Source organism: Miniopterus natalensis, chromosome 2 (assembly GCF_054644295.1).
Source record: "Miniopterus natalensis isolate mMinNat1 chromosome 2, mMinNat1.hap1, whole genome shotgun sequence".
NCBI classification, from domain to species: Eukaryota; Metazoa; Chordata; class Mammalia; order Chiroptera; family Miniopteridae; genus Miniopterus; species Miniopterus natalensis.
Window position 1 is genome coordinate 69,759,712 of NC_142082.1, and position 72,089 is coordinate 69,831,800.

The 72,089-nt window shown below is 41.7% G+C and overlaps 1 protein-coding gene across 2 annotated transcripts; it reads right to left on the reverse strand.

The window, feature by feature from the left end:
- Positions 1 to 19,511: 19,511 nt before the first annotated feature.
- On the reverse strand, positions 19,512 to 38,954 carry OLFM4 (olfactomedin 4). Of its 2 annotated transcripts, none has more exons than XM_087813838.1 (6): positions 38,757 to 38,954; positions 35,813 to 35,884; positions 33,858 to 34,007; positions 28,112 to 28,324; positions 26,982 to 27,141; positions 19,512 to 20,314 (listed from the first exon to the last, which is right to left on the reverse strand). In XM_087813838.1, exons 1-6 carry the CDS (start codon positions 38,952 to 38,954, stop codon positions 19,512 to 19,514), a joined length of 1,596 nt encoding a protein of 531 aa, XP_087669964.1. The 2 variants fall into 2 exon arrangements, with proteins under 2 accessions (XP_087669964.1, XP_087669965.1); XM_087813839.1 differs by lacking the exon at positions 35,813 to 35,884 and adding an exon at positions 38,292 to 38,306.
- Between the last annotated feature and the right edge of the window lie 33,135 nt (positions 38,955 to 72,089).

Genomic DNA, 72,089 nt, shown 5'->3' on the forward strand with positions numbered 1-72,089 from the left:
TCTTCCACCAAGTCACTGTACTCTCCACGCTTCATCTCCTCTCAGGAGGGAGGAAAGCAAGTTATGATCACCTCTTTCCTCACGGGGGTGTAGCGAGGCTTTGTTTAGCTATTTCAAGAGCTGTGCCACATCCAGATGAAAGGAGCTCTGTTAGTGAGGAGCATAAGGACACCGAGCACAAAGAAATGTTTAAAAGGCTGCCTGGAGGGTAGGAGGCAGGCTGGCAGGGGGTTCGTTCTGGCTTCATAATGAGATTTAAAGATCCAGAGATGAAAAACAAAAGATACGGGCAGCAGGAGACATGGATTCGTTTTCTCTCCGGATGGATTAACATTTGGATTGTTTTTTCCAGATGTAACTGGCCAGGATTAAAAACCCATGCTTCTCCTGCAAGCGGACAGGAACACGGAGGCAGTGAGACCCAAGGGGCTCTTAAAGAGCCAGCTGTCTGCTCATCAGCTCACCAGGGGGGGCCCCTCTCTGCAGAGGTAGGGACCAGTCAGGCTTCGGGCGGGGATGCAGCCCTTCGCCAGCCCAGGGAGGCACGGATCCCTCCACCCTCACAAAGCCCAAGGGGACAGCACACCAGAGCCCAGAAGCCTGGAGAAAAGAAAAAGAAGTTTGCTTGGTACTAGGCACCAGATGGATCCCTTTCATATAAGACTTTCGAAGTGTCCACAGCGTCCTTTCTTCTCAGTTCACCCGTGAGGCAGTCCCTTGGACTGCACCTGTCTTCTACATGCCGCTCCTCCCCGGGGCCTCGGTGAAAATAGGTCAGACTGTGAGTTCTGGAGAAACAACTTCTCCAGCTTCTCCAACTTCCCAGAAGCTGAGACAAACGGCACCTTCTTCTGCCCACATGATGTGGCTCCTTCACAGTCGCCCTCTCCTTCCACTCCCCTCACTGCCCCTGCTCTATCTAGCACATGAGTCTTACCCATCCTTCAAGGCTCTGACAATCACACTTCCCCCAGAACCTTCCCGGATTCCTTAGTAGGAGTCTCTCTCTCTCTCTCTCTCCCCCTCCCTCCCTCTCTCTCTTTCCCCTCTCCTATTTGCTCTAACCCTGACTTAAGTCTGTTTGTATTACAGTTGCGTTGGTTCCAAGCTTCTCTCGCACGCTCGATCTTCAGCCCTTGCAGAGCAGGGCTGTATTGGGCTCAGTCTCTGAGCCTCTTGGGCCTGCCACATTGAAGCTGTTCAGTCAACGTTTGTTGAATTCATTAAAATTGGTGAGTAAAAGCTGCAAGTTGTACTGCTGCAGTAAGGAGAGGCAGGTGTTCCCCAAAAGAGTTTCTTTCTGCTAGAGCTGCCTGTATTTCATAACCTGGCATTATTGCAGCGGGATTTAGGGATGTCTGGCAGGAGCCATGGTTATAGGTCTGGGAGCATCCATAGGCCAGGCCTGCCAGCGGTAAGGAGGGGCAGCTTTGTGCCCATGGGAAGAGTTCTGGCTCAGACACAGTGGGTTGAATCTTGGTTTCCTTCACCAATTTTTAGTCTTGGAATAACAGGAAAGTCTCTTCTCTTCTTCTGATCCTCAACTTCTTCACCTGTAAAGTAACGATAGTCATTTCTATTATCTGCAGATAATTATAGGAAGGTAATTGTAGGTACACAGTGGCTGGCACTGAATAGGTGTGCGATAAGTTCTGTGAATAATTCATTCATTGATGGAGAATATTAACTAAGAGAAGGCACAGCCTGGTGATGGGGGATCCACAGCTTGTGAACAAGAATGGTTCTTGTGATGCAAGTTAGTGAAAATGCCCAGGTGTCAGTGCATGTATAATCTGAGACCTACCTGCATTTTGTCCCAGCAACTCTGGTACTCTCAGAATATGCTGAATAACTTTTCTGAGCCTTGACTACACTGTCTCCAGTTTGTGGTTTTCACTACCTCTAGAGGGTTATCATGAGTAATAAACCGCCACAAGGCTGTTGAGTCTTTTATGAAATGCAAATATATTGTACAGCCCTGTGCCCAGCCTCTAGTAAGCAAGCCACAAAAAAGTGTTAGCTTTTATGGTGATCTTTTCCCCATTCTAGACTCTAAGCTCTATGGAGTCAGGAAATGTGTCTCTTTTGCTTTTCACTCTATACTCAGATCCTTAACACAGAACCTGATAGATAGATGGGGCCTCAATGAATAGTTATTGAAGAAATTAATTAAGACCTGTCTGGATTTTTTTAAAACTCTAAAATGTTTATTTCATTCTATGGCATTCAGTGGTTTTTAGTCAGATGGGGGGACAAGTTCAAGTCAGGAAGTATTCTTTTTACTGCATCTGTGATTGCATAGTATCATAAATAAAAATAAATCAACATTTTTATTTTGTTTCTCAATCTAGTTATTATCTCTGTGCAATAATTGGGAATTGGGAGAAATTCTATGTTTCTTCTCTTTGATGTTGACCAGCAAAATTGTGAATTCAAATGCCTATTAATAACAAGTACTGATTAATTTGATTTATAAGCTTGGACACATAATTTTATGTTGGAAATTCTGCAAATTTTCATGACCCCAGCCATGGATAGCCAGAGAAAAATCTGAATTCATGAGAACTGTCATGAATTCTAAAGAAATTTAGAATTTTATCTAAAGAGAAGACCCACACTTTTGACCCTGCCCAAACTGCTCCAGGAGTGGTAAGGAAGAGAGAAATTTCAGTTTTTAATATGCCAGCACTTGTCCAAAGACCTTACATTTGTGTAGCAGTATTTCATGCTGCCCACCAAATAAATATTTTCAGTTCCTCTTTTGGGCATGCTTCCCCCTCAAAGTTAGGTTTAACCATGTGACTCTCTTTGGACAATGCATATGAGCAAAAGTAATGTATGTCACTTCTGGGATAAAGTTTTGAGAGCCAGCATGCTATTTTGCACACTCACTTTCCCTCTGCCATAGCAATGTGCCACATAATGAAACCTCCTTCAGCCTAGGACCAAGAGTGAGAATAACTTAGAACAGAGTTCTCAGCCGATTCCCCATGAGTGAGTGGCATTAGCAAGAAACGCATCTTTGGAAATTGAAGGCACTGAAGTTTGAGAAGTCATTTGTTACTGCAGAATAACCTGAATTATTGTGACTGATACAGTATATTAGGTCATGTAATCCTCTTCTTCTTTTTTTAAATATATATTTATTGATTTCAGAGAGAGAAAGGGAGAGGGAGAGAGAGCAATAGAAACATCAGTGATGAGAGAATCATCATTGATCAGCTGCCTCCTGCAAGCCCCCAACTGGGCATGGAGCCCGCAACCTCAGCATGTGCCCTGACCGGGAATCAAACCAAGATCTCCTGGATTCTAGGTCGATGCTCAATGACTGAGCCATGCCTGGCCGGGCAGTTTAATACTCTTTCAAAAAGATCCACGAGATTTGGTTAGGAGACAGTTGTTCATGGGTCTCATGCATTTCTGCATGTCTTACAAATACAGCAATAGCTCTTTTGTTCCAGAACATCTTCTCAAGGACACTAGCAAACAGCCTGGAAAGATAGAGATAGTATCACCCTTTGGCAGAAAAGGCAGGCAAGCTTACTGCCCTTTATAAGTTCAGGACCCTAAGCCTGGGGTTCCTCTCCGATAACACAGCTGGCTGTGTGTACAGGCATCCATCTGAGCCATTGCAAGGGGGACTTATACAAATATGGTGATGTTCATGTTTTGCTGTTCCATGAGTAATAAAGGCCATGTACCTGACCCAAAAGTCCATGTCCTCTCCAGCAGCTTTGAAATTGTGGCAGGCAAACAATCTGGAAGTTAGGTAAAATTTCAGACTTTTCACAGTTCTTGACAGCAGTTATTATTAGCATCACCATTTTACACATGAAAAAGCTGAGCCTCAGAGTAAGATACCCAAAGTCATTGCTGCTAATAATTGGAAGATACCATTTTTCCCTATTGCTTGCCATAAAACAAAATACACACACACACACACAAAACTTTAAATAACATTCATTCATTCTTATATTCCTGAATTCATTCATTCACTTACCTAATTAATGTCTATTAAACAACTATATTTCAAGCACTATGCTAGGATGTTGTCTGCTAGAGTTCTTTAAAAAGTAGCATTGAATTATCCCAGCATACCCAGTTTTGATGCCTAGAATAAGACATTTGAGATTGTCTTAATCTTGACATATACTATATCCATTTTCAACTGCCTTCCCCTGAGCAAGCAGATGACCAGGAAGGTGTAGCAAAAAGTCAGGTTTCCCATAATTTAATGTCAATAGTACATTTTTCCCATTGATGCAGTAATAGATCCGGAAGCTCTAGAGAGCTCTGGAGGAAGCCCTGAGTATGTGTACAATCAAAGACCTTTGGGGCCCTATAAATTATGTGCTGCTCATCAAGGGCATTCAGGCCCAAGCAGGAGCTTCGCTCTTTTTCCCTGTCCTCTCCGAGGCTCTGCAACTGAATGAAGAGGAACCAGGGGCTTAGCATAATTAAGCTGCAGTAGAAGTATGCACTTCCCCCAATAAAAAGCCTCAAGGTGTTATATCCCAGGAAAAGTGAGCCAGAGGCTGACTTCCACCCCACCCTTGTGTCATCCGTAACCCTTTTCTAATGGGACATACTAAAAATGACTTAGACCAATAGATCTCAGTTCAACTCTTGACTCCAACTCTACTCTTCTACTTGAGTGACTTTTGGTATGTTTTTTAACCTCTCAGAGCTTCCATTTTCTCCTTCATAAAGTAGGGTAACAGTATCTAATTTAACAGATTTTTATGAAGGTTAATGAGATCCCATATGTAAAGCACAGTGTCTAGCACATAGTAGGCTTTCAATAAATAGCAGAAATTCTTATTACCATCATTATTTTGCTTTGACTGAGTAGACAGAACATTCCTTTAAACCAAAGAAAATTAGAGACTAGGTATAGAGCCGCTGGCTGCAAGCCAAGGAGGGAAGATAAAGCATTATGATTGCTTCTCCTGGGAAAAGCAATAAATCCAGGCAGCTGTGTTGCTCCCACTCTGTGGCAATGTGAGAGGAGGACTGTGTCAGAGAACTTCTGTCTCTGAATGTGAGTGACCATCATGGACAAAGCACTCTGGGGTGATGTAAGGAGTATAACTAGGAGGCAAGCACTGTCCTGCCCTCCAGGAGTTTATTATCTACAGAGACTGGGACAGAGGGAGGATGAGATGATATGAGTGGATAATAAAGGTAGGTAATCTTCATTATCTCCCAAGAATGAGACAAACGGAAGATTAGAAATTATTGTTTTATGAGAGAAACTGAGGAAAGGGAAGTAATGTGCTTTATGTTTATGGTGGGTGAGCTTTCATTCTGGTGAAGGGACAGTAAGACAGGCTTCATATATGGGTATTCGGGATGGGCGCTGATAGATAAAATTTCAAGAGAAACATTGGGGGGGTGGGCAATTAAGGCAAAGGGAAACAATGAATCTGACAAGGATTGGGTCCATTCAGGAAACCGAGAGTAATATGGTTTGGCTGGAAAGTGTCATGTGGTAACCAGGAGACAGAGTCTACACAATGGATGACCTTGAGAGTGTGCTTAATCCAGCCATCAGTGAAGAGTGGCAGCCCCAGAACCAACTTTAAAGAATATTAATCTGGCAGCCTGGTGTAGGACGGGTTGGAGGAGGAAGAGATTGGCAGCAGAGAGACCAATTAAGTGGGTATGCAGCAGAAAGAACCAGAGCCCTGAGCTGGGGGGAGGGGGAGTGAGATTAGAAAGAGTGATTCCAGAAAAGGTAAAGATTCTGGATCTAACAAAGAAAAGCCTGAGGAGAAGCTCAACAATATCTAAGCCATGTAGCAAACAATTCCTGTGCTAAACCCAGACATGTACGGACAGAGCAACCCTGTGATATGGTCGTCCACACATTGTGGAGAGAAGACCAACCCCTAGAGAGCATTGCTAAACAAGACCAAATTGGTAAAGGATTTGGGGGTAGACTTTAGCAGCAATTTCAAGCAAATGAGGGGCATTATCCAGACAGCAATATACTAAACAAAGAACCAATGGGCTCAGCTATTCTGAAAGCTTTTAAAGATGGGCATGATGGAGGATGCCATTCCACTGGTCAGAAAACTAAATTAGATAAGCTGAGGTCATGAGGTCAGCTCAGGCTTGGGTAACTCTCCAAACCAGGGCACATGGGCTCTCCTGGGAGGAGATTTTAAAGGCCCTTCAAATCAGGGACATTTCCAAAGCAGCTGAGGAGTAGAAGAAGGAAATGTTTTAATTTATCTTTATTATTGGAAGTATTACAAATGTTCCCCTTCTCCTTCCCCATTGATCCCCTCCACTCTGTACCTACCCCAGGCCTTCACCACATTATTGTATATGTCCATGAGTTATGCATATATGCATGTAATTCTTAGGTTAATCTCTCCTCTCCCACCCACCCACCCACCTCTGCCTTCCTCTGAGATTCATCAGTCTGTTCCATGCTTTTATGTCTCTGGATCTATTTTGTTCACAGTTTATTTTGCTCATTACATTCCACATATGAGTAAGATCATGTACACTTGTCTTTCTCTGACTGGCTTATTTTGCTTAGCACAATACTTCCCAGGTCCCTCCATGCTGTCTCAAAGGTTAAGGGATCTTTTATAGCAGCATAGTATTCCATGGTGTAAATGTCCGAGAAGATGCTTGATATTATTTCAATCTTTTTGAATTGTAGAGTCTTGTTTTGTGTACTAACATGTGGTCTATCTTTGAAAATGTTCCATGTGCACTTGAGGAGAATGCATATTCTGTGTCTTTGGGGTGAAATGTTCTGTAAATGTCAATTAAATCCATCTGATCTAGTGTGTCATTTAGAGTCACTGCTTCCTTGCTGATTTTTTTGTCTGAAAGATCTATCCAGTAGTCAGTGGGTGTTAAAATCCCCTACTATGACTATATTGCTGTCGATCTCTTCCTTAAAGTCCTCCAGAAGTTTTTTTGTTATTTGTTTTTTCAGCCTGTGTGAGTCTTTTGTTCTGAGGTGGGACTCTTGTAGACAGCATATATTTGGGTCTTGTTTTCTTATCCATTCAGCAACCTTATGCCTTTTGATTGGAGCATTTAATCCATTTATATTTAAGGTTATTATTGACAGATACTTATCTATTGTCATTTTATTTCTTTATGCCTATGTTTCTCATTCTCTCTATTTCAACTTCTTATTACAGCAGTCCCTTTAACATTCCTTACAATGATAAACTCTTTTAGCCTTTTTTTTTTTTTTCTTGGTGTGGGAAGCTCTTTATTTCACTATGGATTTTGAATGATAGTCTTGCTGGATAGAGTATTCTTGGTTTCAGACACTTGCTTTTCATTACCTTGAATACTTCATGCATTCCCTTCTGGCCTGTAGAGTTTCGATGAGAAATCAGCTGACAGCCTTATGAGAGCCCCTTTATAGTAACAGATTGCTTTTCTCTTGCTGCCTTTAAGATTCTCTTTGTCTTGAATTTTTGGCATTTTAATTATGATGTGTCTGAGCATGGGCCTCTTTGGGTTCTTCTTGCTTAGGGCTCTCTGTGCCTCCTAAACTTGTGTGACTTTTTCCTTCACCACGCTCTCTAACCCTTGCTTCCTTTCCACCTCTTCTGGTACTCTTATGATGTGAATATTGTTATGTTTCATGTTGTCCCACAGCTCCCTTAAACTGTCCTCTTGTTTTTTAATTGGTTTTTCTTTTTGGTTCTCTGCTTGAGTTATTTTTCTATCTTGTCTTCTAAGTCAATGATACAATCTTCAGCTTCCCTTAATCTACTGTTTATTCCTTCCAAAGTATTTTTTATTTCTATTAAGCCATTCTTAATTTTGTTCATAGTTTCCATTCCTTTTGTCATGCTGTTGAACATCCCTATGGTCAGTATTCTGAACTCTATATCTGATAGGTTGCTTACCTCTATTTCATTTAGCTCTTCTTCTGGAGATTTCTTTTGTTCTTTCATTTGGTGCCTGTTTCTTTGTCTCCCCATTTTGGCTGCCTATTTGGATTTGTCTCTATGTATTAGGTAGATCTGCTAGGACTCCCAGTCTTTTGGATGGTCTCTGGTGCAGGCCAATGTCAGATGCTGTTTGTGACTGGCCTTGCATACCCTGTTTGAAGCTTTCTGTGCTTCACAGTTTGTTGTTCCCTATACTGGGGCTGGGTGCATTTAGAAAGGCAGAAATCCACTCTTGACTGAGTAAAGATGTTAGGTAAGTGTTCTCTTCCCTTTTCTCTCTCTCTCTCTCTCACACACACACACACACCAGCTTATTGGGAAATGTTGGTGTGCAGCTCTGAAGAACAAGCTTTACAAAGTCAGCACTGCTTCTTTTTGCAAAGCAACTTGCCAGTCTGAATCAAGATTCTGACATCTGTTTATGTTTTGAACCAATAATTTTAGTTCTAGAAATCATCCTAAGAAAATGATGAAAAGTGAGGACAAAGATTTATATGCCAGGATGTTTGTGTAAAAAAACAAACAACAAGAAACAAGGAAAACAAAACTAATTTGCAACAATGGGTAAATAGTTAAATAAATCATGGTATGTCTATTTATAAAATATTTTGTAGACATTAAAATCATGTGTTTGAAGAAGAAAGGAAGATGTTCACAAAAGAATGCTGAATGAATAGAAACAGCCTGCTAAATTATAGGTCCATTATACTGTGATGATTCCACAATGGGAAGAGTAGCAAACTGAGGAATGAGCTTGAGGCAGCTTTCTTTCTTTATACTTTTACAGACTTTCAAATTTTTCCATGATAAGTATTTATTAACAACAACAACAATAATAACATTTATCAATGACTTCCTATGTGCCAGATATATTATTAGGAACTTTACATATATAACAATCCACTTAATCCTTATGACAACTTTACAAAATAGGCACAACTATCAAACCCATATTACAGCTGAGAAAACAAAGGCTTAGAGGCAGGTTCTTTGCTCAGAGTCCTCCTTCTAAGAAAGGGTGGAGGCAAGACTTAAATCAGGTTCTTGAGGCTCCAGTCTCCCTACACTTATTTACCACTTTAATTCCCCTCTGTGCTCAGTGAATACATAGGTATGTGTAATGCTTTCAATTCCAAATGTCCTTTCCCTGTTACATTTTACTTTATAAGGGAGAATGAGGGGTGTAGTAGAGAAAAGCATGACCTTCAGGAATTGGACTCTGGTTTTCAGCCAAGTAATTCACCTTTTATGCCAATGTCACCAAATCGCTGATGATTGGGACTTCTTTTCTGCAGGAGGAACGTGGATTATAAAAGGTCAAAGAAAACTACTTTTCAGTGTTAACAATTAGCTAGTTAAATAAATTATGTTAAGTACTTAACACTAGAACTAGTCATTAGAGTTTATAAGTAGACTAAGAACAAATAGGAGCCCTGACTGGTGTGGTTAGAGCATCGACCTGTGCACCAAAGGGTCCCGGGTTCAATTCCCAGTCAAGGGCATGTCCCTCGGTTACAGGTTCTCTCCCCAATTGCCCTCCCCCCCCCAGGTGTGCCAGGAGGCAACCAGTCAATTCCCTCTCTCTCTCTCTCTCTCTCTCTCTCTCTCTCTCTCCCCTCTTTCCATTCTCTCTGAAAAGCAGTGGAAAAAAAATATCCTCAGGTGAAGATTAAGAAAACAACAAAAACCAACAAACAAAAAAGAACAAATAGGAATGTGTTTTTCACTCTGGAATAAAATGAAATGGGGAAATCTGTCCATTTTTCCCCTAGGAACCCTAAGTCAGTTTCTTTGATAGGTGGCGCAATGAAGTGGAAGAACAGTCACACTCATCTGTGTAAGGACCTTGGGCGAGTCACTTATCTTCTCTGGGTCTCAATTTCCTTATCTCTGGGACAAAGGAAGTCAGTCTGGGTGATGTTTTGGTCCATTTCTTGTTCTAATTGTCAATGCATCTATGACAAAACCATACAAAGGACAAACCTGTTTCCAAAAGGTCTGGTAGAACACCAGGCACAGGAATCCAACATTTTGTGTGACCTTTCTCCTCTAGGAAACAAGGACCTTCCTCTTCTCCCCAGCTTGGCAGTGCCAACCAAGATCACAAGGCTCAATTCAAGCTTTTTTTGATAAAGCAGCCAAAGTGGGGGTGATGCTAAGGAGAATAAGTGGGATCAGGGAGGGGGGAGAACTCAAGGTGCCCTAAGGATTGTCAAATCATGTTGCTACCCACGCTTCCTCATAGGAGCTGCCAAAAGAACTGCTTTCTGATTCCGTTGTTGTTGGTTTTGCTTTTTTCCTTTTAAAGCACTATCTATGGGAATAAGAATTCATAATCCCAGGGATCCTGAACTAATTTATGAAATGAGAAGAGGAAGTTATTTTCTGTGTATGTAGCATGATTTCCCTCTGACAGTGCACACACTGGCCTGGCAGCGCTTGGCTTGTTTCTTCCCCACATCAATTGGTATTCTGCTCACAGCACAGAGCACAGGAGAGTCAAGGCCAAACACAGAATATGCAACAGAAATGAGCCAAGAGCAGGCCATTTTCTGGGGGACAGATCTCGCTACCCCCTTATTGTTTGGGGAAAGCAGGAAATGGAAAGAGAAGAAGGCCCTCAGCAGTGTCTTTGAGAGATAAACCCTCATGCTAAATCTCTACAGGGTCTGCTTGCAGGAACCTCAAAGAACCAAACCATCACTTCAAGACCCATGACCCCCTGCTCCCGACCCAACTTCATTCCTTTCTTCAGCAGCAATGACAACAGGAACACACATGCAAGCCAGAGGCCAGGCGTATGCTAGGCCCCTATGGCGCGTATGAAGTGAGTCAGGTCAGACCTGGATGCTGCCAGTAAGGAATATAAAATCTGAACTAAATAAAAGATTGACTATGGGCATGCTCCCTTAGCCAGAAGAGAGTCTTTTTCTCTTCTGTGAGCCTCCACCTGCTCAACTTAAAGGTTCTTAAAACTAGAGCTGTAGTAAAAATGAGGATAATCTGGTGACAGCCATTTATGAACTGATCCAATGGGTCACACCTGGACTCAGGACTGGAAGATATTTTATCAGCTCATCCTCACAACGACCATACTTCATAGCTGAGGAAACTGAGACTCAGAACGTTTAAGAAACTTGAGCAAGGAAACACAGCTAGTCAATCATGGAGCTGGGAGGTTTTGAAGCCAAGTTGGATTGCCCCCCAAACCAGATCTGTTTCCATTGTGCCACACACACTAACACCTCCCATCTATAAGTTATCTGTTGAATGCCTGCTATTTTGTAAATACTGTGGATGAAAGAGTGTGTGTGTATGTGTGTGTGTGTGCGCGCTTGTGTGTGTGTATACAGATCTCCAAACACCCTGGGACTGGGATGGAGATCAGTCCTACAGAGCAAATTTCCCAAGCCCAAGCTTGGCCCATCTTTCCTAATTCCAAGAATCCTTCTCCCCAGCTGAGGCAGCCAGGTTGAGTTACCAGCCTTTGCTTTACTGCTGGAGCCGGCAGCAGACGTGACTGTGACCTACCCCAGTGAGTACCTCTGTCCCACGCTACACTCACCACATAACCACATCATTAGCAAACTGTACTCAAAAAAGTTCCCTTCAGGCCCCTGGGTCATCAAGGCCTCTGGCCCACCACACCAGTTTCGCAAAGCTTCTCCCTGATGCCGAGGCATCTTTGATGCTGAGTGGCGACTCCAGTGAGCCCTGAGGCCTAGAGAGGAACCAGGGGCCCCATGTCCCACTGTAATCTACATTTTTGTGCAGCCTAATTTCTTTTAGGCTTGCCTTGGGTTTTTCCCAATTGATTCACGTCTCTCTTTCTCACTAAATTGCTGTGTGAAAGTAGAAGCATGTGTCTCCTTGCTGCTCCCCCTAAACAAGAAAAACCTGAAGAAATTAAACAAAAGAGGCAAAGCAAATGACATTTTCCTATGAGGTACCTACAAATAGGGTGACTATATGTTCCCAATTCAAATTGGAATATTCTGAGAGTGAAAGGGGGCCACTATGAGTTAATACATCAGGACAGCAAGCATAACCCGGACTGGCCCTTACCGGCAAACAAGATGTCCAGGCAAATGTAAGTCTCGGGTCCATGTCACTGCTCTTTTTGGAGCAGCACACATAGCATATTAGGAGATGATAATAGTAGTGGTAGCTGTTTTTAATGCCTAGGAAAAAGAAGTTAAAAGCAAGAGTTTTCCCAGGGGGCAGGAGGTGGGGGCAGGCCAGCAAAGGTAGGTAAAGTGTGTCTTCCTGCCATTGCCTCAGCTTTTCCTGCCCTGTAAACTCTCAGATATCCCTCATCTACATTTAGTCCTACCTTCCTCAAAATCTCTAAGCTCTCTGTGATTCAAACTTCCCAAGCAAGGTATAAACAAACAAGCAAACAATAAAACACATTCTGAATAAATTCTCTTGGCCAAAGATATTTGTATTTTAACTGTGAACAAATCCCTAAGGCAAAGGAGTGACTCTCAGCAGCCCTGTGCCTCTGGATCTTGCAAGAGGTTGGCTAGGTTGCCCGAAGCCAGATCAGTTGTCTGGACAGGTGAAGCTTCAGAAGGAAAAAACACTTTCCCTTTTTGTACTTTGCCAGAGGTTTAAAGGGAATAACCTGGCACTGACCAAGAATATTGAATCACTAGAAATAGCAGGCTCTAGATTTTGTCAATTCAAGGTTAATGAGAGCCAGACACTAGAAATGCATGGCATGCCAGGCTGGCATTCCCAGCCAAGGTAAGTACCAGCTCTGAGAAGTATCACCTCTGAGATGCCCCACTGGTGTGGGGCCCACTTTAGAATCTCCTCTCTCCTATTAATAAAATGAGCTTTCTCTCTCCCTGCAGGCAATGACAACAGCCATGCAAACCCAAGCTCTGCTGCTGGCCGGGTCTGCAGCCAAATGAGAGCAGAGCTTCCAGGGTACTTCTTAATTGGGTGCACGGAATCCAGAGTCTACTAATGGCCCCTTAAATACCAGCACCATTAGCTGCATCGCTATAGAACTACCTACCAGATGTGTAACAACCATATTTACTGATCTGTTTGCAGCTGGTTGTACCTTTTCTGGGCTCATGCCCCATTCACTCAAATGGCTGTTTCCCCATCTGCTCAAATGAGAGCCCAGTACAGCCCCAGGACATGGTGTCCCCCATGTGCCTACAGGATGCCCGGTACAGGACCAGGAGGGAGAGCAGTGTAGAGGTCAAATGACTGCAATCATCTGATTTTTATTAAACACTACATTTAAAAAGAACAATCCTTCTACTGCCACTGGAGTGTTTTATTTTTCTGCTGGGAGAAGAAAAGCTCTCCAAATGTTTTATTCAGCAGGAACTGGAACTGTTATTATAAACTTTCTTTCCCAAACTAATTCCCTGAGCTGATGCTGCCAGAATTCCTCCTCTCCGGGGCAGTTCTGCCTTCACTCAGTGACTTCTGAGATTTTGCTAGAAAATCTGTCACCTGGGCTCCAGCAAGCAGCAGATGGGTCTTGGGGGGCATCCCTGCCCAGGATAGTTCTGAGAAAACCAACCAGCTGTGTGGTACCACCGGGAAGGGAGCCCATGGTGCTGTCCTAACTGGGATGTCCTCAGTAGCAGATCAGAACCTGTTAAAGGCCCTGTGGTGGTCCCATCTCTGCACTATCACCTCAGGGGCTCTGGGTAAAACACCACCTCCCAAAGGCAGTCTGTCAGACAAAGGACCCCCTAGGACGACTGGGGAAAAATACCAGCCAATATTTCAGGGATGATGAATAGAGGGAAGATGAGAGACATGGCATACCCTAAATTCTGGATGTTTCTGGATCATTCCACAAATAGAGGAGCTTCTTGTTCTTTTCCTCAAAAAGGAATCAAGGAGCCCAGGCCTGTCCTGGGATTCTGGAGGATCCCTGAGATGGATTCACCATTGGATACCATTCCAGCATCTTTGATAGAGTCCAGCAGAGGAACCATAAAGTTGTAAAAGCCAACTCCCCTTCAGAAGTTCATTCAGAGTGACCGCTGTTAGAGGAGGAATTCTCCCCACTATGGTGGCATCAGGCAAAGCCACCAATGGGTGTGAGCATAAAAAAAAAAAAAGTGATGAATCTCCAGGGAATGAAGGAGGTGCTAAAAGAAGCAGCCACCAGAGACAAGACAGAGCAGTAGTAATGGTGAAAGACGTGGTCACCAAATGAGGTTGCCTTGCCAGATATTGTCTACTGGCACTGGCATCAATTTTCAATCTCTTTCACCATCTTCCTTGTATCACAGGGCAGAGAAGATTCAAACTACATTTTCCAGCTCCTGGCTAGATCCAGTTCTTGGTTTATTTTAGGTTCAGTCAACGAGCTCCACTTGACGATATAACCCATGGAAGGTGGAAGGCTTACCAGGTGTGCAAGTGGGTAAGTGGGCACCAGCAGAGGTGAGTGCTGGCAGCAGGTAGACTCCATGTTCCAGTGTCTTGGTACCAGTTTGGAGGATGTGGGGATGATACCAGTGGCAGATGCAGATTCTTGGTTTCTGGGTTGATGACAGAGGTGTGTCCTCAAAGACAAATGTTGAATGACAGCCTCTGGTTGCCATTCCTCCAGGCTTTCCAATGATTTGTAAGCACCTAATTTACTATATTAAATCTTTTCTCCTTGCAATTCCTAGAGTGATGAGGCAGGCTGACTGGCTGCTCGCCAACCCATTTTCTTTTGTCCTGTGTACCCAGCTAGACTCTATGTTTCCAAAGCTCTTTTGCAGTCCGGAGTGTCCTGTGCTTACAGATGGTGAGTGGGAGTGTTGGACACCCCCTTCAGACCTGAGCTAAGACCCTCCATGTTCTACTCGCCTCTACTTGTCAGATGCAGACAAGCACAGTGACCTTGGGAGCTATGTGTGGCGATGGTGGGGCCACAGATGGAATGGAATGAGCCTGGGTTCCTGAATCACCATTGGAAGAGAGTCAACTTGGAAGAGAAGCTCTCTCCCATCATAGCAGCACCAGACAAAACCACAACTGGCATGTAAGGGGGCAAAAGGTGTTGGGGTTGAGAAGATGTTATAGAAGCAGCAAGCAAGGACAAATGGTGAAAGCAGTGGTGAAGTGAAGGGGGAAAACCTGCAATTTACTCAGTCACTGGGATAGTGATATTTATCTAACATGCCAGTTAGCAGCACCCTAGTTAAAAGTTGTTTCCGTTCCTGCACTGAACTCTGACAGATGACAGCCACAAGTAAAAGTCAGAGTAAGTCACTGGTAATACTGATATAAACACAAGATAGGCCACAACCAAAAGGAACACATTAGCTGGTAGAATCTAACTAAGAAGAGAGGAGATTGGAGAACCCTAGGGGTCAGTATACATTTCCTGTGTGGCAGCTAAAGGACCAAATTCCTTTGATGTCGTATAAACCCTGGCCCCTGTTAATCATTCCACCCTCATCCTTCACATACACTGAACTGCATAAAAACCACTTAGAATTCCGCAAACACACCAAAGGTTTTATGTTTGTTTGTTTGTTTATTTTTAATACTCCAATATTAGGTCTAAGAAACAGGTTCCAAGATGTCCAGGAGTGGCATCCAAGGAGAAGCTTCCCCTCTGGACAGATTGAAAGCCATCTTTCTCCACCATGGACCTTGATTCCAAGGGCTGTTCCCTTTGAATGAATTCCAGGAGCAGATGCAGATCTCAGAGACAAGTGGGCGCATCCTGAGGTACAGATGTGAGGCCTGGCAACTGAACTGACAACTCTAATAGTATCTCTCATCTATGAGCCAGGCCAGCTGGTCTGTTCCACTGGCTGGGAGCACGCCTGAGAAACGTGCCTGCCTTTTATATTCTGATGTATCACGATTCACTCTTTTGTTGTTCCAGAACATTCTGGAGCATAGGAGGCTAATCATCCTTAATGGTGTGACATCTGTTTGAGATGACTGGGGCTCACACCCAGAATCTCCCTTCATCATCCTGAAGGGGGCCACACAGTCACCCTCTGTTTATCCATTGTCATTTCCCTTTCAGTGGCTCACAAATCAAGAAGAGAAAAAAAAACACAGTCCTGTGGCTGGCAGTGCAAATTAATCTTAAAAGATAAATATGTGTTACTAAAAGTAAAGTACAGAAAAAAATACCTACACCTGTTCAGAGAAGACTGATGCTCCATTGACCACAGCAAAGCAAGTAGGAGAACATGTGCCTGTATTTTGGTCCCCCCATGGGGTTGATGAAAGCTGGCCTTCGTTTAGGCTTTCAGTGGCTCCAAACAACAGGAAAGCAGCTTTGGTTTCTGCTGCTCATGTTGCTCTGTCCCTTGGAGTCACAGCATGGAAAACAAGCTCTGAGGATCAGTCGTGGAGTTAAAGAGAGAGAGAGGGTGTTCCAGCCTCTGGAACTCTCTCATACCAGAAGGGCACCTGCTTAAAAAGTCACTAGTTGCAACAAGTCTTAAAGGAGAGAAAACGTAAACTCTGATCCCAATTAGCTTTGTATCTTGTCAGCCTAATGACCAACCTGAACCTAAAGTTCAAAATGAGAAACAGGGATAGTAACTCCTGATCCAGGGTAGAGTATGTGCCAAAGACTGTACTACACACTGTATATACCTGATATTGTTCAATTCACCCAAAGGGACTCTGAGGTAGGTGGTTTTATCCCATTACACAGAAAAAAAACACAGCATCAGAAAAATCAAAGAACCTACCCAATACCCTATCACTTGTAAGCAGCTGAACCAAGAGTTAAATCCACTTGGGCCTGACTCCAAATCCCATACTCTTAATCTCTGTGCATCATTAATTAGGATCAGGACTCACCTAGGCAGAGATGTTTGCGGTACAGGAGTGGAGATTGGAGAACAAACATTGAATAAAGCCAGTGGAAGGGGAACTTTCAAGGTTTGGAAAGTCCTGCCAGGTAGGCTTGATTGATGCCCAGAGCTAGACAACTCCCTCCCCCTGGCAATTCCAGGCCACTAGGGATCACTCACAGAGGCAAGCAGGTCACCACAGCTCTTCAAAATTCTCCCAACCGCCCCCCCAATAATAAAAATGTAGGAAATCCTGAGAGCCACTGGTAATGCTCAGTCACCCTCTAGGGTAATTTGATCCCACAAGTTCCCTTTTTCAAGAGGAAACTTGGAGAAGCCAGATTCAAAAGGCTACATATTGTATGATTCCGAACAGTGGTTGTCAGGGGCTAGGAGATGAGGGTAGGAAAATGTATTATATGCTAATTATGGTAACCTTAACACATGGCATACATTCGTCAAAACTCATTTGAGCCCGGCCGGTGTTGCTCAGTAGTTGAGCATTGGCCTAGGAACCAAGAGGTCACCAGTTTGATTCCTGGTCAGGGAACATGCCCAGGTTGCAAGCTCCATCCCTGGTGGGGGGCCGACCGATGGTGTTTCTCTCTCTAATCAATGTTTCTATCTCTCTATCCTTCCCCCTTCCTCTCTCTCAAAAAAATCAATGAAAACATTTTTTTAAAAAACCTAATTTGATCATACACTTAAAATTGGGAAAATTTACCACATGTAAGTTACATCTCAATAAAGCTGATTTAAATATATGTACACAGGTTTTTTCCCCCAAAAAAGAAAGCTAGCTGATGGATCTTGAGCTGAAGTTTTTATTGTGTAACTTCTTGCAGGAAACCCTGGAACCTGAATCTTTCAGCTGTCCAACCTTCCCAGCAGGGAGATTTCCTGCAGGTGGCCACTGCCGGCTAATCCACCCCATCCAGTGGGAGGAAGAAGGTTCTGAAGGGAATTTTCAGGAAAACGCTTCTGTAGCAGTTTAAATAAGAAGCTGATTGCTAGAGTTACCTTGGCTTTCTGTCTCCTTTCCCCAATCTTCAGAGGTCATAGAGAAACATTCATATGGAAAATTGCCTAGAGTCAGATTAAATATAACATCACTGTTTTTAACTTATATCTCACATGACATACCTGTCTTTATCTTCATATCTTGTTGTGTTTGGAAGGCCACACCTGTCTCTATGCTCAACTTTGAATGACAGGGAAAAATCTTGCTAAAAATACTCTTTCAGCTACCACCTGCCACAAAAGGCTTGGCATGGATTAAAAATTAGCATTTCAGTAAGACTAACTACACCAGCCTTGTCTGTCTGTCCTTCTAGCTCTAGGTCACCAGTCCTGCACATTCCTTTGATAAAGGTACTCTCTCCTGAGTATGGCCAGTTAGTCCCCTTTGCAAGACCTCTTGTTTGGGAAAGATCTGGAGGCTCCCGACCCATGTTAATAACTCATTTGGAAAAGGAACATAAGCCACACAAATATAGTCTAACATTGGAAATAATCAGATCAGTCATGCAAGTTAATAAGTACATAAGGTCATATCCCAAAAGAAAACAGTGCAGTCTCATACAACAAAAGCTGCCAGAGAGAATGGATTTTAAAGGGAAACAAAAAAAAACAGCTTGACTTTGGACTCCTTTAAAAGCTACTAATGTTATCTGCCATCAGCATATAATCTCCCAGGCTTTGTTATTGGGAGGCAGCCATTCTCTGTGCCTCACAGCAAGGTATGGGCTATCCTACTCAAAGTTTTTTCTAATTAAATAAAAAGAGTAAATAAAACAAAAGACACCAATTTTTTAAAGCACATGTCAAACATTTATTAAAAGGTGCATAGTACAGCATTGAAGGAGCTAGTTCTATGGAGCATACCTCGTGAACATTAGAGGAAAATAGACCACGACCAGGTGATAAAGCATCCAAAGCACAGAAGCGCTCACACGCAGAGGGGTTTCATACTGCATTGATTTACAAGGTGCTTGCAGCAGGTTTTCTACATTTCTTCCTCAAAAAAAATAAAATTTTATTTTCTTACAAGTTTTTATTTGTCTTAAACAAAGACAAAAATTGCATGAAACAATTGACATGACTTCTTCATACAAGTCTCACATAGGCTTCAAGGGCTTTGCTATATAACCAGACATGCTGTCATTTTATCTCCACCATCTGATTCTCTTACAGTCTTACAGTCATGTAAGTAAAAGTTCAGGATGAGAAAAAAAAGTAAATTTATATTATATCTGTTCCATAAAAAAACTGGCTAATTTTTATAAAAAAGCAGGATGTAGGAAGATGGGGGGTGGGCTAGGGGGGAATTGGTCAGTAAGTCTGTTTCCAGTCTTCCAAGGTACCTTTGGATTCTACTGACTCTTATATAGGTAGACAGTGTGGGGAAAATAATCCAGTGCCTCTTCTGCAGATCCATATGGGGTTGATTTGCAGCATACAATTTGATGTATAAAAGGGCTTTTCTCCAGAAAACTCGGAGGATTTTACAGATAAAATATAAGCATGCTAAATTTGCTTATCTGGAAGGACCTTATTTCAGAAGGGAAATGCATCCCAGGAGGCAGATGGCTTCCAAGAGGACTCATCAAACCAAGACAAATATCTAAAGTATCTAGTGTAGTAGAACTGTGCTCCTAAATATTAGAACTAAGCAAATATACTTCTGATCCCCTTGCAGGTATCTAAATAAGTGGAGAATACCATTTTTTCCAACTAATATTTTCTTTCTCTCTTGCCCTAACACTTAAACAGTTTAGCGGGGCTCCTGGTCAAAGATGAGATCATAATTCACAAGGTAACCATCGTTATAGACAAAAAGTTTCTGGTCGACTGGGTGATAAGTAATGCTCTGCACTTTTTCCTGCATCTTATGCATGACAATGTTTAGGTTGCCCTCTCTCCCTGTGTTTGTGTCATAGTAGTAGAAAATCTCCTCTGTCCTGGTGTTCAAAGTGCGAGTGGCATACAGAACCCCACACACCATGAAGGCATTAGAAACAGATGGTTTGTACTGCTTGGTATGCCAAGTGTTTAGCACCTCAAGTGTGGTGTCATTGAGTTTACTAATCACTATGTTACCAGTGCTGGCTTCAGTTGAATAAATCACCCACAAGCCATTCTCATCTACAGCCAAGTCGATATCTTGCCAAGCCACATTAGCGTAGGAAAAGCGGTTATTATAGGCGGCATCAGGGAGAGCCCGAGTCACAGCAACCGTGTTGGTCGTCAGGTTAACCTTGGCAATGTTGCGGGTGTTGTACCAGTTGACATACATGTTGTTATTGTAAACCGCTGTCCCACTGCCTTGACCATAGGAAATCCGGGACTCTCGGGAATTTAAATACAGTAGCAGGTCATCCTTTGTGTTATAGAGCCTGTAATATTCGAACACTCTCCCATCTGTATTCAAAGGTGCCACCCAGTACAGCCCATTGTCTGGATTCTGGGGAGAATAATCCCGGCCCCAGGCACCGTACTTGTAGGCAAAGCCTTTCCAGTTGAGCTGAACTATAATAGGTTTGCTGACGTTCACCACACCACCGTGAGCACAGGTCCCTATACAAACAAGAAAAGAAAAGGGCATTCTTAGAGAAAATGAATGACAGGTGCAAACAGTTCAATATCTTAAGCACTAAAGGAAGCCATAAATATTTGTCTTGTCAAGGTTCGATGACAACAGTGTTGCTGATGGAGAAGAGCCAAAACCTTCCCTTTGTTTCAGTCTCAGTGCAAACCTGCTGTCAGCTCCTCAGAGAACTACCTTTTATTTCCATGGATTGGCTCTCAATCTGGAAAATGAGGGTAATGAAACTGCCGAGGTTAGAGGGGCGGCCCAAAGACAGAAATGGAGGATTTGGTGAATTTAATATATTTTCTTCTACCAGGGAGCATTTTGCAAACAGTATTTTCATTTTTCTTATAGAGAAATCAAGAAAGCAGGATCATCTCAGAATCTCGCCCTCTTTCCATAAAGCCAGAAGGTGCCACTCACCAGGGTCAGGGAGAATTGTGATGAAGCAGATTGTCCTGGGCAACTCTCCTTTCCCTTCACCTTTCTGCCCTTCCCTGGGACCCCCAAATACATATCCACACCCAGTACCAATGCCATCCCAAGCTCATCTTAATAGAGGAAGTTTTAAATGTGGTATTTTAAAGATACAGAAGGATCGTCCTATGATGGTGGGATTCAGCCTTGAGAAGCCATGGGAGTTCTTTTCAGGCAACATTGCCTTCTCTGTGCCCAAAGCACAGCCCATCACAGAGCACTTGGTGACTGTCTTGCTGCAGAGTTATGAGGGCCTTGTGTTTATCACCTGTGTTCTACTGCACCACAGAATGACAGGCAAGTGCCTCATCATTCCCATTCTGACACTGTCGTTGTCACAATGTGTACAGTCAAGTGGGACCAGACTCACTGGTCCAGTGAATCAACATCCCCTGTAACACTTGGGTGAATGGCTCAGGCCAGGTAACTGGCCCTTCAAGTTGCATTTCCTCTAAAATGCCTGTAAATCCAAGCAGTTTATGAGCTATAAAAAAAAAAGTTCCTCTATATCTTTATAATAACTATTCAAAGAGTTGATCGCACATTTTCTGGGATCTTAATAAATACCCTTAAAGAATAGGTGAGATAGTTTATTGGATAACAAAAACAAAACAAAAAATACAACTTCAAGTACATTTGAGGTCATTTTGCCTCATTCTGCTGCTTGGAGCAGAGCAGGTGAGGGAAGGAGGGAACAGAACCTGAATTGCTGGCTCTGGCTTTAAATGTTTGGAGGGAATTAGGGAGCTTTGGAGAGAATATGAGATGAGCTGGAGCCAAAAGCAGAACTCTAAAGAATTGCCTGAGGTTAGCATTGTGGGAGGCAAGGGGGTGCAAAACTTTTGCCTCTGAGTCTCTGCTTCTGACAATTTCCTTCCTTGCTAAACATCTCCCCCTCTCCCCACCTCACTCAAGGATTGCTCAGAGGTGAAACCATTACTAGAAATCCTGCTTTTGTTTTTCCAATCTGCTGGTGCTTTTGGTCCCAGAATTAAATACGTGCTCCTTAAATGCTCTCATAAATCTGCAGTTGGTGGGAAACCCAGCCAACCATACAACAGGTAGAGAAATGAAACCACTCTGTACCCGACCTCAAATAATTTTGCATATCATTAAGCAGAACACAGTCATGGGTTTATTTTAATAATGCATGCACCATTTCATAAATAAAAAAGCAACATGTGTTCAGCCAAGAGACTGCTCCCACTAAAGAAATAATAAATAAAATTATAAATTATTATTTCTTCTCCTAAAAGTGATCTCTCAAATGAATGCTTGTTTGCTTTTGTTTATGAAACAAGGCATGAATTATTAAAATAAAGTTAGCAGTGTGCTCAGTTTAATGATAACAAAAAGTATTCGAGTTTCCATATGCTACAAACTGGGTTTTCTAGTTAAAATATCTTCCTGAGAACTTATTTATTCAACTACATTTCACTCTGAGGAAATGAAAGAAAATCACTTTTTTCATGTAGGTTGGAAGACTTGGGAATTATTTGTTTAATTGAATCTTGCTTTCCTGGAAAGGAAATATCCCAAGCCAATAGCCACAAAATATTTAAAGAAAACTTATGAGGCATATAACTAATTCCATCATTATCATGGAGTTAACGATAATAAACTACTCTGTTCTAGATATAGAGATCCTTAGATATGAAGGAACCAAAATAATCTTCTCTTTAAAATCACTAGGATTGCTACTAGCACTAATAATAGCAATGGCTCACCACTTCACATGTTGGCCAGGAAATTAAAATTATACCTGGCATAAATATTAAAACTGTATATGAGCTTAAATCTCTTTTCCTCACCTCCCAACCATTCCTAAATACTCTCCTGTTTGTATGTGTTTGTGTTTTGCTTTATTTTGTTTATCTTTACTTTATCCTCTGGCTCCTTTGGGCCACCTTTAGGATGCTGGCTCCAGAGAAAAGGAAGTGGGTACAGGGGGGGAAAGCTAAGCATGGTTGCCAATTCTACAGATGTGGCTGTGGCAGTGAAAATTATGGTGGACTTCCCTGTTTCCTGCCAACAAACAGGCTTGGAAACAATGCTGAAACTCACAGCCAGGGCCCACTGCTCATCTAGTCCTCAACCCTGCCCCCACCTAGCCATCTACCCCAAGCTTCTCCCCACCCTCCCTTATCTCACACCCCTTTCCAGTCTCTTCCTTCATTTCAAGAGTATGTTAGAAATACCCCCATTCCCTTCCTTACCCATCCCATCCCAACTTTACCCTGCCACTGGCATAACAACCCATGGCCCAGCCAGCCATGATCCAAGAACGGTGAAAAACCAATGAATCATTTTGCATTTTTTGGTGGAAGCGAATACAGCATAGAACTGAGAGCAAAAGTGCCCCTTTAGCTCCCCCACAAGAAAGGAAGAAAAGATAATTTAGTATTCATCCGGTTGGTGAGTTGCTGGAACTTTCTTGTCACTCTAGGAGTCATAAGTGTACCTCTCTCTATTAGAGGATCTATGGAAGGCAGCCTGGTACAATGAAAATATTCCCAGACAGATTCTAATTCAGTCCGGACTCCAATACTTACTAGCTGTGCATCCTTGAGCAAATTATTTAACCTTTAAGCCTATTTCCTCATGTTAAAAGAAAATAATAATCCCTACTCTGCAGGACTGCTAGGAGAAATAGAGAGAAGGCAGGTACATGTAACTCAATGAATGGTAACTATCAGCAGCATACATCATGCCACCATCGAAGGTTTATGTGATTGTCTCCCTTCCTGGATAGTGGCTTTGTACCCATCCTGGTAACCCCAGTACTCAGAACAGGGCCAGCCATACAGTGTTTGTGGAATAGGAATGAAATACTAATTGAACCTCTCAAACCCAGCCTATCTACCCTTATTTATAAAACACCAACCCTCTACCCTGCTATTTATCTGAATTTTTTAAAGATCCTGGTGTTCGCTTCGCAGAACATAATACAAGGAACCTGTACATAATGGTAGCCTTGGTTGGCAATCTCTTCGCCATGTGATTCATTAGATATTGCCACAGTATTCTGAAATTATCCTGCGAAGCCACATGATGAAACTTCAAAATACTGTAACTTAGCTTTTTTTTTTTTTTAAGTATCATGGTTAGCATTTTTCTTTAAAGCCAAAGATTATATGCCTGCAGAGAAAACGTAATCTTAGATCTATCAATATGCTCTCTCACCTGGACAAGTGAACTTTGAGCCAAGAGGAGAATACAATTGCCTTGTGAGAATTAGGCAATTAAAATGGTAATAATTAGAAAATAATTAAGACTAAATTGATTCTGAATTATTGCATATGTGCTACCCAACACTCTGCTCTTCCTTAGGCTTAGGATTTTGGCAGATCATTCCAAATCTTTCATACCCTAGTCAATCACCAACCATTTACTGAGCACCTTTCTGTGTCAGCACAGAGCCTAGCATTTCCCAGCACAGTGGTGATCAACCCCTCAACGTTTCCATCACATTTTGCCTATGCAGTCATTTAGATTCAGGGGGAAAACAGAGAGGCACAGTCAGTTGTTTTCAGGAAAAAAAGTTAATGAGCAGAAGGCTGATTATTTTAGATTAGGAAGTTCTATGAAATGAAGCAGAAAAAGATGTCATTTGCAGCATAAAGCAACTGTAAAATGCACTTTATTGAGCCCTCGCTACATGTCCTGGTTCTAAGATCAAGCTGACCACAGGGATAGCAAACCACAGCTGCAAGGGAGGGGTCAAGAGGGCACAGAATTACTTCATTGCCGAGACTTGCATGCAGTCTTTTTTGTTCTGTGCAACTCTGCAGTCCAAAAAGCAGAGAGGCCAGATTTTAAGTCCCATAATAGTGAGGAACTTTAATTAAAGTCTCCACAGGCTCACAACTTGGTGGTGCCTGGGGATTTTTCAATTCTGCATTACCAACCAATCCAAACAGAAAGAGAGCAAGTGAAAGAAATTGATTTAAAAAACATGACAAAAAGTCAGTTTAATATAAACATCATAAATATAATATGAACAAAGCTGGAGGAGGGCCAAGTGGCTTGGCTGGGATCCAGGTATAGCCAAGGTTGTAAGAAATTGAGAGGAAATCTGGGTCCAATTTGCTTAAACAACACAGCTGGGCTGGAATGGCTGACAAAAGGCTAAGTGTGAGGACCTAGGGGAAAGTTCTGGGGAAAAATATTCTAACGAAAATAACCCAACAGACTCACTTGTTTTCCTCCTCAGGTACTAAGCAGTATACTTTCTCCCCTACCACTGTCCTTGAGCTATTGGTGCCTGACACTCTAGGTCCTGAGATGACCAGGAAGGTTGTGTGGCCTCAGGAAAAGCAGCAACCTCACCATCTACGTCCCTTCCTCTGAAAAATGATGGGCCTGCCCTAGATGGCCTTGAATGTTCATTCCTGCCCCAAAATGTCCTCACTCTAAGGGATGCATAGGAAACTATGCCAGAAAAATCTGTTCCATATGGAAGATTTGCTGAGGTGAAAAAGAAAGAAGGAAGGAAGGGAGGGAGGGAGAAAGGGAGAGAGGGAAGAAAGAAAGAAAGTCTTGCTCAGGTTTTATCAGAGGGTGTCCATTGCTCCGACTTGTGCCTTCAAGGAGCCCTTGGTGGCCCAGAACAATGAGGTCTCATTTACAATGTGTGTTGACACCACTGATTCCAGACCCAATTTAGCCCCACTTTGTTACAGAGGACAGAACAGGCCTTTGTCCTAAACTTCCTCTCTATGTCATACTATGACAAATTTCCAACAGCAGAAGGAAGGAAAGAGTCCCCTGAACAGGACGGAGAGGCTTATAATTACGACAGTGTCTAATTAAACCCTTAAAGAAGCCAGCCACACTGACAAGGATCCAGAAATGCAGGGTCTAAAATGAAACAGGATGTGACAATAGGAATTAAAGAAAATAGCAAGAGCTGACCATTTGATGAAGAGATACAGCCCTCATTCAGGCTGAGACGCTCCGGGCCTGCAGCGACTGTTTCCCTGTGACGAGGTGTCTCTAAAGGACAGGGCTGGCTGCTGCGGCAGAGGCAGGCGTCATTTCACCGGAGGGATGTGCTGAAGTGCACAGGACCTGGCACTGCCTTTGTTCGCAGCAAGGTTTTCACGTCAGTTATCCTCGTTAGTAATGATAACAACTGCCAGTGTATAAGCGCTGATCACAGAGCTCTGAGCTCCTCAGACACTGTTTCATTAACCCTCAGAGCAACCCTGCAAGGCAGGCACTGCTCTGCTCCCATTTTATAACTGAGGAGATTAAGGATCTTCTTATTGTGGCCGCATAGCTGGGAAGCTCAGGCCTTTGGGGCCCCAAGGCCATGTTCCTGACCCCTACACTCCACTGCCTCCATTCACATTCATGAGGTCCTTACAGAGCACTCACCTCTACGCTATGCTTGACCCCAAGGGTGACTCATTAAAGAGTGAGATGCCATCTCTGCCCTCCAGGAACTCAGTCCAGGAGGGACGGCAGGAGACACCCACAAGTACAGGACGTGTGGGGCCATCCATTAAATCTTCACTGAATCCCAGGACACACTATACAGCAGGAGCTCAACATGCACTTGAGAAGAGCACAGCGGGCCCTGGCCAGGTGGCTCAGTTGGTTGGAGTGCTGCCCCGTACACCAAAAGGTCATGGGTTTGATTGCGGGTTAAGGCAAATACCTAGGTTTCAGGTTCGATCCCCAGTTGGAGTGCATGAGGGAGGCAACTGATGAATGTTTTTCTCTCTCTCTCCCGCTCTCCCTTCCTCTCACTCTAAATTCAACCCCATATCTGAAGGGCTGGTCATAACCCCAGCTCATCAGGTAAATGAGCCAATCAGCCTTTACAATCCACAGATAGTGCGGGGGGCCACACAGATTCCAGGGGCTTTCACCAGGCCCCCTGACAGAAACGCTGTCCCTGAAGGGATGTTTGTCCTGTTAAGAAATGCAGAGGGGATATGTATAACATGTGGATTTAGTTTTAAATCAACTCATTGTTCATGCTTTTCCTCTGTGAGCTCCAGAATGTGATAGTTGGTAAAGCTATTAGGGAAGGAGATCTAAGAGTTGGAAGAGTAAACTCAGAATTGCAAATTCCCATCCTTGCTTCAGGGTTACAACCCGAGGCCCTTCCCCACCCCGCTCTACGCTCCTGGAGGCCTGGCTCAAGTGGTAGAAATAAGGCCTGCTTACCTGGAGCGGGAGAAGGGGGCTTGGCAGGGACATTTTCAACTTTAGAGGTTTCACATTCCTTTAGCTTGTACTTCAGTAGCGTAATTTCTCGGCGAATGGCAAGGACATTGTTTTTGTCTAGTGTCTCGAGCTTCTCTACCAGGAGAGTCATATTCCTTATCTAAGGAAATAAAAATTCAGAGTGACTTTATATTATTGTGCAATTTCTTTCATAAACATTCCAGGGCTGAGTTTGTCACTTAGTGAAACAAGGCTAGAGAATACACCTGAGATTCTTCTGAATGGTTTCATTTGGAGGAATACATTTTATGGTTTAGCGTGAATGCCTGTCAGATCTCAGGCAGATGTGTGTGACGAAAAGAAAATGGCAAAGGTTTTAATAGCTTCAATAATAGAGCACAGGCTCAGTCTAAGCATCCACAAATGTCCATTAATGTTCATTTCTAGCAACCTTCTCCTATAAACTCATGTTTACTCCTGTTGTATCATAATTAAGTTTCTAATGAGTGGTGAGAGCCAGAGAAAACTTAAATTCTAAAATATGCAACTAGAATCCTCAATTATAGCCCATGTCATGACTGTGCTAGCAAATTCTCATTGATATAAATTACCCAGCCATGGTCTTTATCCACGGAGTTTAAAGGCTTCACTAAAACATACCCAAAAGAAACTCCTTTAAAAAGGGTTGTCAGTATGTAGAAAGAAGTTCCAAGAAGAATCAAGAATTATATGAACATTCAAAAGGAGAAACAGACCTAGTGAGTCCAAAATAAGGTAAATTGTAGCTTTTAGTCCCATGAGGATGAATCCAGAACAGAGAAGACACTTGATCTACCTTGGCCATAAAGTTATTTATGTCATCTCCTTTCCAGAGACATTAAAAGGTTGTTTGGTTCTGGGGCAGCACCCTGATCATTAGTTGACAACTGCTCCTCGGTCAGTATGTTTCCATTGTGTTTAACTTACCATTCAAAGGCAGGTGTCCATGTACAGCAGAACACGGGGATATATGATGTGTACATGAGAGAGTACAGAATTAGAAGTCAGAAGAAAGACATCCGTATACCCGAGTCCTACCACAGCTGAAGGCATTTATTACTAATACACTGAGAAGTGAGTTCACCCCTTACCTCTACTTCCAGCTGGTCAACAATTTCTGAGCTTCCAGCAAAACTGTCCTTCAGCTGGATGATCAGTTTCTCCATCTCCTTCACTTCTATCTTGATCAGCTCAAAGTCCAATTCAGTGTAAGAAATGGTATCCTTTTCCATGATCTCTACTCGGACAGTTAGGTTTGAGAGTTTCTTTTCATAGAAATGGATTAATTGGACATACTCCTTCACCTGAAAGGGGACCAAAAGCTCAAGTCAGTTCTCAGAGTAGGATCATACAAGTCTTCCTCCACTACCACGTCCTTGGGGGCAATTTGATTGCTGTCAATCATTTTTTTTTAAAGAAATGGATCAAAAATATAGTCCACAATACATTTTTTAATCTAACCAAATACAAACTAAAAAAAAACCAAAAACATATTACTGCAATTGGGGAGGTGGATTTTGCGCTCCTATAGGCTGAAAACAATTTTGCTTCAGAATTATCATTTGCAAGTACATTTGCATCTTTAATTTAATATTTGAAGATATTAGCTCTCCAAACTAAACTGTTGAATCAGAGTCTCTCACCTTTTCTTCTCCCTTCAAAGCACATTGCTCTAAATCAGGGTTTCCCAACCTCAGCACTGTTGACATTTGGGGCTAGATCATTCTTTCTTGTGAGAGGTTTTCTTGTGTGTAGCAGGATGTTTAGTAGAATCCCTGGCTTCTAGATATCAAAGGCACCCACCCATCCCCCAGGTGCGACAACCAAAGATGTCTCAGATATTGCTTAGTGTTCCCTGGGGGCAAAGTTACCATCACCACCACCATTAGTACTATCACCCTCTCTTCATTTAGAACCACTGTTGTACGTATTTCCTAGAAGGAGAAATACACTAAGTAGAATTCTTTCTTTGCTCACCATATGAAATGGGTGTTGAGCACTCTGCTTTTTACAAAATGTCATAAAGGCCCAACTTACTACATAGTATGTGAGTGTATGTGCAACTGTAAAGCACACATTTCATTAAGTGCACCCACATTTATTCCAAGAACTGATCATTGCAATCAGACCTTAAAATTACACATTTGTTGCATATATTTAAATGTCTGATTATTAAGCTGAAATTCTTCCAAAAATTTCCTTGGTGTTTTAATGTGTAATTGGAATTTCCAAATGGATATTTCAATAAACACAGTTGATGGTTCTTTCTGTGTCTGATCTCTAAAAGAAATGCCACGGCCTTTTTTTAAGGATCTGCTCATTAAAAGTTGCTGGTTTTACATTCTTTTTAAAAATTTGAACACAAGTGATACTTTCCCTCAAACCATGCTAATGTCAAGTAGCTGATCCACACTGCCTGGATGAATTCAGGGCCAGATGTTGGCCTCTAATCCTTCTGTTACTAAAGGCAGCCCTAACTTCTGTCATTTTAGCCCTTCCACTTAACCTCACTGTGCAAATTAGTATAGACTCATAGGCCACAGACCTAAAGAGCTAGGGCTTCAGGCGAAGAGGATTTTAATGAAAGTTGAGAATGCAGCCCTTGGCACTGCTCGTGTATCTCCTCGGGCAACCGATGCTCACTGCCATCAGATGTGCCATCACTCAGAGGATGATAAGGCTGGTGATATTTTGGCAGAAAAAGAGGTTAAAATATATACACATACATATATGCCTGAGACCTAACAAGTTTCCCTCAAAAGTACAAACAGCCCGGCCAAGCGTGGCTCAGCGGTTGAGCATCGACCTAGGATCCAGGCGATCAGGGTTCGATTCCTGTCAGGGCACATGCCCAGGTTGTGGGTTCACTCAATGACTCTCTCATCATTGATGTTTCTCTCTCTCTCTCTCTCTCCTTCTCCTTTCCTCTCTCTGAAATCAATAAAGACGTATTAAAAAAAAAGTACCAACACAGATTTCAATTTCTAAAATAAAATTTAAAAATCACACATAAAACCTTGCCAATAATAATAATAATAATAATAATAAACAGTGCCAATCCAATGCAGAAATGGAGTCTGTGAAATGAATATTCTTGTTGGCATTTGGCCTTGTCAGCTCTTGGAACAAATGAAACACCCTCCTCTTTCCTGGAACATTTTGGTGGCACATCACAGCTGTTGTTCTACAAAAACGAGTGGTTCAACTGTCATCTGTGCTAAATAAAATGTAGCTCTCACTGAAAACCAAAGCATAACTTGGAGTTTGTTTCCTATTAGAATGTGTGGTGTGCCTGCACTCATTCGGCCACGAAATGGAATGTCTCTGAAGATGTTTGGTGAAAAGTTTATGTTTTTTCAGCTGATATTGAAAGGAAAGCTCAGTGATGTTTGGGAAAACTGGAATCATCCATGGAGTTCTGGAAGGCAGGGGAGAATTTGAGGATGAACCAGAAAAACTGCACAGTGTAAACTTTACTAATCTAAGTGGATCGTTAGTATAAACCTTTCACATGTATAAATCTCTAATGCTGAGATGGCATGGAAAACTCTGAGAACATCCTAGCTCTCTCTGGAAGCTGCAGTCTGAGCAGAGGCAGCCCAACTTGTCCTAGGGCGTGTACCAAGTATATGGGGCTAGCCCTATGGAGACACATCCTTGTGTCAATTCTTTACCCAAGACTCCTCATCACTACAAGTTTGACCTTTAGAAGATTCATCTATGCTTGCCTTCAATTCACAGCCTAACATTCAGAGCTTCCATGCTTATATTTGTTGTGCACATATTATGTCGTTGATGGGTTCTAAGAATCAAAATTTGTTTTGGGATTTGCTCTGGAATGTTTGTTTTTCTGTACAATAAACATTGTCCTGCAATAAATAAGTATGCAATACAGCAGGCTATTAAGCTAAAGAATTAGTCTGGCTCATGTTTCTACCAGTTCCCCAAAATCTGTGATCATAACTATGGCCAGGTTATCTGAAATAAGTAAGTGTACTTTGCAGCAAACTATTATTTTAATACGTCTTTTAAAATAAATGCAACAAGATTAAATAAGCTTGAATTGACCATCATGACATATGAAGCACTTCAGAGCTATACCCACCCGAACTCTAATCTGACCAGTACTTAGTGGGCAAATCACTTAATTTCTCTAAGTCTTAGTTTCCTCCTATAAATTGGGGGTAATGTTGTCAAGTTTACAAGATTATTGTGGAGACTAGAGATAATATATATTAAGTGCCTAGCCTGATGGATACCTTATAAATCATAGCAATTATTAGAGAAACAGTGATTTCAGCTTTTTTTCAATCTGACCTTTTAATTTATTATATTTCACTGCACAAAACGTTGCTAAATCAATGTTGTTTGTTCATGGGTTGCCTAAATGTCTCACAGGCTGCCTCAACCTTCTCATGCATGGAGATCTATTAGCAAATGCTTGATACAAATAACTTGCCCCAAAGACCATAACCTTCCAGAGAAATAAAATCCTGAGCTGCTTTTTGTGTCATCCCCTTCCTATGTATAGTCACAAGAAGACATATCATAAACAACAGGAAAGTATAAAACGCTATCAGAATCTTAGACAGAGATATAAGTCTTCTCTGTGTACTGGCAGATAATGAATCAGGGTAAGGCAGTCAAAATCCCTTTCTACTGGCCTGCCCAAACGGGCATTCCCCCAGGCCTCTAGATAAACGGCGATTTCCAAGGCAACCTAGGGACAGCTATAATAATTCACCTGGAAATTCAAAAGCCCTCAGCTGAAGAGATAACTTTGGATTTGAAGGTATTAGTGCCCTACTGCCTCTCTTCTTGGGTCTACACTGGAGGATAGTAGCAGGATGGCTGAGAGAAAAGAAAACTGGAATTAATTCAGAAGACCCAAGTTCTTAACCTGGATTAACCAGCCCAGAGAGCAATAGCCTTTACATTTATGTCTCTTTAACTTTATGTACCTCAGTTTTTCCCTCCCTAAAATGGGAAGGATAACACAGGCCTATCTGCCTTGAGAGTAGAATAGAAATGGAAACATTTAGGAAAGCACAAACAAAACATGTTACTATTATTGTTATTATCACCTGTCACATGGATCTAATATGCAAATCTCAATAGGCAGGACTATTCCTTTCTTAGGCCTAATCACAAATTTTTTTAGGGCCAGCTACTGACATTTTCAGAACTAAAAGTTTTCCCACCTACTCCGTACTTCCTCCCTGCCAGTTATTAGCAAGGCAGATGCCACCTGCCCCCTTCGCAGAATTGGAATTAAATGTCCCATATTCACAAGCCTGGAAAGCTACATGCTCTCCCTGGAGCAGCATAGGGCTTCACACTGCCCTTCACACTCCTGCCAGCAGAGAAGACATGCAAATCAGTAGCTTGCACTATTTCAAAGCAAATGACTCTAACTGAAAAGATCTTTGCCTAGGATTTTCCTCCACTTGTTATGTTTTTATGCATAAGTTCTTATCTGTACTTGATTATGCTAGAATAAGGCTATGAATATTAATGGTTGGAATTTATAATTTAGTGCTATGCCTTTTCTGCTGATTAATTCAAGGACATTTTATTTCTTAAAAAGCTAGGTTCCTGGAGTAGTCAAACACATTTTCCTGGATGCTCATTTAAATTTAGAATATTTATCTACCAATTCAAGTTGAAAGCAGGATGTCAGCCTCACGATAATTTTTGTCTCAAAGGATAACTGTGCTGGATGTGTTGGTAGCCAAACTGAAATATCTCAGAAAAAGTTATTTTGAATCTTGCAGGTAGGCCAGAGCTCCTTGTCAACTAATGGAGTTGTATTTAATAATGTATAATGTGATAATAGCCTAGCGTGAACTTCACCTGTGCAGAAAATGGGAGCCTTTCTAATTGATTTTTAACTTGGCTAAAGAGGTAGAAAGGGTCAAAATTGGATTGCCAAGTCCCATTGCTCTAGCCAGTTCAGAGAAAGGGAAGCCCTGTAGGGTAACTGTCTCCTCTAGAGGGAGGCGCTAAGCGGGGGAGGGGGGGGCGGGGGTCAAGGTCTTTACCAAGGCTGAGCGACCTATCAGCCTTGATTCAGATTCCCAGGGAAGCCTTCAATTTTCGTCTAATGCTGGACACTTCTAATGTAATGTTCCCACTGAGACAATAGATGATAACCACCGAAAAGGAGGGAGGGGAGGGGGGTGGGGGAGAAAGTAAATTGGGAAGAAGAAATAAGAGGAGAAAGGAAAAGAGTAGGAAAGGGAGACCTGGGGGAGCGGAGTAGGAGAAGGAAGGGGAGGGGGAGCTTCCCAAAGTGAGAGAAAACCAAAAAGAGTTTTAAAATAAGAAAGATTGGGGGGCATGAACAAGAGAAAGGACTGAGGCAAGGGGAGAGATTAAAAAACAGAGGGAAGGAGTAAAGGAATAGCAATAGGAAGAAAAAGTGAATAAGAAGAAAGATAAAATAAAATAAAGACGAGAGAGGTGTGCTGTAAGTAAATGCTAAAGCTTCCAGAGGATGCCAGCATGCTGGCTCTGATACAGTGAACAACAGCTGCTTAGAAAGTCCTGAATAAAAAGTGATTTGTGAACTAACAAAACAAACAAAAACAAACTCAGAGACACAAGGGAATGGTGGTTCCAGAGGGGGAAGGGGGGTCCAATATGAGGTGATGGAAGGAGACTAGACTTCGGGCAGTGAGCACGCAGTAGTTCACACTGGTGTTGAATTCTAATGTCCACCCAAAAACTACATAATGTCGTTAACCAATGTTATCCCAAGAAGTTTAATGTTAAAGCGTTTTGTTTTGTTTGTTTGTTCTTATTAGGATATTGTCGGGAGAGGACAAAACTGCTTACTTTAGAAAGCTCTTTCTCGAACTTCTGGTAGAGGAGGCGAGATGTGCTTTCCAAGCGCTCCACCCTCTCCACCGGAAAGGTGGTGTCGGGCAGGGCGACCGAGCACAGGCAGGCCCCGTGGTCATCCTTGGAGCCGGTGAAATTGGAAACCTGTAAACAAAAGTGAGTTCAACATCAGTAATAAGCTGAGAAATGAGCTTTTTGGCAACTGGAGTGACAGAAATTGGCTTGTCAAAATAGTGCTCAGAGGCAAGCAAGTGGAGTCCAATACATAAATGAACAGAATCATAGAAATGAGCTACAACTGCCCTGTTTCACGGGCAGTAACTACTCTTAGCATTTTAGCCACATTTTCACCTGTTGGGCGAAACTACTATGTCAGCCACTTTATCTAAAAGAAGATTCTCCTTTCTTCAGGAGGCTTAAAGGAAATTATTACTGTCTCTGTGTAAGGAAAGGGAAATAAAGAATGAATGAGAGTCCTGAGTTTAAATTCCAATTCAGCCACTTACTGGACGTGACCCCTCTTTAAGTCTCAGTTTCCTCATCTGTCAAATAGAGGTAACCTACTTCCCAGGGTTGTCCTCCAGATTAACTGTGTGATGTCAACCAAATCCTGGGCACATGGTAGGTGACCAGCACATGTTTCTTTCCCTTTCCTTCTACTTACTCATTTTCTTTTCCTTGCCTTTACCCAAATCCCAACCCAATTCCTCAAAATGGAAACAAGCCAGCCATTTGTTAAAAACTGAACTGTGTATGAGTTTGAAGGTTTTGTGCAAATTTTTTAAAAGTTTTCCAGCTAACCACTTTCAGAAAAGTCATTTTAAAAATATTTGATGTTTCTTTAAAATATTCAGGCTCACACTTCGGTGCCGCTGCATATTTTAAAATGACAGGTTTAAAAGATCTTGTTTTTCTTTTGTCCCCTTTGAACTTCCCCAAAGGGATCCCACCACAATTACCATTTTGTATTACTGCTAGTGCTTTACCGAGTGACCCCTGGCAGCAGACTGGCCGTGCTTTCATAGATCTCATCTTCCAGCCAGCCCAAAGCTCACCTGTGGAAAGGCAACCAAAGGGGAAGTGTCTGTTTCTGAAACTACCAAGAGGAGAGCAATGGTTTGCAGAGTTTGAAAGAGATCCAGGTTACACCTCTCAAAGTTTAGGAGATCAGCTGACTGTAGCTAAGGTTGTGTGTTCTGTGCATTTAAAGTCCACCAACCTCCATAATTCTCAAGCAAGCTGGACCCAGATGCTTCTGTAATCAAGATTTATTCCACCAGTGATCTCTAGCTTTTGCAACTAAATTGCTTGTAAATTTAACCTAATCTTCTTTAATTTAAAAACTCGTGTGTGTGTGTGTGTGTGTGTGTGTGTGTGTGTGTGTAAATTTGTACCCCAAACTCTCTACGCCAAGTAAATTCCTGACAATGGCCTCAATTTTTTTATTTTTTATTTTTTTTGCCAATTGTGCCCAAACTAAGAAATAAGGAGGAGGGACAAGCAGGTTTACAGTGAGTACCAGGGCTGGAAGGGGGGTAACTGAAGGGTTTTCCAGGATGAATAAGGACTGGACAAGCCACACTGGGAATCTATCACAGAGGCCAGCTTCCCTTGGAACCAGTTTATCATTCCCTCTGAAGATAGAAACACTCCAGCTCAAGCATGCCAAGGCTTTTTACAGAAGGACCAATATATCATGGGCTTTTGAAGAAATAGCTTATTATAATAACTGTCTGCCAAAAAAAAAAGTCTTACATTGCATTTTGACAAGGGAAGGTTAATTAGCTGCACAAGGCAGGATTGGATCATTCTTCGAGTTTTATGAAAAGCTCTGTCAATTCAAAAAACACTGCAGATCATCAAGCAGTCTCAGACGATCAACTAGAAACCACTAGCTAACAACTTTTAATCCTGAAGTTCACCTGAAAGGCAGGCAAATAATTATGAGCCTTGCTGACAGTCATTCCACCAGCTCCTATTGAACATCTCTGTCCCAGTGCTGCGGACTCCCCAGCTGCCACCTTGCTTTTATCATCAGCCCAGCATGCTCAGCTGACATCAAAATGGTCCATAAGTTTGATCAGTGTCTCCCATTAGAGATATTTCTGCTCCTCACATTCAAAGACAATGAAGCTAATGGTGATGGGTCTCTCTCTGTGGTGAATGCTTAAACTCTGTGTGTGTGTAACATGGGGGATGGAAGACAAAGACAAGGGCTTGTCCCTTTGATTATTGGGAGGGTATGTGATCCCCCTTTGGAGGGCAAATGAGACCCTGAGTGCCCCACAAGACACTTACACTGGTAGGGCCTTGCTCAGCATGTGTTCAATTAACACTGACTCGTGTCTGCAATGGGCCAGGCTCTGGTGTTAGGGAGATAGACAAGACCTGACTCCTGCCCAGGGAATCAGCCCCATTTTCATGGTGAAAGCTTTAGTTGTCTATTTTTTCAACAAGCCCCTTAACCTGATGACAAAAGCATAAGACTCATTCTGGTTCCGACTCTGCCAGCTACTGCGTGGAGCAGAGCATGAAGCCTTTTCTCATCGGTGAGATGAGGACCCTGATAGCAGCCCCTTCATTGGAGGGCACATCTGAGGCATGGAGAGTGCTCTGAGCCTACAGCATAAGGCGTGACTCACATTTGTGATTGGAGGTTGCAATTGGCTCTAATTAGCAGCCAAGTCTAAGTGCCTGTGAAGATTCAAGGCATAAAATAATGGTACTCAACATTTTCAAAGTACAGAAAATGATACATTTGGAACTTGCTCAATGACAGTTATGAAGGGATTTTCCACCATTTTCCAAAGAGCTCATCAAGCTGACAGCCAGCCCGCCCTAGAAAACTGGGTTTATAGTGGAAGTGACACCTTGCAGTCTGCTGCAAGAAAAGAGTTGGAGCTGTGATACTGACTTGCCAAAGCAAGATAAGCAAACCAGGAAAGAAATTAAAACTTCTAACTGCAATTTAACAACCATTTCTTATCTGCTTTTAAATATTTATCTCTTTATCAGACAACAGGCATTTTAGATTTCTCTGTTTCTTGACCTACATTTTATTTTTTATTATTTTAGCTGATCATCTTACTCAAATGCTGATTTCTGATTTGTGGTGAATTTTCAAAATAAGTTATTATCGTTACCTCATTTAAAAAATGTTAATAAGCCCAGCCAGTGTGGCTCAGTGGTTGAGCATTGACCCATGAATTAAGGTCATCTGTTCAATTCCCGGTCAAGGCACATACCCAGGTTGTGGGCTCAATCCCCAGTAAGGGGCATGCAGGAGGCAGCCAATCCATGTTTGCCTCTCATCGATGTTTCTATCTCTCTATCCTTCTCCTTTCTTCTCTCTCTAAAAATCAATTTTAAAATGTTAATGAGTTATAATTGTCTCCATGAAAATTATTTTGCTAAATGAAATAAAATGATGCATCTGATTTCTGGCTACAAAGATCTTTGCGCATATTCATGATTCCCAAAGCATTCATCTCTTTAAGACAAGCAGTTTTCATCCATATGCCTTGAAAACACAGAAAGCTGCATAGAGAGAGATGGTGAAGAGGATGGGCAGACAGTTTGAGCTATAGGACTTACTAGCTTAGCGACCGTAAGCCAATGGCTTCACCTCTCTAAACCTCAATTTTCACATCTCTACAATGGAATCATTAATTTTATATACCTGTTAGGGTTAAATAACATAATATATATGATGTACTTAAGGTAGTCCTGGCATTTATTAAGCATCCGATGAACACCGTTGCTGCCATTTCTATCTGGGTCCTATCCAAGCCATTTTTTAATCAACAATTTTTTATTGCCTATATTAGCCCTGATGGTGAAAACAAAAACAATAAACAAAAGTCTTTTCTTCCCCTGTTCCCATTAGCCCTTCCATTCAGACATGATCACATAAGACCTGACCTGAGATAACAGAAATGCAGGGGGACGGCTTTGGGGGATTTAAGACTCCCCCACCCCAATTCACACCTGAGCATGGAAAGCCTAGGTTTTGTAAAGCAAAGCCCCTACTGAAAGGCCCAGAGCTGATGTGGGCAGAGAAGTGAGGAACTGCTTCTTTTCCCCCTAACCTCTCACCCCTCCATGCCTCTTCCTATTTCCTTAAAGGAGGTCCATAGGACTTATCCCCCAAAGAACTGGGTTCATTACGCTTTCTGGTGATGTAGCCTCCAGCTGGACCAGCTCTGTCTAGTGCATGGTTTGCTTTGTTGGTCTGTTGCTACTTCTGTTGTTTTGAGCTAAAAATGGCTTTAAAAATTCCCTAAAAGGAAGATTGAAAGAGAACTATTACTCCCCCAGGGAAATATCTTTGTGTAATAACACTTTCCTAGAGACCAATGCCTCCTCCCCCTACTTCTGTCACTCATCTCCTTTACAAACCAGGCTCAGAGAAATTGTCAGGGCTCCAACCAGAGCACTGTGGCTCTCCCTCCCTCCAGGGCTATCCTTCACCATCTGCAGGGTCCCTGCTGGGCAGTTAATTGATTGGATGAACTTTTCTGAAGCTACTGGCAGGGCCCCTTCCTTAGCAGTTCTCAGGGAGGCTAGAACCTGGGCATCTTTACTTCTAGAGTGCCCCCCATCCCTTCCCCCGAGTCTAAAGTGCAGCCAGGTTAGAGACCCTCTTTAAAGCCTAGATTGTTTCCTGGAAGTCACCTGCTGGAGAGCCCAGATGTCATCTCTCTTGCTAACAATTTAATTATTTCACCCAGGTTTTAATTCATTTCCATGGTGCCTACAGTTAACAAAGAGAGTCGTAAATCTTTTAGAGTGCTCGGGTCTAGTCATCCATGAAATTATATCCAGGTCCCCAAAAAGGGAGAAGAAGGGAATGAATGCAGCTCTCAGACTCTGGGGCTTACTTACCTGGAACACGGAGCCAGAACCAGATCTGGTGCTGGCACTACCCCTGGAGCTGCCACCACTGAAGCCAGATCTAGAGATGAAGTTAGAGGGGGAGTCAATGAAGGGTAAGGAACTGGGGCTCGGGTCAGGCATCGGGGTCCCCAAATCCCCTGCAGCTGGGCTGAGGAGGAACAGAAGGGCTTGTAGGAAGGGGAGGCCAGGCTTCATCTTGTGCTGTTGGATGAAGCAGCTGGCTTCTGCAAAGAGTTCAGGGGCTTCTTATAGTGCCCAGTGGGGATTTCCCCATGGCCAGTTTGTGAGGAAAGAGGAAGCCACCAGCGAACACATGCCAGCCCTGGGAGGGTAAGGACACCCAGGAACCTGAATCACCTCCACACCTTGTCACTGAGCCCCATTCTGTCAGCTGCCCTTTGATCTGGTTATCTCCTGCCAAATATTAATGCAAATGTGCTTTTTCAAGCCTAATATCTCATTTCCAACATGCCACTTCCTTGAAATAGTCCGTATCAAAGTAGTCTTTGTGGATATGACAGAGGTTGGAGGTCCCTTGCGAGAAAGGCAACCTTCAGTCCTTTGCCCAGAAGCCACTTTTAGTGGCCCCTTTCACTGAATGCTACTCTCTAGAGAAAGGCGGGGAACTCTGTTTAGAAACCGCAAATCTCCCCAGGGTGTGATTCCCTTTTCAGTTGCTACTGCCCAGGTCCTCTGATCTCTCTCTTGCAATGTCTGCTTCTAGACCAAGTTCTCTCAACAAACCACACCGAGGGAGGGACCAGCAATGTTCTGCTCCATGGAAATTCGGTTAGGGCTCTGCACATCAAGCACTCACCACAGTGGGCTCCCTGTAGGAGAAAGAATCCAAGGAGGAGGCTTGTATTCTTCCCAGACCCAGGCTGGGAAGGTCACGTTGAGAAGTTTCTCTCTCCAGAGGACTCTTTCTGAGCTCCATTGTCCCAGACCCTCCTATGAGCTGGCCAGGTGTTCAAGAGCTCAGTGCTTATTCATCATGAGACTGAAAGACAGGGATGGTCTTTAGGCTTTTCTCTATTTGCACCTCTCCTACATTTCACACATCTCTGTGTCCTCTGCAGAGAAAGGTGTTGGCCTGAATATTAAAAACCAGCTCTGTCACCCAGTGGCCTTTGCAAGTCCTTTATCCCCTCTAGTGTTGTAACAATTTCTAAATTGTTAGAATTAAATAAAATATTATACGAGGAGCTTCTCATAAGCTTTAAAGTGTTATACAAGTGTCAGATTTTTGTGCTCTTTTATTGTTGTTTTGTTTTTAATTTTCTAAAGCCTGGTTCAATGTGTAAGGTTGCTGGATTCAAAACAGAGAAAGAAGGTCCCTGCCCTACTCATCTCCACCCACCCCAAACCTGGTTTGAAGGGTTCTTTCTCCCCATGGGCTCCACAGACTCTCACAATAAACACTGCTAATGTGAGAAACAGTCTTAAATCCTGGGTAAACTATTCAGATACTCAGGGGAAGGAAGAAGCAGGAAATTAAGAATGAATGAGAGAGTGCGAGAAGAGGAAAACAGGGGAAGAAGGACAAGCCTCTCTTTCTGGTGTACCCAGGGTGCACTGGAGCTGCATCCCTTGTCAAGTGCCTTACTCTGCCCCCTGACCCAGAGGGCTCAGTGGACACCCTACCTAGGTCATTCTGCCCAAGTTTAAGGTCCACACTTCCCCAGCCATCCAGGCTATTATTGCTGCCTCCACATCAAAACACACCCTCAAACCACACAGGGTGTCTTTTCACTCAGAGCTGGTTAGAGTAAACGCAAGAAGGACAGGAGCATTCTCCCAGAAGCTTTCTGGAAACAACAGTGTATACCTACACATCTCCAAAGTTAATCTGTGGTAAAGACTGAGGTCAAGGACAGGTAATCCATGGCCAGCTCTCATAGGGTAGGAGGAGTATTTTGAAGCCCCCACCTTTCATATTCTGCCTTATGTAGGGTTACCAGATTTAACAAATAAGAATGTGGGACACACAGCCCTATATGAATTTCAGATAAATTACAAATCATCTTTTTAGTACATGTCCCATGCAATATTTGGAACTTACTTGCTCTACTTGGCAGAGCCTTCTGGGCAGAAAGTGAGCCATGAAATTCACTGTTCCCTATGGAAAGAGATTCAATCTTGGCCTCTTTGGTTGCCTGTTCTAGCCACTTAGATGGCCAGTCCAAGAAAGGAAAAGCACATGTGATAATGAAATATGGGTACACTGCACCCATCACCCTGTAATTGAATGCTATGAATACAGATACAAGAAGGAGAGCTTTTCTCTCCCTTCCATCACAGTACCCCCTTTTCCTCTTGGTTCCCAGAAAAGCAAAGCAAAGGGTAAAATCTCTTCTCATTTCTTAGTAGTCTCTGTCTGTGGCTATAATGAGCTTTCCTTGTTGGTTTTTTCAAGGAACATGTCAGTGTCCTTATCAGAAAAAAATAAAAAATCTTATTAACAACGATAGCCCACAGTCATGGCTACCTTTAAGAAATCCTTTCCAGAAGGGTTGCATTCCTGCAGGAATGAGGCAGTAGTTCTCCCAAACACAAGGGTGCCTCAGCCTGGAAAGAACTAGCTTCCCACCCCTTGCTCATAGGCTTCTTTGTTCCTCTATGCCTCTATCATTTTCAGAATAAAACTTTAATCTATTTGGTAACTTCAAATACACAAAAGCATTGGTCATGCCTCAATAATAAGATTATTAATAATAATAGTTTGATCGGTTCCTCTGCAAATACCTTTGTCTTAAGAAACAATAAGCTTCCTGGTTATTTGACAGCCTCAAAGACAGGAGGAAATTATCAGCATGGCAAAGCAAACAGTATATTAGCTATAAAAATTTGTTCCCACGCTGGGCTCCCTGTAGAGTAAGGGGGGTCACTGAAATTCACTTGAGTAACAGCATTCCTCACTGACAGTTCTCTGTGTATGTACTTCACTAGGAGAATTCCCCAATGCTGTCCTTCTTGAACAGTTGCAACACACAGAAAAGATACCCAGATAGATGGAGCCTTCATTTAATCCCCATCATTAGAAATCAATGTCAAACATACTGTGGTACTTTGAGAAGGGAGTGTCTTAAGGTATCTGGTGAATAAAAGGACAATAGAGGTTGTGTTTAGTTTACAGATGACTTACATAGGCTGTGTTGGGGTGAGACTTTTCATGTCTGTTGAGTCCATCCCCCAAACTCCTCCAATGCCTATTAACAATACCAGTAATCATAGATAAAAATAATTATTAACCGACACCATTCACACACCCTGGAAGGAAGGTTAGCAATGTGCATTGGGCCCTACTCTCTGCAAAACATCAGGCTCTAAAAAGAGTTATAAAGAAAGAAGAAAGCATAATTTTTGCTAATAAAAATGTCTAGTCACTCAAGGAGGCAGGCTACTTCAGAAAATATACTAGGAGTAAAAACAACAAATTAAACACAAAACCAATTACATGAATATTGAAGAATGACTGGACAGACTGTGCTGGCCCAATCAGGGTGAGTGGATGTGAGAAGAATTCACTAAGTAATGAGCTTCTTGAGGATGGAGACCAAGGCCTTACTGGTTTTGAATCTCCAGCACCTAGCTCAGTATTTGGCACTTGATGCCCAATAAACATTTGCACACTAAAGAAATATATTTAATAAATGCATAAATGAATGAATGAATTGATTAAATAAGAATTGTGAAGGAAATTCTTAAGCTAGTACTGGAGGAAATACTAACTTTAAAAATTACCATTGGATGAAAGGGAGTAAGTTCCAATCAAAAGAAATTACATGAGTAACCTGAATTTTCTTCAGGGTCATGATGATGCCCAGGCTCCTGCAACATCATATAACCAACACTAGCAACTCATTCTCGGATCAGAGTTGCTAAAATTGTTCCTCAGAGAGACCCAACCCCCAAATCAACATTCCAATTCCCTAAGCATATTCTGTATCTGGAGCTACCTAGATTTAGCCATCCCATCATGGTTTAGAAGATTTAAACCCCAAAATACAGAATTTGTTACCAAATACTTATGTTTTTCAACCTGCAACAAAATCATCAACACCGATGCAGAACCTAGCTAGTGAAGAATGCAATTGATAGAAACCAGTGCAAAGTTCTGAGCAAAAAAAAAAAAAAAAAAAATGACAAAAAGTGTTGAATGGTAACATATACTGATTTTTTAGAAGAATAAAAAGAGAAATTTTACATATTCTAAGGTAAATTTTGGACTAATAAGACATGGAGGCTTAAGAAGTATTTCCTTCACAGATGTCAGTGTGGAATCAGGAGACACCACCACGACCAGGGGCAGAGGTGGTGACTCAGGAGACACTAAACCTCAGGCTTATCTCTGGACCCCACCAGAGAGAGCCTCTGCCCAGAGACCTAACAACACAGGCTGTCCCTTAAATTTGCCGTGTCCTGACCACTACATTGAGACACACCTTCACTGCACCCTCTCAACAACACTTGAGTTTTCCACACATTTGATTTTATAAATCACCCAGTCATCCCTCAAAGCCCAGCTGAGTTGGTTTCCTCAACTAGAGGTGAAGATGTTTCCTCCTCTTTCTTATCTGCCCCATTGCAGAAGCTCTGCTTGCCTCACATTCAGAAGTCCTGAGTTCTCAGCTGGGCCTGTTTTTCTCATAGTTACTTGTATATGTGTAGCCTCATACATCACTCACCATGAAAAAGAGGCAAACTTTTCCTGCATCTATGAGAAGCTGTCATCTGAAAATTCTAAATATGACCACTGCAACTATTGTAGCATTTTCAAATTTAATCACATCTTTTATTTTTCTGTTTCCATTACTTCTCTGCATGAATCATCTCAAACCTTGCAAATGGCAAGTTCCAGCTAGGTGTCAGAATTCTGCACTCAGGGTCAAGTCGATGTAGTGAGAAGGGCAAAGAGGCCAAAATACTGAGCAAAACTATTGGATCTATCAAATTCTTAGCTGTGTGACATTGGGCATATAAGAACAACAGAGCATGTCAAACCTGAGTTTTCCAATATGGTAGCCACTAGCCAAGTGTGTCTATTGAGTAGCTGAAGTGTGACTTTGACTTATCCACATCAAAATATGTTATAAGTATAAAATACATACTGGATTTCAAAGACTTACTATGAAAGAAAAGAATGTAAAATATTTTATTAGTAATTTTTATATTGATCACATGTTGAAATGGTAATATTTTATATGTATTGAAATAAATAAAATATTTTATTAGAATTAATTTCATCTCTTTTTAATTGACTTCTTTTTGTGAGAGAGAAAGGGATAGGGAGAGAGGGAGAGAAATATCGATGTGAAAGTGAAACATTGATTGGCTAATCCCTGCTTGCCCCCTACTAGGGATTGAGCCCACAAGCTGGGCATGTGCTCAGGAATCAAACCAGTGACCTCTTGGTGCATGGGATGACGCTCAACCAACTGAGCCACACCTGGCAGGGGTGTCTTTTTTTTTAATGTGGCTTCTAGAAAAACTTTAATTACATGTGTGGCTTACATTATACTTCTATGGCACAATGCTATGGTGAAGCATGCAGCATTATTAGCTATGAAGCAGAAGATTCTGGAGATTACTGAAACACAGGAAATTGTACCAAATTGTTCTTTTCACTGACAGGAGATTAGCTAACCATGTGGGTTGCTGTGAATGGATTTGAAATGTAACATTTCTTCATAAATGTTAACGTTAAATGTTAGAGAAATTCTCTCTAACGAGCCTTAAAATGAAAGTATAGATAAATTTTTATTTATCTTTAAAGGCTTATCATATAAGAGAAAGGAAAAGTATTTCAGGGCTATATGGAACAAAGTGAAGGATCATGGTAAAAATTACCTCTACAAGAGTAGTCACATGGTGTTTTATTTAAGCCTACATTTTTAAAAATAAAAAGCTTTCACATAAATTTCTATGGCATTTCTTTGGAGACAAAAGAAAGATCTGAGAACAACAGGCCTACATTCCCATATCAGTGAGCTAGAACTGGGAAGCAGTTGTCCATTTAAACCACTCACCTACTCCCTAGTTGGCCTCATCCCTATCATTCACTCCTAGTTTCTTTCTTTTATGTGTGTGACCTGTCTAGACTTTATAGGCCTTTTGGATATACAATTACTGTTCTAAAGATTTCAAATTTAAGCCAGCTTTTCAAAGGCAAGAAAAGTTTGCTAAAAAAAAAAAAAAAAAGATTGTGGCAATTTAGATATTGCATTTTCCCTATTATGTTTCCCCTATTTCATCAGAAGAACAGAATAGTTTTAAAATGTATTACCAAGAATTACATGCCATATCACTAAACTTACATTTATGAGTTTTGGAAAACAATCAGAACACAATGAAACAAATTTTAAAACTGCTATTTAAATAGAAAAAAATTTAATGAATCATAACATGAAGCAATAGCCAAACATGTGCAAGAAAGTTATGCAAATATGATCACAAAAGTATCAAGTAACTCAGTTTTATCTAAGATCATTTAAATATAATTGAAGTTGGGTTGGGATTCAAGATGACAACAGAGTAGGAGGATGTTACACTCATTTCCTACCAAGACCAAAGTGGAATTACAACTAAAATATAGAACAAGCAACCTGAATAACCAAATGAAGACTAGCTGAACAGAAGTCTTATAACCAAGGATTTACAGAAGCAGCCTCATTGAAACTGGTAAGAAGGGCAGAGACACAAAAAGGACTGGCCCCTCTCTCAAGCCAGGTGGCAACTAAGATTCCAGAGGTATATCTCAGCTCCAAAGGTTCCCCCTGAAGAGTGTGGGGTCTCAACCTCACACTGAGCTTCCCAGCACAGAGCACCAGAGTCAGAAAGAGTAGTCATAACATCTGGCTGTGAAAATCAGCAGGGATTCTGTCTGCCAAGGAGAAACAGAAGTCTGCTAAAGACAGAGACAACCTTTAAAAGGGCTAATGCACAAAATCTCATTCAGAGTCACTCACCCTGGGCTTAAGGGGATGGAGGGCAGAGCAGACTAGCATCCCATAAGGGGAGACTGAGGTTTGTGGCTAGGGAGAGAGAGAGCTGAAGGGACAACTGCCAGGATCCCTGTGCTGGGTCTGGCTCCCACACCTTAGATGCCATCTTTCCTGGGTGGAGCACTTCCCTCCATGTGGTATCAGCCTAGGGGAAAGCAATAGCCCTACCCTCTGGATTGCCTCTCACCCCACCCTGTGAACTTTTCTCCCTGCTGAGCAGTTACTGCCTGGGCAGGCTCAGGGGGTGTCAGTGACTGAGTTGTGTGGATTTGGGGTAGGGCCATTCCCCCACTTTCCCATCAACCTGACTGGCACCTCACTCTCATGAGAGATTCACTAGGCCCATCCTCCTGACCCCCAGCAGCCCTGTGCTGCTGAAATCAGGCTCCTGGCAAAATCTAGGACAGACTGAGATATGTGTCTTTAGGACAGTGATGATTTTTTCCTCACACGCCTGACTGGTGCAGAGCCCTTCCTTCACACGGCCAAATCTTGATTTGTTTTGTCCTAATAAACTCTGCTGACTTTACCCTGACAACTTTCAGAGATCTTGCACCACCATAAAAGTGTGAAAGTACCCAGCAGTGGCAGCTAGACTTGGTACACCCTGGGACATTTGATGAGTGGCCTCAGACCCAGCATTGGCACCAAGTTTGAAACTATATCAATCTGTGTAGCACCATATACCCCTACCTGGTGACTCACAGAAAGCCTACCTCATGAAACTTGGGACTGAACCTAGCAGACAGCCAGCAGGCACAGGCAGGTGTAAGCAGATCTCAGGGTGCCTTGGAACTTTTGTTGACTTGACCCTGGGACTGGAGCTGGTAAGAACCGGCCTTGGTGTGCAGCTTGGTCCTTCCCAAGCAGTGGAAGCCACAAACTGTGGATCACTTATACCTCCAAACAGGTTGCCAAGGGTCAGTTATAGGCAGCATCTTACATTGCCCTGCACCTGAGTCCCTCCCAGAACCATCACACTGAGTAGTCAGCTTCAGAAAACATCAGAGCAAGATTCAATAAGTTTCATAGGCAGCATACCCAAAAAGGAGATCTTGGCAGGCACAAGATTCTACTGAGAAAAATTCTGTTCCCTGTGGTCAGTACCTGCATAGCAGCTTGTACTTCATAGTCAAGGTTAAGCTTTACAGTTAGGAAGCCTAAGGGTTAATTCTATGCAAAAGCTAGCCAATAGCAATCAAGACTCAACTTGTAACAGGAGAGCCCACATAACCCATGTAAGGGACATAACTGGAGCACCCAGCTCAAGGTGATCAAGGAGACTGAACCACTGGACTCCACAGGACATCTACTACATAAGGCCACTCCACAAAGACTGGGAGTTATCTCAGATCTATCTAACACATAGAAATAAACGCAAGAGGCAGCCAAAATGAGGTGACAAAGAAACAGGTCCCAAATTAAAGAACAGGGGAAATGTCCAGAAAAAGAACTAAATGAAATGAAGACATGCAATTTATCAGACACACAGTTCAGATTAATGCTTATAAGGATGCTCAACAGCATGAAAAAGGACATAGAAACAATAAGAGGACCAGTCAGAAATGAAGATACACTAGAAGGAATAAACAATAGGTTAGATGAAGTAGAAGATCAAATCCGTGATTTGAAAGAGAAGGTAGAAAAGAACACCCAATCAGAGCAGCAAAAGAAAAAATAATTTTAAAAAATGAGGATAGTATTCTTTGAAAGAATATGAACATAACAATATCCGCATCATAGGGATAACAGAAGGAGAAGAGAGAGAGCAAGGGATCAAGAACCTATTTGAAGAAATAATGACAGAAAAATTTCCTAACTTGGTGAAGAAAAAAGGCACACAAGTCTGGGAAGTACAGAGTCCCAAACAAGATGGACTCAAAGAGGCCCACACCAAGACACATCATAATTAAAATGGCAAAGTTTAAAGACAAAGAGAGAATCATAAAAGTTGAAAGAGAAACAGTTAGTTAACTACAAGGGAGCTCCCATAAGTCTTTCAGCTATTTTCTCAACAGAAACATTTCAGGCCAGAAGCAATTGGCATGAAATATTCAAAGTGACGAAAAGCAAGGACCTACAACCAAGACTACTTTACCCAGCAAAGCTATCATTTAAAATTGTAGGAGAAATAAGGAGCTTCCCAGACAAGAAAAAACTAAAGGAGTTTGTTGCCATCAAACCAGTATTACAAGAAATATTAAAGGGCCTGTTTGAAGAAGAAGGAGAAGGAGGAGGAGGAGGGAAAGGAGGAAAAGGAGGAGAAGAAGAAAAAAAGAGAGTAACATAGTTAAAAGAATAAAATGACAATAAATACATACCTATCAATAATCACTTTAAATGTAAATGGCTTACATGCTCCAATCAAAAGACATAAGGTAGCTAAATGGATAAGAAAACAAGACCCATATATATGCCGTCTACAAGAGACCGACCTCAGAACAAAAGATACACACAAACTAAAAGTAAAGGGATAGAAAAAGATATTTCATGCAAATGGAAAGGAAAAAGAAGCTGGTATAGCAATATTTCTACTCGACCAATTAGAATTTAAACAAAAGCTATAGTAATAGACATAGGACACTATACACTGATTGCAGGAGCAATCCAACAAGAGAATATTAACCTTGTAAACACTTATACATCCGACATAGGAGCACCTAAATATATAAAGCAAAGCTTGATGGACATAATGGAAGAGAGTGACAGTAATACAATCATAGTAGGGGATTTTAACACCCCATTGACATCAATGGATAGATCTTCCAGACAGAAATTCAACAAGGAAATGGCAGCCTTAAATGACACACTATATCAGTTGAATTTAAATATTCTCAGAGCATTTCACCCTAAAGCAGCAGAATATACATTCTTTTCAAGAGCACATGGAACATTTTCTAGGATAAACCACATGTTGGGACACAAAACAAGTCTCAATAAATTTAAGAAGATTGAAATTATATCAAGCATCTTCTCTGACTATAATGGCATGAAACTAAAAAGCAATCACGTGTTAAATAACACGTGTTACTAAATAGTGAGTGGGTTAACAGGGAGATCAAAGGAAAAAAGTCAAAAGCTACCTGGAAACAAATGAAAAATTAACACACAACAAATCAAAATCTATGGGCACAGTGAAAGCAGTCCTAAGAGGTAAATTCATAGTATTACAGGCCTATCTCAAGACACAAGAAAAATCTCAAATAAACAATCTAACTTTACACTTAAAGGAACTTGAAAAATAAAACAAAGCCCAAAGTGAGTAGAAGGAAAGAAATAATGAATATCCAAGCAGAAATAAACAAATATAAAAGATCAATGAAACTAAGAGCTGGTTCTTTGAAAAGATAAAGAAGGTTGAGAAACCTTTAACCTAGCTCATCAAGAAAAAAAGAGAGAGGACACAAATAAATAAAATCGGAAATGAAAGAGGAGAAGTAACAAGTGACACCAGAGAAATACAAAGGGTTGTAAGAAAATATTATGAACAAGCTATATGCCAACAAATTGGACAATCTGGAAGAAATAGATAAATTCCTAGAAACATACAATCTTCCAAAACTGAATCAGAAAATCTGAATAGACAGATTATAACTAGTGACACTGAAGCAGTAATAATAAAATAAAAAGTCCCTACAAACAGAAGCCCTGGACCGGATGGTTTCACTGGAAAATTTTACCAAACATTCAAAGAAGAACTAAAATATATCCTTTTCAAACTATTCTAAAAAATTCAACAAGAGGGGACTCTCAAGCTCCGAGGCCAGCATTATCCTAATTCCAAAACCAGATAAAGATGCTACAAAAAAAGAAACTTATAGGCCAATACCCCTGATAAACATAGATGGTAAAATTCTCGACAAAGTATTAGCTAACTGGATCCAGCAGTACATTAAAAATATCATATACCATGACTAAGTGGGGTTTATTCCAGGGATACAAGGTTGACACAATATCAGCAAATCAGTAAACGTGATACATCACATAAACAAAATGAAGGATAAAAATCACATGATCATATTAATAGGCGCAGAAAAAGCACTTGATAAGATTCAGCACTCATTTAAGATAAAAACTCTCAGCAAAGTGGGAATAGAGGGAACACATCTCAACGTAATAAAGGCAATATATGACAAACCCACAGCCAGTATCATACTCAATGGGCAAAAACTATAATCATTTCCCTTAAGATTGGAAACAAGACAGGGATATCTGCTTTCACCGTATTTATTCAACATAGTACTATAAGTGGTAACCTCAGCAACCAGAGAAGAAGAAGAAATAAAAGGCATCCAAATTGGAAAAGAAGTAAAACTGTCATTCTGTGCAGCTGACATGATACTGTATAGAGAGAACCCTAAAGATTCCATCAAAAGAACTACTAGAACTAATAAATGAATACAGTATCATGTCAGTTGCACAGAATGAATTCAGTAAAGTATCAGGATACAAAATAAATATCCAGAAATCAGTTGCATTTCTATACATTATTAATGAACTATCAGAAAGGGAAACTAAGAAAACAATCCTAGTTATGAGTATACCAACAACAACAAAATTAAATACCTAGGAATAAATTTAACCAAGGATGTAAAAGACCTACAGACCTGTACTTGGAAAATTATAAGACACTAAAGACAGAAATTAAAGAATGCAGATAAGTGGAAGAATATGCCATGTTAATGGATATGAAGAATTAACATCATTAAAATGCCCAAACTACCCAAAGCTGTCTACAGATTCAAGGCTATACCTATCAAGATACCAATGGGGTATTTCATAGAACTAGAACAAATGTTTCAAAAATTTATATGGAAGCACAAAAGAACCCAAATAGTCACAGCTATCCTGAGAATAAGAACAAAATTAGAGGAATCACTCTACCTGATATCAAACTATACTACAAGGCCATAGTAATCATATCAGCATGGCACTGGCATAAAACAGACATAGAGATCAAAGGAAGAGAACATAGAGCCCAGAAAAAAGTCCAAGCCTTTATAGTCAATTAATATTTGACAAAGGAGGCAAAAACATACAATGGGGTAAAACAGCCTATTCGATAAATGGTACAGACAACACTGGACAGATACATGAAAAAAAAATGAATCTAGACCACCTTCTTACACCATACACAAGCATAAACTCAAAATGGATTAAAGACTTAAAGTTAGACTCTAAACCATAAAAATCCTAGATGAAAACATAGGCAGTAAAATCTCGGACATTTCTCATAACAATATTTTTTCTGATACATCTCCTAGGGCAAGGGACACGGAAGAAAAAATAAACAAATGGGACTACATCAAACTAAAAAGGTTTTCGCACAGAAAAGGAAGCCATCAACAAAATGGAAAGTCAGGCCCAGCCGGGAGTGGCTCAGCAGTTGAGTGTCGACCTAGGATCCAGGCGATCAGGGTTTGATTCCCGGTCAGGGCACATGCCCAGGTTGTGGGCTCCATCAGTGACTCTCTCATCATTGATGTTTCTGTCTCTCTCTCTCTCCCCTTTCCTCTCTCTGAAATCAATAAAGATATATTAAAAAAAAAAAGAAAAAGAAAAGTCAACCCACTGAATGGTAGAACATATTCACCAACAATACATCTGATAAGAGGCTAATATCCAAAATTTATAAAAAACTTATACAACTCAACACAAAAAAACACACAAACAATCCAATTTAAAAATGGGCAAAGGTCTTAAATAGACACTTCTCCAAAGAGGACATACAGATGGCTAATAGACATACGAAAAAATGCTCAGTGTCACTATCATCAGAGAGATGCAAATTAAAACCACAAAGAGATATCACCTCACACCTGTCAGAATAACTATCATCAACAAATCAAAAAACAACAAGTGCTGGTGAGAATGTGAAGAAAAGGGAACCCTCACGTACTGGGAATGCAAATTGGTGCAGCCACTGTGGAAAGCAATATGAAGTTACCCCCCAAAATTAAAAATAGAACTGCCTTATAACGGAGGGATTCTACTTCTGGGAATATATCTGAAGAAACCTGAAATAGTAATTCAAATGAATATATGCACCCCTAAGTTCATTGCAGCATTATTTACAACAGCCAAGATTTGGAAGCAGTGCAAGTGTCCATCAGTAAATGAGTGGATAAAAAAAGTGGTGGTAAATTTACACAATGGAATGCTACTCAACTGTAAAAAAAAAGGAAATCTTACCTTTTGGGACAGTATGGATAAACCTGGAGAGTATTATGCTAAGTGAAAAAAGCCAGTCAGAGAAAGACAAATACATATGATTTCAGTCATATGTGAAATCTAATGAACAATATAAACTAACAGTAAAATAGAAACAGACTCAAAGATCCAGAGAAAAGACTGACAGCTGTCAGAGGGGAAGGGTGTTGAGGAACTGAGTGAAAAAGGTGAAAGGATTAAGAAAAGAAAAAAACTTCATAGACAGACAAGAGTATGGTGATTACCAGAGGCAAAGGGGGGGTGGGGGAGGTAGAAGAAGGTAAAGGGGGGATAAATGGTAATGAAAGGAAACTTGACTTGGGGTGGTGAACACACAGTACAATATACAGATGATGAATTATAGAATTGTACACCTGAAACCTAACCTATATAATTTTAATAACCAATGTCACCCCAAAAAATTCAATTAAAAATATAAAATACAAATAAGTAAATAAACATAATTGAAGTTGGCCATTGGTTTGTTCACCGTGGGCTCAGTTAACACTATCTGCCAAGCCTAGCTATGACTTATCAGTATGACTTGACCCATGTCAAACCCAGTGCAAAATGATAACGTGGGCTTATTCAAAACATGATTAAGAATTTTTAACACAGTGATAGCAAAGCATTACACCAAGTGCAAGACCCTTGTAAGTGGAGAGCCCTGTGGGACTGCACAGGTTACAGGCCCATGAAGTTGACCCCAACTACAACAGGGACATCTAATCAATTCTGAGGGGGTAAGAAAGTCTTCCTACAGGAGGTAAAATCCCACGATGAGACCTGAGATATTTTTTTCTAATCTGCATCATCTAAAAATAAGCTTTGCCGCATCAGGATGGAGAAGAACTCTTTGAGTTGTGCCTTGTGTCTGTCAAGTAGCAACTGGCATCTAACTGCTGGAAGTTAAAAGCCCAGCAATATTGTGACTAAGACTTTTCCAATTTAATCTCACTTTCAAGAATTTTGCATTGTGGTAGCTATCTAATGATATTTTATAGTTTCAACTTTTCTTATAGGATGTGAAACTTGCTACTATACTGAGTTAGAATGATAGTAACTTTAATGTCATCACGAAAATTAATATTTAATGAAAAGTTTCCAAGATTATTTTAAAAATAAGTAACATTTATAAAACATTAACTTGAATTTTTAAAGTGCATTGCTTATTTACAACCCTCTGGTGACCTGACCATTACCAAATACAAGTAGGCTATACATAATCTTGACCCAGTGCTCAACCCCAACCCTTCCTTGAATCAAGCATGTTGGTTATGCTATACCGGTGCTTAAGTTTTGGGGTTTTTTGTATGTGTAAGTATCTATGTGTGTGCATGAATGTTTGGTGTTGTTTTTGGTCTTACTGAGTTCCCAATTCATTTATTCATAGAATGGAGGAAAGAATAATAATAATGTTTATTTAACAGGACTATTCATTCATTTATTTACTAATCTTTAATGAGGGTGTTTTATGTGTCAGGCACTGCTTTTGGTGTCAGATGATATAGGAACGATAACTAAAATTCTTGCCTCATGTATCTAACAATTTAATACAAGACAGACAATAAAAATATAAATAAGTAGTAAAATGTCACATGTTAGATGATGTGAAGTGCCATGAAGAAAAAAATTAATTAGAAAGGAAAAATAGGGAAAGTTAGGGGGCAGGGGTCTCATGCTCAAGCATAGTGGTCAGGGAAAGCCTGCGTGGGAAGGAGACATTTGAGTAAATGTGTAAAGAAGGTAAGGAAAAAAGACGTGAGGCTGTCTGAAAGGAAAGGATTCTAGGGAAAAGCAAATGGAAAACTGCAGGACCAGCATGTCACCCAGAATTGAAAGACAGAATGAAGAGGCCAGTATGGCTTACATGGAATAAAGTGGAAGGCTGTTGTCAGTGGCATCAGAGGGAGTGCCACATTGTACCGGGCCTTCAAGACCATTAGAAAGATATTGGCTTTCCCTCTGGGTGAGTGGAACTCATTTGAGTAAAGGGGTTACATAATCTGATTTATATTTTAACAGGATCACTCTGAATGCTCTGTTGAGGACAGTGCTAACCAAGTCATGGAGACTTCTGAGATAATCCAAGCAGGAGATAATGGTGGTTGAGACCAGAGTGACAGCAGTGGATATGGTGAGACATGGTCACATTCTGGATGAATCTTGATGTTAGAGATGAAAATACTTGCTATGGGCTATAAAAGAACAAGAGAATCAAAGCTTATTCTGGGTCTCTGGTCTTAGCAAATGGAAAGATGAAGTAGGCTTAACCGAAATGGAGAAGCCCCCAAAGGAACATGTTTACAGGGGAAGTTCAGGGCCTCTGTTTGGGAATGTAAAATTTGAGGTGTTTTTTAGACATCAAAGTTATGATGTTGTGTAGGTAGTTAAATATATGAACCTGGAATTAAGAAGAGAGATTCAGGCTCATAATAAATATTTAGGATTATTAGCATATCAATGATATTTAAAATCATGAGACATGATGAATAAATATGTAGTATGTTAGATGAATCACATCTCATGGCTTTAAATATCATCAATATAGATAACAGGTAAGAAAGAGAAGATGCCTGAGACTTAAAATCTGGAAGATTCCAAGGTTAAAAGTCAAGGAGATATGGAGGTTAAGAGCCAAGGACATGGAGAAGAAGCTGTGAAGTCAGAAGAAAGCCAAGCGAGCGTGACATCCTTAAAGCCAAATGAAGAAAGAACTTCAAGGGGAGTAGAGCAATCAGCTGTGTCAAATGCTTCAAACAGGTCAAGTGAAATGAGAAGACAGAGAATTGGCAACTGGATTTAGCAACGTGTGGGTTTGGGTGACCGTTTCTGAAAGTAGTATCACCAGAGTGACGGGTCTGAAAGCATTATTGAGTAGGTTTAATAGAGAGTGAGAAGAGAGAGATTAAAGACAGCAAGTATAGACAACTCTGTCACAAAGCTTTGGTTTAAAAAGCACCAAATAAATATAAAGATCAAATGAGATACTGTGTGTGGGCGCACTTTGAAAATTATGAAAACACTATGTAAATGAGAACCTAAACCCGTTGTGGTCTAAGAACATGGCTTTCAAAATGTCAGCCAGACTCAAGAATGTCTGTGCCCAGCTAGAGCTTTTGTACCTCATGAGACTGTGCTCTCACTACACCCCTGGCTGTTTCAAGTAAACAGTAAATCTTCCAAAATTAAAGTTCAAGGACTCTAATCAGTGATAATCATGGTCTGTCTACTAGACCCCCTTTCCCAACCTGGTTTTACAATCAGTCCACAAAGTACAAGATGAGGAAAACAGTCCAAGTTCTACACACAAAGGAAAGTTAGTTCCTCTTTAAGAAAGGGGTTCTTTGTTCTTCATGGATATGAGCCTTGGAAAATTCCCAAGTCAATCAGTACATCTTGCTTGTTTACAATATCAAGATAAAATAAAATGAGAAATTTCCAGTAAAAGTGTTCTCACCCACTACCGAGAATGAATGCCCCAATGGTATCAGTGTTACAGTTATTCAAAATGAGTGTCTGTCCTGTTCCCAATTCAGGATGCCAAGTTAATATTTTATTCCTGGAGATATGGAAAGGTGCATAATGTGACTGCAGGGCGGGGTCCATGGGTTTAAGGCAGGGTGCTTCACCCCAGATTGCCCCATCCCTTGAGGACCCAGGCCCAAAGACCGCTGAGAGCAAGGCTACCCAGCCCAGAGTACTCAGCATAAGAGGGCCATGGGGTCCCACCTGGAGCAAAGCCAGCACTTAAAGCAACATTAGCTGAGGCTTTGGTCCACCAGTCCATCTACACTTTACTACACATTCATCTACCAGCTCATTTATTCAGCAGATGTGCCAGGCAATACATTCTCGGCCAGCACAGTGCAATAAAGATATGATGTGAGCCACAAATGCTTTAAATTTTATTGCTGCCCCATTATAAAGAGTAAAAAGAAACAGGTGAAATTAATACCGTTAATATATTTTGTTTATCCCAGTATATTCTAAGATTTATCATCCCAAGTAATCAATATAAAAAATTATGAATGAGAATATAAAATTGGTCTGCATTTTTTGTACTAAGTCCTTGAAATCCAGTGTGTATTTGATAATTCCAGCACATCTCAACTCAGAGTAGCCACATTTCAAGTACTCAGTTGCCATCTATGGCTAGTGGCTACCATTGTGATCAGTACAGCTCTAGACACTGGGGATTCCACAGTGAACAAATCACATGTGTTGCCTTCAAGATGCCTATAGGCTATTAGGAATAGACAGGACTCATACAAGTAGTAGGCCCTTAGATTCATGCCAAAATAGAGATAAAAGCAGTGTGATAGTAGCCTATAAGAAAGAAGTATCTAACCAGAACTGAGGGGGCAGAGTCAGAAAGATTACGTCAGGAAGTGATGTTTTATCTGAGTCTCCAAAAGTAAGAATCGAGGAGATAGAGGCAGAAAAGAACACAGGAAATGTAGTAAAGACTGAGGGGCATCATCTGAAAGTCCTGAGAATAAGAGAGAAAGTGGCATGTTCTGGGAACTTCAAGTCATTCATTATTGCCAAGTCTGAGGGGGAAAGTAGAACGAGGCCGCAAGGTAAAGAAGGGCCAGATCATGAAAGGCTCCTGAGGGTCATGGGAGTCTTTAAAAAATTATGAGTGGGGATTCTAGGTGGCCCCATTTCTAGGTCCACCTACTTCAAGTCCTTCTTTCCTTTTCTTTTTTCTTTTTTTTATTCTCACCCAAGGATATTTTTTCCATTGCTTTTCAGAGAGTGGAAGGGAGGGACACATACACACACACAGGGGGGAGGGGAGAGAGAGAGAAGCAATGATATGAGAGAGACACATTGATTGGTTGCCTCTCGCAAGAGCCCCGACAGGGGCTGGGAATTGGACCTGTAACCGAGGTATGCGCCTCTGGCCAGAATCAAACCGGGGACGCTTCAGTCCAGGCCAGCCTTTCTTTTTAATTGAGGAATTAATAACCCATAGAGGTGAGGGAAGCCACTTAGAGTTCCCAGATGGTGGATGGCAGAGACTAGAACCCTGATTGTGACCCCAATCCCACTGGGCCACCTGGCAGGCCACAGGTGTGACTGAGCAAAAAGAGAAATGCCATTGCTCCATACAGCAGACAGGTAACACTGCTGATCAAACCAGAGGTGGGGCAAAAGGGTTAGAAAAGGGGAAGAAAAAGAAGTGTGATTGTCCAGGAAGGGAAGTGATGACCAGTTCGGGGTCTGCTCACCTGCCTGAGCCCAGGGTCTGGATAAAGGGAAAAGGCCCATCTGGTGAGAAAGAAAAGTACAAATGAGAGCCAGGCCAGCAGCTGTAACTGCAGCTGTACAAATGGAGCCTGCTGGCTGTAACTCCAGGTCGCTCAAGAAACAGGGATAAGGGCTGACCCAGCCCAGAAATTTAGCAAATGACACAGTGAGTCTGGAATGTGCCCATTTGGTTTTCACATAGAAATAACATTTAAAAGGGACACTGAGTAGCTGAACTAGCCAAGCACCTAGACTGAGGTATCCTTACCCTCAGTGTGCCAGGACTGTGGCAAGCCACAGGGTTTGTTCTGGCCACCATGGCCAGAACGATATACCTAAGGAACTAAGAGTAAAGGTAGAACAAGATCCCTACTGTACAGGACAAGGCCAGACAAGCTAGCCCAATAATCCCCACCCCCCACCCCCCCACCCCCGAGTTCCCATAGAAAGAACAAACCAGTCTCACTCCAGCCAAGCATAACCCCATTACTCATTGTAAGACATTGTGTTTAAATCGTTCCTTTTGTGTTGCTAAAGGTCCCCCCTTGTTTCCTGTACCAAAAGCTGACAGCCTGACAAATTATTGGAAACCCCTTTACTGCAGTGCCTTTGTGGTTACTGAGCATAAAGTGAGAGAACTGAGGGTTAGGGCTGCAGTTCGGCTCTTACATGGGTGAGACGCCGCAACTGTAGCCGCTGGCCAGCTACTAAAGCTCCAAAATTCAAACACAAACTCTCGTGGTCCTCTGTTGCGGGTCACCCCAGAACAGGTTAATGTGGCACATCTTCTGATTATGTTTATTTTAAATAATATTTCTATGTAAAACAAACAACTTCTTATCTGGCTCCTAGAGGATGCCTGCATTCCTCGGCTTATGGCCACTTCTTCCATCTTTAAAGTCAGCAATGCCTCAGCAAGTCTTTTCTACTTTACATAATTTGGGCACTGACTATTTTCTTCGCCTCCCTCTTCCAGTTTTAGGGACCCTTGTGATTATCTTGGGTCCATGTAGATAATCCAAGATCATTTCCCCATCTCAAGGTCAGCTAATTAGCAACCATTCCCCTTTGCATGTAACATAAAATATTCATAGGTTCCAGGGGATTAGGACATGGACATCTTTTGGGGGGGGGGGGTCCATTATTCTGTCAACCACATGGAGGTTAAATAGTCAGATATAAAATTAATTCTGCCCTGATCAGTGTGGCTTAGTTGGTTGGGTGTCATCAGGTGCACTGAAAGGTTGCCGAGTCAGTTCCCGGTCAGGGCACATGCCAGGGTTGCAGGCTCGATCCCCTGTAGGGGGTGTGCAGGAGGCAGCCAATCCGTCTCCCTGTCACATGGATGTATCTTTCTGTCTCTTCCTCTCACTTTCTCACTCTTTAAAAATCAATCAAATTTCTTTTTTTTTAATAATTCTAACATAAGGTAAGAGCCACACAGATCATAAGCCAGTGAAGTTCAGGAAGGGAAAGGTCACTTCCTGCTGGGATCATCAGGAAAAGCTTCCCGAGCCAATGGACTGTGCAGTGCGCAGGAGGTGCCCGGACAGCCCATGAGATGAGGGCCTTGATCTCTGTGATCCTGCTCAACCATCCAATGCTAAAGTATTATGTCTCACAGAAGCAGCAGCAGCAAAAGCAGCAGGAGTGGGAAGGGCTGAGCTGTGACTGAAGGCACCTGGGGAAATCACAGGATCTCTGCTGAGATGAGTTTCTGGGGACAGGTCACAGAAGACTGGGATGTCCAACCAATGAGTGGGGCTTTTCCCAAAGGCACTGAGCAGCTATTGAAGGCTGACTGAAAAATGCACCTGATGATGATGCAGGGAATGTGGGGGTGGAGAGTGATGAGGCAGGAAGGGCAATATTTTCAACAAGCCAGACAGAAATAAAAAGGGAGAGAAGGAGGGTGGTGGCAAGGGAACTGGAAACACATCACAGGCACATGGGCACTTTGTAGGCAGAATGAAAAGGATCTGTGAGCTGTGGAGAGCTGGACAAGGAAAGTAGCCCGGTAATGCTGGGAGAAGAAAAGAGCATTTTAGGAGCAGGAGTCTGAGGCATGGGCAAGATCCCCAGGAGGAAATGGTTCGGCTGGCAGTGAAAACACAGGCTGGGGCCTGGGGAAATGCCAGGGGTGCTTAGAGGTGTGGAAGGAACTGGTAACTGATTAAGAGCAATGTGATAAAGAGGGGGCATGACCATACAGCCTTGAGTAGCAACCTATTTAGGGTCTCTAGGAGGAAAGAAGCACTGAAGGAAATGGGAGCAAATAAACCCCATGGATCGCCCCACTGCTCGGTGGTTTATGGCATTACTAGAAATGAAGGCCTTGTCAGAAGAGTAGTGCAGTAAATTATTATCAACCACAGTGCTTATCAGTAATTAATCTATCAAAAAATCACAGAGAACAGGGAGGGCCCTGAGAGGTTAGAACTGGTGGGTCCTAAGTCACAGAATGTCCCAGGCTGGGGCTCTGCGGAGAAGGGAAAGTTCAAGACAGTGCCGTTTCTCCATGGGGCAAATCAGAAGCGCTGTCCTCACAGGTCCCATTGAGAAGACACTAGGGGCTCAAGCCGTTCTGAGATTGCTGAGGCAGGCCCCTTCCTGGTTTCCCCACAGAGCCTCTGGGTTGCTGTTCTATAGCACCTCTTGGGCAACTGTGTGTGTCCACAGTCTCTGGCACAATGTCCCATGTGTAATGGACCAGCCACGTTTGTTGTTTGCAAGGATAGAGGGAAGGGGGGGACAGAGCCACTCAGAGTATTTCCCATCATGATATTTCTCCACACAAAACTATGCTATGATGAAAGAAGACTTACTGTATTGTCCCATTACATAAAGACAAAACTAATGTGTGGTGCTAGAGGTCAGGATAGAGGTAACCCTTGGGGCTGGGCGTAGTGACAGGGTGGCGACAGGAGGGAGCTTCTGCTTCTTGCTCTGAGGCCATTACATAATGAGGCTCGCTTGGTAAATCCATCAAGCTGTCATCTTATGATGTGTGCATTTTTCTGTATATGTATTACATGTATATGAAATAGTTTGCTTTTTAAAAATTCTATTGTGGAAGAGGGCCCTGTGCTCCTGAGTGGGAGGTCAGGAGACCTGAGACAGGAAGAGGGGAAGTGACACCAATGGGAGGAGAAGGAACACAGAAACAGTGACCATTCCAGCTTTTCTCCAAAAGAGGAGCTCTGGTGGATGGAAGAAGCTGCCAACTGGGCAAGCCCACCAGGCAGGGTCATGGCGAGAGGCAGTTCTAGAATTCACTGCTTGTCATGGCTCTAGGATCCTTGGTTTCTGTGATGGTCAACTTAACATGTCGACTTAGTTAGGCTATGGTACCTAGTCGTGGGCTCAAATACTAGTCTAGGTGTTCCTGGGAAGGTATTTTTTAGAGGTGAATAACATTTATAATCACTTGACTCGGGTAAAGCAGATTACCCTCCATTACGTGGCTGGGCCTTGTCCAATACTTTGAAGGACTTAAGAGCAAAGACTTAAGGTTTCCCAGAGAAGAAGGAATTCTGCCTCTAGACTACAACATAGAAATTCTGCCTGCGTTTCCAATCTCCAGACTCAAGACTGCAACATTAACATTAAATTCAAGTAAGTACTTGAATTTCCAGCCTGCTCTACAGATTTTGGACTCGACAGCCCCCACAATCATGTAAGCCAGTGTGTATAAACAGGTCATATCGATTCATGGTATTGGTTCAGTTTCTCTGGAGAGCCCTGACCAATGCAATTTCCAATAGGCTATTCTCCAGATCCCAAAGCATCTTTCTCCAGCCTCCTCTGAAGGCAGACAAGGTGAGGGCAGCTCTTCTAAGGAAGAAGAAAGCCACGGGCAGTCCAAGGGTCTGAATGCCAGCTGTATCCTCTTGACTCAACTCTGCGAATGTCACCAGGCACCTTCGTTCTGCTGGCACTGAAAAAGAGGAAGTGCTGTGAGAAGGAAACATTGAGAGAAACCTGCACATTTCCAGTTTTTCCTGCTAGGGTTACTTACGTGACTTTTTCAGAGGGTCCCCAGAAACTCCAAATAAACAGCAACATTCCTGCGGTGTATCCAAACCCACCTAAACTCTGACCAGGTTAGATGCCATGGAGGAACTGGGAGAAACAAACACAAAATCTTTGCAGGGATTTAATCTTCTCCAAACACTGAAATATTGTTGAGATGTTTTATCTTCTATTGCACATGGAGGAGATTAAAAAGCCGTTGATGAATGGTGTGCTCTCCGGGAGGGAATGCCGTATATAGGGCAATACATAATTTCCTGCTTCTGGTTTCATTCTGGATAATTGTCCTGGTAACATGAAAACAGGAGGGATATTAATTTAAGATTAAAGCACAATTATAAGCCCTGTCATACTGTTAATTTCTTTTAAATGTTCTTCTGAATAATTCTACCTTTGCAAGATGGAATAAGCCACAATTAAAAACTGCATTAAATAAATGAATAACTAATTAGTGAATAAACTCTAAAAGTAAAATGGGCCATACAAGTTCTAAACAATAATTTTAACAGCAAGCCAGATCCTAATCCTTCAGATCTTTGAAGGAATAGCGTTTGGGTGCAGATAGATAGCATCTTCCTCTAGATTTAGCTCTCAAATAGCTGTGTTCTGGGTTCATGTAGTGCCCAGCAACAGCTTTAGGTGAAGGCACTGCAGGCAAGAGGCATAACTAACCAACCTCAGCACCATTCTGCCTTTCCCACCTTAACACTGTTCCCTCCTCCATAATGCCTGAAATTCTACACTTTCCCTTGCCCTCCAGCCAGAAATTCTACCAGGGCGATTCTGCCATTCTGAGGCATTCTGGTAGAAAATGCAAAGAATTCCTGTAAAGCTTAAATGTGGATCATTCATTAGCACATTGATATGAATCAATTTAATCAGATTGCTTTCCTCCCAACATCTAATTGAGGCCAGCCTCTTGGGGGAGTGGGCTCAGGGAGAGAGGAGTGGTTATTTTGCAGCAAAGGGTAATAGTAAGCTGAGAAAGGTAGAACTGCCCAGTGAAGGAGTGTTCTGGAAGCCCAGGGAAGGTGAAAGAATATCACTCCATAATGAACCTTCATTGCATGCTTACAAGGGAGCTAAGACTTTAAGTATGAGCCTTGCAGATGTGGCATAAAGGGAGGGTGCTATCGTGCAAGCTTGCCTTCTGTATGCCTAATGAAAGTCAGTATGATTATATGCATTTTACCAGTTGAGGAAACTGAGACTTAAAAATAACCCGAGCCCACACAGTAATGTGGTAAATGGGGGAGAAGAAATTAAAACCTTCCTCCATTTGACTCTAAAATCCACACTCTTTCAAACACTTCACATTTCTTCACAGTAATTTGTGAGTTAGATATGATTTTCCCCATTTTTGAAATGGGCAAATCAAGGCTTTTGGAGACTAAAGAAGTGGAATCTTTCAGTAGTTCCAGATATGAAAACTTTGGGCATGTCCAGTAACTGCAGATACTCTGAATGTTGCACTGCATGCTGGAATGGCAGAAGGCAAGGCTGAAATGTTGCAGGTGAGATTATAGAAACCACGAAAGACCACTCATGCTGCCCATGGATATATGAGTCAAGTTTAAATCCTCTCCTCCAGGCTCCAACTGGATGTTCTGACCTTGAACTGAGTTAAGTTGCCAAACCTGAGAAAGAGTCCAAGTTATATCTCAAAGCATTGTTTTCACTTCAGTCTTACCCTAACAGCCATTGATAAGAGCTGCAATTAGCAGCTCGGTTATCAGAGGTGAATTACCAACATAAAAACCCTACAATTATAAAAATTATCACTTAAATCTGGGAAAGGATTCTGAGATAACCCTTTGCACCAGGTGCCAGGAAAGAATGAGAACCCTGGGCTTGAGAAAAGGCCTGTAACTCTTACACGGGAGTGTTCTCATGAGGCCCATTACAGGCATCACAGAGTCCAGTGCTGCCTGGGTCTCCTGGTCTCCATGGCTCTTTGCTTGCCTAGAAGGACCCCATGGGAAGCTCTCCTAGGCTAGGAGCTTGCTAACAGCCCAGCTGAGTGCGCATCTGGCAGAGGCTACTCAAGTGACCACCATCAACCCTACTGGGTCCCTAGCACTATCCTGGCACTCACTTTGACCTAGCTGGTTCCCCCAGTCCCAGCTCTTCCTCAGCTCCCCCTGCTCACTGACACCCTCCTCTCCTGAGAATTCCAGCACCCAAGCTTCCCAAACCCAGCAGGATCCCCTCTTTCCTCATCAACCCCTAACCCCTCACTCTCCCTTCATCTGTGTCCATCTCCCCAGTCTCTTCTCCCTTCCAGAGCTAGTACTATAAACTCACTCACAGTCCCACTATGCCTTACTTTCAGGGGTTGTGGTGGTACCTAGCTCCCATCTGTTTATTAAGTTCCCACTATGTTCTGGGCACTGTGGGGTACCAGGTATCCAGTGGCGAAAAAAAAGACATCACCTTGGCCCTTACAGTCAAACGCCTTTGAAGACAAGGCCAAGTTGTGTTTATCTTTGTAATCCCAGCCCTTAGTAAGGTGTCTATACACAGTAGGTAGTCAAATAGCAATATTAAAGCTAAAAGGTATAATTATAGTTTATCAAGTTTTTTGCTTACTGTCTTAAAATGCTTAAGTGTTAATAAGCCAAAACAGAATAGGTTTTCCATTACAGATGACATATTTACATCTTAATAAGAACCATTAATCCCTTAATCATCACTGATCCTCCCCTCCCATTACCCCAGTGGTTAGGATTTCAGTTTCTGGATGGCCTAAAGAGGCATATATTTGAAGAAGAAGCCCCTTCAAACCACACTAAATTATCAGTCCTCTTCTACACTGGAAACATAAAAAACAGGCCTTGGTTTTCCCATCTGGACTTCCCACACAACAGCTAATAAACTGCTCTACCTTACATTTTACAGAAATCTGAAACTTGTGGCCCAAAGTCAAATTGAACCCACAGATGTTTTGTAAAGCTCCACATGGTTTCATAAAATTTGAATTTTACAAAATGTATGTCTTAATGTACCAGAGGCCTCACCGTTCTCTAATATCTTACATCTGGCCTTAATCAACAGATTTATGTTATTTGCCTAGTCCCCAGCCCAGCCCAGATGTTTTAGATGTTTGACTCTTCAGTAATATGTAACAATTTAAAAATAATTTGATGCCCACAGTAACCCTTTGAGCTAGGTAGGGGGTGTTATTATTATTCCCACTTTCTGGTTGAGGAATCTAAAGTGCAAGGAAGAAGTAAGTGACTTTTCCATCTTTAATTGTATTTTGTGGTCTATGTAAGTTTGGCCTGTGTGGTTGTAACAGGCTAGGTAAATAGCAATCACCAGTGACTGCCTCTAAGGCAGTGATGACCTCTAAGGCCTAGCTTACTTCAGGGATTCTTAACCCAGCCTCCATGTACCACTAGAAGTTCTACAGGTGGGCCTTTAAGGGTCCCATCAGGTCTTTAAAATAGCACGAAATTTTGGTGGATGTGCCTAAACTGAGCAGCTCTCACAGAATGTATAACAGCAATGTGAGGCAACCACCCAGATGGCAATCATTTTCTGGAGAACTCTCTCCTACTCACAATGTGAAAAGCCACCTGGCAGGCCTGAGACAGTCCTCGGAGGTTTACAGTTCACCAACTAAAAGAATCAATATTTGTTCTTGCTAGTAGTCCCCGGGATTATCTCTATAACTGATGGGTGAGAAGGTAGTGGAGTGGAGGGGTCTAACCGGCTCTATGAATGTCTCACCTGGAAGGAGGCCCAGGCCTTTCTGAATTACCTGCCACTAACAGCAACATAAAATATTGCCCAGAAGCAGAAGAAGGAGGAGACAGCATCTCAGCAAAGTTTATCAAAGCCTACAGAAAGTTAAGGCAGAAAGTCCCCTGAAGATGATGTGAGGGGGGCAAATCTAGAAAGCAAAAATGACTATGCAATACAAATTCAACAGGCTTCAGCAAGACTACCATAGTAGGCCCTCTCCTCCTTCTGAAGCTTCTCCCTAGACCTTGCTCCATTTCTCACACTCATGATCCAGCCACTTTTCCTCCTTCCATCAAAACTGTGGAGCTTAATAATGTCCTACTGTGCTTAGCTCCTGTTTTATAGATAGTGAAATACTAAGTCAAGTGAGTGAATCTCTACCTGAGCAATTTCTGATATCAATCCACCAGAGGATTGAAGTGAGACATATTTGTTGCCGTTGTGAGTATATCTGGACAGGCATAGAAAAGGGCAGGCAAATATAGAAGACCTGGATTTGGGGTCAGGAGAACAGTTAAATTATCTTACATATTGGGCTTTTTATAAATTTCCACTTAAAGAAAAGATTCTTTATCTTTTTAAAAGCAGAGAGAGAAAGTTAAACCCTTCAGTTTAGATATTTTTAAGATCCTTACGGTCTAAACATAAAAATTTCTAAGAAAAAAAAAAGGAGGAAACTAAGAGCTTGTTTTGGAAATATAAACAAAATAGATAAACCTTTACCTAGAATTACCAAGAAAAAAGAAAGTGGATTCAAATGAATAAAATTAAATTGAAAGAGGAGACAGTACAACTGATACCACACAAATGCAGTCATGAGGAATATCGTAAGAGAATACTATGAACAATTACACTGCAACAAATTGGACAACCTAGAAGAAACTGATAAATTCCTCAAAACACATAGCCTACCAAGACAGAATCATGAAGAAGTAGAAAATCTGAATACATCAATTACTTGTAAGGAGGTTGAATCAGTAATTAAAAACCTCCCAACAAAGAAAAGTCCAGGACCAAATGGCATCACTGATAAATTCTACCAAACATTTAAAAAATGTATATCTATTTTTTCAAGCTATTCAAAAAAATAGAAGAGGAAGGAACATTTCCAAATTCATATTATAAGGTCACCATTACCCAGATAACAAAACCAAACAAGGATACCACAAGAGAAGAAAATTACAGGCCAATATCCCTGATGATCATAGATGCAAAAATCCTCAAAAATATACTAGCAAACTGAATTCAACAGTACATTAAAAGGATTATATACCATGATCAAGTGGAATTTATTCCAGACTGCAAGGATGTTTCAACAACTGAGAGTCAATTATATAACACACTACATTAATAAAATGAAGGTTACAAATAATATGTACAATGTGATGATTTAATATTATGTACATTGTGAAAGGATGCAGAAAAAGTACTTAACAAAATTCAAAATTCAATGATAACAACTTTTTAAAAATTTGATATTTTTTCTTTTTATTGAATTTATTGAGGTGACATTGGTTCATAAAGTTATATAGGTTTCAGGTGTACAACTCTATGACACGTCATCTGTATATTGTGTATTCACTACTCCAAGTTAAGTCTCCTTCCATCACCATTTGTCCCCACTATACCCTTTTCCTCAGGTAATCACCCTACTGTTGTCTTTTTCTATGAGTTATTTTCTTTTTCTTTGTTGCTTAATCCATCCACCTTTTTATCCAGCCTTCCAACTCCCCTCCCCTCTGACAGCTGTCAGTCTGTTCTCGGTCTCTATGAGTCTGTTTCTATTTTGTGTGTTAGTTTATTTTGTTCATTAGATTCCATTAATAAGTGAAATCATATGGTACTTGTCTTTCTCTGACTTAGCTTAATGCTCTTCAGGTCCCTCCATGCTGTCACAAAAGGTAAGATTTCCTTCTTTTTTATGGCTGAGTAATATTCCATTGTGTAAATGTTCCCCAACATTCTACCTACTCATCCATTGATGGGACACTTGGGCTGCTTCCAAATCTTGGCTATTGTAAATAACGCTGCAGTGAACACTGGGGTGCATATATTCTCTTGAGTTAAGTGTTTTGGGTTGATGTGGATATATTTACAGAAGTGGAATTGCTGGGTCATGTGTTTCTGATATATCTCCTTGGGCAAGGGAAACAAAATAAAAAATAAACAAATGGGACTACATCAAACTAAAAAGTTTTTTGCACAGCAAAGGAAACCATCAACAAAATGGAAAGACATCCCACTGGATGGGAGAACATTCACCAATGATAGATCTGATAAGGGCTTACTATCCAAAATTTGTAAAGAACTTATACAACTCAATACCAAAAAAGCCAAACAACCCAATTAAAAAATGGGCAAAGGACCTGAATAGACATTTCTCCAAAGAGAACTTACAGATGGCCAATAGACATATGAAAGGATGCACAACATCACTAATCATCAGAGAGATGGAAGTTAAAACCACAATGAGTTATCACCTCAGGCCTGTCAGAATGGCTGCCATCAACAAATCAGCAAACAAGTGCTGGCCAGGATGTGGAGAAAAGGGAACCCTCCTGCAATCTGTTCTTAAAACAGTAGCCAGAGGGGATGCTTTTAGAATAAAAGGCTGAGTAGTATTCCAAATTTAAAAAAAAAAAAAAAGGAAAAATAGAATAAAAGGCAGATCTTGCCTCCTCTCTACTCCACACTGTCAGTGGTTGCCCATCTCACACAGAGTAAAGCAAAAGTCGTTATCATGGCTCACCAAGCCCTGCACAGCCAGGCCCTCTCCCTCCACCCCAACTCTGACTTCATCCCCCACCGTCACATCCCTGGCTCTTCCTGCGCAGCCTCCCTGGCTTCCTTGTTGTTTCTGGAAAGCAGCAGACATGTTTCTACCTTAGTGCTTCTGCTTGTACCACTCTTTTCCCAAGTATCCCCCAAGTATCCCTTACCAACTTCATGTTTTTCTCACTTTCTTCTTCTCAATTGAAATCCACTATGACTACACTATTTCACGTTGTAATCCCTCCAAGTCCCTCAAATGCATCTGCTCAAATACCTCTATCTCTGCTTTTTCTAGAGCACTTATTATTTTTTGACATGCTATCTAATTAATGTTTTTGTTTATTTTCTGATTCCATCATTTGAATGTAAGCTCTATAAAGGGCTGGAATCTGCCCGTTTGTTTACTGATGCAGTGCAAAAACCTAGGACAGTGCCTGGGGTGTGGGAAGTGCTCAATAAATATTTGTTGAATGAATGAATGAATGAGTGAAAAGTCTGCTAAAAGTCACCCTAAAATAGATTTAATACTAATGTGAGAAGTAGGACTAATTCAGTTTTGTTCTTACAATCTGATACTTTTGCAGACTGATTTTATTATATGTTTCATTTTTAACTCTGGAAAGTAAGATATATTGAATTGGATTGAGGCCGTATTCTCTATGTCTTTGAAGTTCTGAGATCTTGTGCAAAAGCATTTCAGTTAGATGAAGAGGATTTTTATTTGAATAATTATTGTTAAGTCCTATCTTATTAAATCACATTAGAAATTTTGAAATCTGAAACTAAGTGGAACAGCATTAGGAAAAATGCGTCCTCCTGTAATGTTACCATAGACACTGACAAAATATTTGAGCACCCACTGGGTACAGAACAGTGGGGAAAACGGCCCCATTAAATATGTGGCACACACATCTGTGCTGCTGTGAGGCCAGATGTTCTAGTTGTGGGAGTTTTATGTTTCCAGTACTTCTAAACAGGGATGTCAGATTTGTGCATTTAAATGAAGTTTGTGAGGAGTGGCTGGGAAGTGTAAAATGTGGTCAACAGCAAAGAAGGCAGACTGGTTCAGGAGGAAATATTCTGCAGCACTTGGGATAATTTTTTAAAATTATACTTTATCAGGCAAAATGTAGACCATAGTTGTCATCCTAATTCACATTTGTATAGCACCATGTAGCCTACAAAGCACTTGCTTATAATAGATCATCTCAAGTGTATAGCCTCTGGGAAAAGTTTGCCAAAGCCATTGTCTCTCCCAGCATAGCCATGAGGTAGATTTCAGTTCTGTAGCCTGGAGGCAAATGTTTCAGTATTGTGTGGGTGAGGAGGCCTCAGAAAGAGCCCACAATTGTGAAGCAGGCAGCCAGGCAGCCACATACCTGGTGTTGCACTGAGAGCACAGACTCCACCACCACACTGCCTGGTTTTAAATCCAGGTTTGCCTCTAACTTGCTGTGACTCTTGGTGCCTCAGTTTGACCATCTGTAGAATGGGGTTAGTAATAGTAGCTTCTATAGGGCTCTTATGAGAATTAAGTAAATTTATAAATGGAGAGTGCTTCCAGCAATTCCTGGCACTTAGGGAGCCCCCCATGCATGTCAGCTGTTAGTATTAAGAAACGGTAAAAGGACCTGCTTGTCTCTCATCTCTCCTCAGTTTTTTGGTCTGAGTGCTGGAAAATTTCTCTTTTGAGTCACTCAGTTGGATATATAATTTTAACACTGTTAAGAAACAGAACCTTATAAGAATCAGATGAAAAGTGTGGACCTTTTCTCCAGAACAATGGGCATATTCACATGTATATACAATTTTGCCTACAATTTCAAGAAATTTATAAATCCTGAAGTCCAAATTAAGAATCTCCAGGTCAGGGTAGTGTGTTTCCAGAGGTTCAGATTCTCCCTGGTTGCACCAGCACATTGAGCCAACAATGCCTGTGACCACATTGGTGTGAGTTATTTGACCTGTCCCATCTAGAACATGGAGCATTGAAGGGCAGACTCAAGGGGATTCCTGATGTATCTGTCCCCTGAGAGACATGCGAGGAGCAACTTGAAGTAGATAGAGGAGACACAGACAATGGAACAGAGATCAGATTTCCCAGGGTAATCACTCTCCTGGGGCACCTCTCCTCACTGCCTTCAAGTCTGGCACTCTGTCCCCTTCTGCCTCTTCCCAAGCTCAGTCATTTCTCCCTGGGGGCAGCCAGCTGCTGAGAGGCCCTGAAAGGGAGACAGAGAGACATCCCAGTGAAAATGAAGAAGGTCTGAGCGGATCAGAGTAGGCACTGGAGAGTGATCTGACAAAGGCAGTTACACCACGGAGGCAGAGCTGTAAAATTGGATATCAATATATGTATTTCAAAACACAGTCTCCAGGTATCCTGTCTTCCCAGGGAGATGAAAAAGAATCTTTCAGTATGAAAGCTTGTTACACCTCAAAGAAAGCATGCTGGCACTTCCCAAGGACAGATCAAGATCATAGAGTGACAAGGGCTACATGACATGGGATGGCTTTGACACCTTCTTTCATATGGCTGGAGGGGTCTTCAGATTTCCGTTCTGTGTCCCTTCCTCTTCTACAACTTCCCAGGGTGGGCAGGGTGGTCTAACGGTGAGATTTCAGCTTGTGGAGGTAGCAGCCCCATGGTTTGGGCCCAGATCTGCTCTGTGGAGGAAAATGCTGATTCTCCATATTTTATCAGCTGCTGGAGGAGGATACTACAAGGTTTCTTTTTTTCATCTCCTCTTGGGGACTTGGTGAAGATTAATTAGATGCTATCTATGAAGTGATTTAAAGTCTGGCAGAATAAGGTGCTAAGCATTATTTCTAAAGTTAGCTTCTTTAACCCATTTCATGAAATAGGAATCTCCACTCATTAATCGGAATCTCGGTGGAAACCACTTCTTCTCTACAGTAACATGGCTGGTAGGGTGGTGGTGGAAGTGGGGGCTTGATGATAGAAACAGTGATGGATTCAACCTACTCACTTCCAATGGGAAACTTTTTTATGAACTGTGGTGCTGGTTGAACAAATCTGAAGTAGAGAGAGCAGATGTGGCCTGGGCCAGAGCAGCAGGACCCCCTCTGAGACTTCTTGTCCTAGAGGTAGATGAGAAAGAAAGGGGGCATCATGACTGAGACTTGGCAGCCAGAGACCCTGAGGTGGGAGATTCCACCTGTGTTTCTACAAAGCAGAGCCGCAGGCAGAACGCCTTGACTGGGAGAAGAGTCAACTCTCCCCTTCTTCTCCAGGCAACTGTAGCTTGGGGTATCCCAGTGTGTGGTGAGGCCATGTCTTATCATGAGTTCCTTCTCCAATGGTCTTCCACACTTTAAAAATTTTGAATAGTAACCCCTTATCAGATGTATCATTGGCGAATAAGTTCTTTCATTCAGTGGGTTGTCTTTTCATTTTGTTGATGGCTTCCTTTGCTGTGCAAAAAACTTTTTAGTTTGATGGAGTCCCATTTGTTTATTTTTTATTTTGTTTCCCTTGCCCGAGGTGATATATCAGAAACACATGTCGCAGTGATTCTACTTCTGGGAATATATTCAAAAAAACCTGAAACACTAACTCAAAAGAATATAGGCGCCCCTATGTTCATTGTAGCATTATTTACGATAGCCAAGATTTGGAAGCAGCCCAAGTATCCATCAGTGGATGAGTGGATAAAAAGCTGTGATACATTTACATAGTGGAATATTTCTCAACCATAAAAAAGAAGGAAATCTTACCTTTTGCGACAGCATGGATGGACCTGGAGAATATTATGCTAAGTGAAATAAGCCAGTCAGAGAGAGACAAGTACCGTATGACTTCACTTATATGTGGAATCTAATGGACAAAATAAACTAACAAACAAAATAGAAACAGACTCATAGAGACAGAGAACAGACTGACAGCTGTCAGAGGGAAGGGGGGTTGGAGGCTGAGTAAAAAAGGTGAATGGATTAAGCAACAAAAAAAACAAAGTCATAGAAAAAGACAACAGTAGGGTGATTACCTGAGGAAAAGGGTATAGTGGGGACAAATGGTGGTGGAAGGAGCCTTGACTGGGAGTGGTGAACACACAATACAATATAGAGATGATGTGTCACAGAACTGTACCCCTGAAACCTATACAATTTTATTAACCAATGTCACCTCAATAAATTCAATAAAAAGAAAAAAATACCAAATTTAAAAAAAGATTTTATATTTGTAATTGTTTTCTGGTTTTTTTACTGTTAAGTGTCTGTTTATGAATCTCTGTGTTTATCCTACTTAGAGTTTATTGAGCTTTCTATATGCATAGATCAATGTTTT

Excerpts from the sequence above, each read along its gene's own strand:
- OLFM4 (XM_087813838.1), bottom strand. The coding sequence starts at position 38,954 with ATGAAGCCTGGCCTCCCCTTCCTACAAGCCCTTCTGTTCCTCCTCAGC. Across the intron at positions 27,142-28,111 it reads TTGACCAGCTGGAAGTAGAG|ATAAGGAATATGACTCTCCT; the intron begins GTAAGGGGTGAA and ends TTATTTCCTTAG. Across the intron at positions 20,315-26,981 it reads GCCCCCTTCTCCCGCTCCAG|GGACCTGTGCTCACGGTGGT; the intron begins GTAAGCAGGCCT and ends TTGTTTGTATAG.